This window comes from Ziziphus jujuba, chromosome 3 (genome assembly GCF_031755915.1).
Source record: "Ziziphus jujuba cultivar Dongzao chromosome 3, ASM3175591v1".
Taxonomy (NCBI): Eukaryota; Viridiplantae; Streptophyta; class Magnoliopsida; order Rosales; family Rhamnaceae; genus Ziziphus; species Ziziphus jujuba.
Window position 1 is genome coordinate 23636770 of NC_083381.1, and position 72089 is coordinate 23708858.

General features: G+C 35.4%; 2 protein-coding genes, 3 long non-coding RNA genes and 1 pseudogene across 5 annotated transcripts; 3 read left to right on the forward strand and 3 right to left on the reverse strand.

Annotated features, from left to right (window-relative positions):
- Positions 1–2485: 2485 nt before the first annotated feature.
- On the reverse strand, positions 2486–5460 carry LOC107422987 (vacuolar protein sorting-associated protein 24 homolog 1). The gene is given in 6 exon segments (XM_060815749.1): positions 2486–2890; positions 2980–3166; positions 3429–3558; positions 4367–4469; positions 4977–5053; positions 5250–5460. Coding segments are annotated over 6 exon segments (690 nt in total). The 5' UTR covers positions 5362–5460; the 3' UTR covers positions 2486–2809.
- Positions 5461–7904: 2444 nt separating this feature from the next.
- On the forward strand, positions 7905–10015 carry LOC107426985 (D-3-phosphoglycerate dehydrogenase 1, chloroplastic-like; annotated as a pseudogene).
- Positions 10016–17335: 7320 nt separating this feature from the next.
- Positions 17336–22468, forward strand: LOC132803151 (uncharacterized). Its single transcript, XM_060815410.1, has 3 exons — positions 17336–17464; positions 18002–19090; positions 22462–22468. Exons 2-3 carry the CDS (start codon positions 18006–18008, stop codon positions 22466–22468), a joined length of 1092 nt encoding a protein of 363 aa, XP_060671393.1. The 5' UTR covers positions 17336–17464; positions 18002–18005.
- Positions 22469–22522: 54 nt separating this feature from the next.
- On the reverse strand, positions 22523–23788 carry LOC132803322 (uncharacterized). Its single transcript, XR_009638445.1, has 2 exons — positions 23055–23788; positions 22523–22925 (listed from the first exon to the last, which is right to left on the reverse strand). It is a non-coding gene; the product is annotated as an uncharacterized LOC132803322 (long non-coding RNA).
- A 1111-nt stretch (positions 23789–24899) lies between these two features.
- On the forward strand, positions 24900–32183 carry LOC132803316 (uncharacterized). Its single transcript, XR_009638404.1, has 2 exons — positions 24900–25368; positions 31304–32183. It is a non-coding gene; the product is annotated as an uncharacterized LOC132803316 (long non-coding RNA).
- A 5382-nt stretch (positions 32184–37565) lies between these two features.
- Positions 37566–38170, reverse strand: LOC112492285 (uncharacterized). Its single transcript, XR_003056544.3, has 2 exons — positions 38081–38170; positions 37566–37936 (listed from the first exon to the last, which is right to left on the reverse strand). It is a non-coding gene; the product is annotated as an uncharacterized LOC112492285 (long non-coding RNA).
- Between the last annotated feature and the right edge of the window lie 33919 nt (positions 38171–72089).

A 72089-nucleotide genomic window follows, 5' to 3' on the forward strand; every position in this document is an offset into this window, starting at 1 on the left:
ATTTGGTGTTTGTGAGTGATAGACACCCCGCTATTGAAAGGGCATTACGCAAAGTTTTTCCCAATGCATACCATGCGTTGTGCACGTACCATATAAGCAGAAATATTAAAGCAAATGGACATGCGAAAGATGAATCAATAATACAATGTTTCATGCTCGCAGCTAGTGCATATTTGGTTGAAGATTTTGAGTTTTATATGGGGCAAATTGAGGCAAAAAACAATAGGGCTGCCCAGTACATTCGATCATGTGACCCTACAAGGTGGGCACGTTCTCTTTGTCCATGTAGAAGGTACACTATCATGACCACCAATATTGCAGAAAGCTTGAATGGCATTCTGCTAGATGCTAGAGAGATGCCAATAGTAGCATTAATAGAGCACATACGGGATTTACTGCAAAGGTGGTTTTATGAGCGACGTACTGCAGGTGCAAAATTGACAAAGCCTGTGACTGACCATATGGAAGAGCAACTCAAACTACGAAATTTGGAGTCCATCGGACTACGTGTGAAAGCCATTAATATGCATGAATTTCTTATGGAAGGTGGGAGTTTGAGGGGTACAGTTAATCTCCAATCAAAAACATGCTCATGCAAAGTCTTCGATCTTGATCAATATCCTTGTGATCATTGTATTGCCGCTTACAGAGACCGAAAAATTGCTCCTTATGGCATGTGTTCTCATTACTACACCGCGGATGCATATCGTGCAGCTTATGCTGAGTCCATTTATCCTTTGTTAGATGAAAAACAGTGGCATGTCCTGGATGACGTGGCAAGTTGCATTGTTCTTCCACCAAGATGGACAAGTAGGTGAGCCGGTAGATCGAGGATGCAACGCATACCATCCGAAAGTGAAGATGTTATTGGACGTAGATGTAGCCGATGCGGTGGTGTTGGACATTATAGGCAGAGATGTACGAATCCATTGTCTTATGCTTCGAATTAGAAAGTTTTAATTTAGTGTTATGGTTTAATATGTTTTGATAATTATTTCATATCTTTTTTTTTTTTTGAATTTAATCCTAAATGAAAAGAGACTTTCTGGAATTGATTTTCAATCTTTAGTTTACATATCATTTTATGAAATGTCCAAATGATTTTGAAAATAAAAACAAACATATATCAATTTTTTTTTATTTAAAATGGTTATTGATTTTAAATGTCACTACATTTTTTGTTAATTCCATCTTCATCTTATATAATATTTGTCTCCACTCCCAATTTTTTTTACCCTACTATTAACTTATATAATCTATTAGAAATTGATTTTCCAAGTGGAGGAAATTAGTTTCTAATAGGAGTAAAAATTATTCAACGATTTTCGCTTGGAGGAAATGTTTTCCAACAGGAGGAAAACTATTTCCGCTTGGAGGAAAATTTTTCCACCTGGCGGAAATTTATCAAGAGGCTTCAATTTTTCTTCATATGGGATTTCCGACTGGAGGAACATTTTTCCTCCAGTAGGAAAAGTTTTCCGCCTATAGGAAATATTTCCGACAAGCGGAAAATTTTTAAAATTTGCAATTGAGCTCTTAAGGCGTTTGTGCATAACAGAATTCTAATAAATAAACATGGTACATTTCCTATAAGGTCAATTACTTATCCTTACATCAATACCACATTGTTATCTTTGTTAAATGAACATTATAAGCCACCATTATAATTTTTCGTTTCAGATACACTCAGTACTATACGACTAGATGTTTTAGATGTATTCGGATGCAAAGTACTAAAAATAGCATGTTCAACAGTCTGTAGGCAAACATCCTTAACTTATTCAGAAATATGACTTCGAGCAAGCAAGTTAAGTTATACGGAAATATAACTTCAGACAATTTAAAATTGTTAATGAAAATTGAACAAATATTTGGTTGTGTAAAGAAATATTCTTATTACTGTATAATAAACAACTCTTAAACTAATGCTTGATACTTGATAGAAGGTAATCTATTGCAGTCCACAATTGGCCTAGTATGCCTTTTAACCTTCTAGTTGTAAGGTTTCCTTTGAGGAAGCATTATTTCCAAGAAAGTCATTGTCATGTGAGCATTGCTGTTTGCAAGCTCATAGTATCATATCTTAATGGCTCTGTAAAGCCCTCTGTATGGGATCTTTCAAATAATTAAATGGAGTTAGATCTCAAATCCAGTTAGAACCTAATGGATCAAACACCTGTAAAGCATATGAAAATGATGGCAACAATCCATGAATCCCTGTGATAATATTCCAAGATTGTGAATAAGATGTTCAAAGCATATGCATCGGCTTTCCCGGCTCATTTGGGATATAGAACTGATCAGGAGTTTCTGGTTTAATCCAGCCCAATCCTTAATGCCAAAGCTCTATTATCAAGATCCAAGTACACATTGTTAGATTTTCTGCATACAAATAGGGATGATCTGCCCTTAACAAGCAAGGTCAAAGTACACAAAGATTAGGGCCGTTCATTTCATTCACAAAATCTAAAATTCTCATGAGCAGTTTCATGAAATTCGTTTTTTTATTGATGTTGATGAGATTATGAAAGTTACAATGCTTCAAGAGCAACACAAATTTCCACCATGGTAATTATAAATCAGGTATAGACAAAAGATACATTCCGCACTTCAATGTTACACAAATAACCATCTAACTCACAACTTCACAAAAACATTGCTTTCTAATATACAGTGGGTGCTTCCTCGAAGTTCTCTTTGTTAGTGATAATTAGGCCAGAGGCGCCGCAATCTCAATCTGTTCAAGAGGCCACATGCAAACGCACTGCCCAACTTCTCCCATAACATTATGGTAGGCTTGATCTCTGACTTATGACCGTACTTTGGCCAGTCAAGCTCTTATTTCTTCCAATTCTTCCTCATCATCAACACCATCGGGTATTGCTTCCTCCTATATAAATATAAAATTAAACATGTTACGCTTCTTCAATGCCAGAAAGTAAAAGCTTTTCATATTACACTACAGTCAGGTCAACATACCTGCTGTCCATTTTCTGATGTCCGAGCAGGTTGTTTTATTATCTCCTTCCTGATAGCTTCAGGAAGCTCTGCGGCAGTTTCACCAGCAATGGCAATCAAAACCTTATCAACCTCTTTTTCTATCTCCTCTTCCATATCCTCAGAGTCTAGTGCTGAGTCAACAGCATCATTTATCAATCACCCCTGCCTACAAAATCAGTTTCTTCAGCGGACAACTCAATTGGATTAATAGAATATGAGAACACAAAAATGAGAGGCTGAATAAACCTAAGAATAGGAAATTGAAAGTAAAAACTTCGGTTGGATATTAATCTTAACTAATTCTTTTTTAATCAAAGAAAACACTGCTAAAAAAAATGCTCAACAAAAGGCAGTTATAACCTGAAAAACTACACTTTATCCACCGAAAAAGGTATATTTTTACACTATATAAAGTAAAAGTTAGCAACAGGCATACCTTGGTCATTTCTTTGTTGAACTCTTGCATTGTAGTAGCCACCTCTGGAGCTTTCATGAGATTATTGACAAGCTTCATAACATCCGCACTCTTAGATAAATGCCCCACAGTACGGGCAATAGCTGCAGATTCACCAATTTTTTTTTTAAAAGAAAGGAAATTTAAAAGAGGTAAAACAAGCAGACAATAAGCATTACCAGCAGTTCATAAAATAGATTACTAACCACTGTTATAAAGATAATTTATCCCTAATGCAAGAAACATCATTACACTGGTTCCTTTTGCACCCTACATTGCAATAGCCTATACTTGAAAGTAAAAGAACAAATTTTCATAATGGGTCAACATAAAAATATCATAGTCAGTACTGTCTGATTCAATTCCCCAGTTCATTTGTTATGAAAATTCAACATGTGATAAAATTAACCATCTTATCTTCTCAACCATCTATCTCATGTCTATGTCGGAAATATGGTAATTCTATGGAATGGATTAGATTATAAAGGAAAGTTAATCTTATATTTTCCAAAATGAAGACTGTCATCTTTGTACAGGAACATGTGACTAGTCTCGAGATTGTCTTAAAAGATTATTCTTTGCATGAGGAATCTAAGTTGTTGTTCAACTCACCGACTCACTTCATCCATCATGCACTCTCTATCCAAGTAATACGACAAAAATATTTTCTTTTAAAATCAAACTAAGGCTATAGAAATTCTTAACCTTGGATATGATCCTATCATTAGTCTCTTGGTTATCAAAACAAATTTCTATCAAATTAAAATAGAATTCTGAACATAATCCATTCAGGCAGAGATGCAACTACACTGCTTAAATTCATAGACAAGCAATAACAGAAATCAGAGATGAGTGGATAATAATTTATAAATAGAAGTTCAATCGGTGATAAAATAATTAAGAACTTTGTACCAACACTTTCCCTAAGGTGCATTGATATTGAATTGAGTTGTGCCGTATTTTCATAAAGACGGGTCACTGTTTTTCTTGATCTGACAATTTCTTTTGCAAGTGCCTGAAAATAGATACGCAACGAAGACAATTCATAACAAAGAAGGGAGGGAGGAAAACTACGGTGCAACCAGCAAAAATTTTTTAAGTACAACAGCCAGTAGGCCAAACCACAGCACAGCTAAATTAAAACCAATGAAACTAGGATAATCGTCCTCTAATGTAGGTAGAAGCATAGATATAAAACCTCATTTTCCATGTTTAAACCAAGTTGCAAAAACCCATGCTTTGCTATAAAATGTACATATTTGTAGCGAGTGTTGATAGCTCTTCCATGCATGAATTAGGTACAAATTTAATTTCAATAGAGTAATCAAAAACAAAAATAGCCAAAAATTCTACTGTCCACCATCAGCTCAATTGAATTTAAGCAAAAGATATATTTTTATGGAACTATCGGTGGAAAGCAAGCATGGGAATTCGATAAAGTGATCAGAACAATTATTGGAATTCAATAGATATTATTCACTAAAAAAAAAAATGGTGTAAAACCAGGTTCATAAGCAAGTACCTTAGCAGAGACCATGTCATTCCTCTTGGCAGCTTCTCTAATGGCTTTCTGCACACTTTTCTCTTCTCTTTGTATATCTGAAAGAACCCATTACAAAAGAACCCGAATTTAACAATACCCAGAAGCCCATAGAGCTAAATTTATGCCTTTGTGAATCTAATAATCAAATTATCCTAAAAAGAAAATAAATAAAAAATAAAAAATAAAAATTTGACGCCTAAAAACACCAAAAAAAAAAGGGAATTGGGTGTTAGTCGAAAACAAAAATATAACCTCGAATCTGACGTTCAATATTGCGGCACTCTTGGCGGAGTCTACGCTGCCAATCTCTCAATTGTTGCTGTGGGTTTGGCTTTGGCTTCAAAATGTTCATCACCTTCTCCATATCTTTTTCAAATTTATTCCCTGTTAGGGAGAGACAAGGGCCAAAAAAGGATTGCTCTCAGATCGTGAGCGATCCAAGCCGTTGCTCTCTTCCCCTACAAAGGATAAAAGATTTAACCCAAAAAAAAAAAAAAAAGGTTCACTCCTAAGAAATTTGATAAATTCGTTAAAAAGTAGTCAACTTTTTCTTATAGCTTTCCATTGGAGGCTTTCGTTTTGAAGCAAGAACAAGGACACAGAGTTTTTCTCTTGGGTTTTTTTCCATAAATAGCCACCTTAAGGGTATTTTAGTCCAAACGGGTAAAATATTGGTTAGTTTTTAAAAAAATAAAAAAATTTGCTATTTTTCTAAAATGGAATTGTAAGGTGGCTATTTATCGAAAAAACCCCTGATAAACTCCCACGGATTGTACGTAGTATAGGGCCTTCTATTATTTGGGCCTTGATTTTAACAAATCTGCTCGATCCATTTGGTATACAATCCTATCCTTCAAATCGGTGGCTCTAAAGCGTCGAAAAGTGACCACGAACAAAGGCAGGACGATGATTGCTGTTTGAGGAAAGGTACAAAAGACAAGAACATGTTTGGAGGATTTTATGATGCATGGTAGAAGGGATTAACAAAAGGGTGGCTGTGACTTTTTATTTTTTTGGTTAATAACAAAAAAAAAGGAAAGGTGGAGATCGATTTCCACTTACAATCCGATCAAATTATCTGTGTATATCTATATTTATTATTTCACATGCATAATTGAGTGCTCAACTCAAACGACAGTGGATCTTGAACTTTTATTTTTTGGTTAGAATTCAAATCCTTTATTAACTCATGTGTTAACAATTTAATGGGTGATTGGATATTTTGTATAAGAAAAAATGAACACAGAATTAAGAAATAATAATTAACGTGGAACAAAATCAACAAAGTTTTTTGACAAAATTAGTTCATTCATTACAGTAGCTAGTATTATGCATGTGTTTGAAACTTGTTTGGCGTAGAAAGCTATATTTGAAGGACAAGATCAGGAAAAATAAAAATATAATATAGCTTTATTGCAAGTTTTGACTTTTGATTATATATAAAAGGTGAGTATAAATATATAGGTTTATAGCATATTTATCAATTTTTATCAGGTTCCTATATAAACTATTCAGTCAATTCTTGAGTTGTTCTATAATTAACATATTTATTATTAGAGAAAATGAAAAAAGAGATGAGATTACGTTATGCGACAATGTAAATGTATATATATATATATATGTGAAATTAATACTTTACTTATTGATGAAATTCTCTTGGATACAGCCCAACTATTTTACTGTTTACTCTGACAGGAATATTGAGATTGAAACCTTTCATCAACATAAAAATAAAATAATTAAAGAAAAAAACTATCGAGGGAATTTTGAACCATATATAGCAGGAAAATCATGTGAACTTAAAAACAATTTTTTTAAAACAAAAAAAAAAAAAAGAGAGAGAGAGAGAAAAAAGAAAAAATGGTTACCATTAGTTTTTTTTTTTTTTTCCTTTATCATAAAAAAGGGTTGCTGTTTTTGTTTTTCTAAAATAAAACCACAAATAAGAAAACATAAACAAAACTAAAAAGCAAAAACAAAAAGATGCATCAACAAAGGACACATCAGTTTTTTATTTTCTTATGCAGTACGCTACAGCAAAGAAAATAACATGTAAAATTATATAGTGCACTTCATGTTTTAAAATCTATGCCTTTCCAATACTTTTTACATATTTATTTATTATATAGTGTTGGACTTTCTTAGGAATGGCAATTTGCCCCGTATGACCTCATCTCCGTGGTGCATCGTTTCATTTTTTCTCGAAAAATCAAGATTATGGAGCGGGCTCGAGACAAAGGTTTAAAACCCAAACCAGGGATGGGAAGTAAACATCCCGTCCCAAACCCAGTTCGGTATATATGTTTATTTATTTTTAAAAATTTTTTCTAGTTTTATTTATGTAAAATATTATTTTCTTCTTTTCTTACAAGCTCCAACACTAAACCCTCAACTTTGGCCACCGAAATCGATGTATTTTATTATATTTTTGTTGCATTTTAGTCATTTTATTCATAAAAAAAAATTATATAAATTTTTCAAAAAACATTTATATGAATGATTAAAAAAAAAAAAAAGCAGGGAAAACTGTCTCGCCCCGCCCCTCCTATAAAGAAACGGAGAAAACCGAGGGGATGGGATAGAAAATTCCCCGTGGGGATGGGGAAGGAATTTTAAAAACCGGCCTGGCCTGCCCTATTGACATTCCTAGACTTTCTTTGCCCATTTATGTTAAAAATAAATAAATAAATGAAAAACAAAAAATTCTATATATGACATCGTACAATGGTATTTCTACATATTATTGGTTTTGGGCCTTTTCTTTGTCAAGCTGCAAAAGAGTTACATTAAACCCATGCAGATCTCACTCCTACACATAATTGTCCACTCAAGGAAAAAAAGTATATAAAACTATTCTTGAAGGATCCGGATATTCACTTATATATATATATATAGATGGTGTCTAGTATGAGGATTGTCTGCATGGCCCTTGTGCGGTCCAAAAACATGATCAAAATTGGAGCCCTTTGATTGTAACACCTGACATCAACGATCTAGCTTCAATTGCAATTCTCACGTGAGATCTTTGGCCAAATTTCCCCTTCCCCTTCGCAACTTCCTCTTCTATTTGCCTATGCATTTTCCCTTCGCAGCTTCCTCTTCAAGCGAATGTTGATTGCTCGTATAATTTGAGCCCTGATGAGCTTTGCACCAAGATCTCTCTCGGCGATGCGTTTGTTGTTCTGAGCGGGAGGAAGGTGACCAGAGATATGTTTGAGTCATCTGGTTGGAGGTTGAAGGTGGCCGGGAGGGCCGGTGTTGGGATTGATAATGTGGATCTGGCTGCGACGACCAAGCATGGATTCTTGGTGGTGAACACTCCGACTGCCAACACAGTTGCCGCCGCTGAGCACGAGATTGCTCTCTTGGCTGCCACGGTTAGGAACGTTGCTCAAGCTGACGCGTCTGTGAAAACTGGTAAGTGGGCTTTGTTTATTTGTTTATTTATTGGGTTTCGATTTGTCTTGGCCATTTCGGAGATAGAAATTGATGTTTTGATTTGGCAATTTTCTTATTTTTTGACGATTTTTTTTTTGGGCTTTTAAGAAGCATCAAAAAGTGCTTTGAAAAGTATTAAAAGTAAACCATTTTTATTGTTTAAATAATAAAAAAAACAATAAAATTTGTCAGATCTATTCAATTCATTGGTCGTATTTGATAGAATTTTAGATTTGACACGAGATAGAATGGCGAAGCAATGGTGTAATACAACTCTCTCGAATAGAACACTTAGAATGGCAATACTGATTATTGAATATAGAATTCTATTTTTTCTTTTTTTGGTGCTTTTTCTCATCCTGGTTTCACAAAATATGTCAAAATCTTACTTTTTTGTATTGTGGCAATTTGAATATGGTTTGCATGTTAGGAATTTTATATTTATCATGATTGTTCTGTGGGGACTTAGCGTTTTAGCCCACCCAAGATTCCTTACTCAATATGTTGGTGTATCCCTTGTTGGAAAAACATTGGCAGTGATGGACTTTGGAAATGTTGGATCCGAAGTTGCTTGGCGAGCTAAGGGGCTAGGTATGCATGTCATAGCACATGATCCATATGCCCCAACTGATCGTGCCCGTACCATAGGTGTGGATCTTGTGAGCTTTGATGAGGCCATACTAAAGCTGATTTTATCTCTTTGCACATGCCTCTCACTCCTTCTACAAATAAGATTTCAATGAGGAAACTTTTGCCAAGATGAAGAAAGGGGTCTGAATTGTGAATGTTGCATGTGGAGGAGTTATTGATGAAGATGCTCTTGTGAAGGCATTGGATTTTGGAATTGTTGCACAGGTATTTGCCTTTCAATACAAAAATAATTTGTTATCAGGGAAAATGGGATAACATAATCTCTTTTTCATAGGTGGCCCTTGATGCTTTCACAGTCAAGCCATTAGCACAAGACAACAAATTGGTACAGCATGAGAAAGTTACTGCAACTCCTTATCTAGGTGCCAGCACCATGGAAACATAGGTGATTTATATGTTCCACTTTCATATTTAAATATCTTAAAACTTTATTTTGTTTCATTTTGTTTGCCGAATAGTGCTTAAATTTAATGTGCAGGAAGGTGTGGCCATTGAAATAGCCGAAGCTGTTGTTGGAGCTTTAAGAGGGGAGCTTGTTGCCACTGCAGTCAATGCTCCTATGGTTCCTGCTGAGGTATTGCTAGAAATTTTTTCATTTCAGAGGTCTTTAATGAAGTTGGTGACAGCATTTGGCTTGTTTGTAACATGGAGTCTCATCTGTTCCCTAACAACATTTATCTTTTTGTCTTCCCCATTGTAGGTTCTGACTGAACTGAAGCCATTTGTTGAACTTACTAAGAAACTTGGGAAGCTAAAGCCATTTGTTGAATTGAAGCCATTTTTCTTTTGGGAGGGTAGGTGGCTGCTTTTGCTTTGCTTTGTCCCTTAATTTTTCTTTTTTTTCTTTTTTCTTTTCCTAGGTGGGTGTTATTTCTAAATCTTAATGCCCGATTTTGATGCGCTTTTACTTTTGAATGTTCTTTTGGGTAGATTTAAGGTGATGAGTAAAGAAAGAATAATAAAGAATTAAGCTTTACAATTAAGAGTCCCTATCATTTTTCTAACTTTATATATTTGCCAATTCAGTGTTTGCATATTATTTGTGATCTATCCATGAATATAGGAATTGTCTATGGAATCTGTACGGTGATTTGGTTCATTCAAAATTTGTTAACGCTGTCAAGCGGGACTATTAGGGTGCAAAATAGTTCCCTTATCTACCATGACTCTACAGGTTCTCTTAAGAAAAACAGTTCCCTATTTGAGAGAAGATGATCGATTAAAATTTTTTTTTTTTTTTTTTAATAATAGAGTGAGAATTGATTATACTAAAATTTTGGGGGTAAAAATTGAAATGAAAACAGAGAGTTAGAACCTCAGTCAGAAATCTCAAGCATTTATGATTTATACAACAGGATTCTTCTATATCATAAAGCAGGAAACTAACATGCATTTTAAAATGGGGTTAAGCAATGAATGTACTCAACATGCTTCACGTTTTTATTGAACAATCTTTGCTAAAAGAAAAGAAAACAAAATTCGACATGAAATACTTCTTTTAAAACCTCTCATTCTATAGATACATGTCCCTCAGTACCCAAATTTGTTCCTGAGCTACAGTTGTTGGTAAGGGAACCTAAAGGCTATGAATTGCCAAATAGGTAGCAATATTAGCAGCATAACCTGCAAAAGCAAAACTGCTCACTTAAGAAAAAGAAAGCAAATTAATTTACTAAAATGAACAACGAAACTTTAATTTATTAATACTGCATCAGTGCCAGCTGATACCTTCTGCAAGTACCAAAAGAAATCCACCTTTTCCATCCCCATATAAGCAACCCCAGCTGCAAAGCCATTAACAAGCATAGATCCACTAGTACCAGCATAAAATGTGATCAGCAGCCAAAATTCAGAATCTATGGGGAAGGAGGTTAAATCATACATTCCCATAGTTGTAGCAACTAGTGAAACATTGTCTATGACTGCTCATACAACCCCTATTACACTTGCAATTAGTTGGACATTTAGAATATGAGCATTCAGGTAATTTTCCAATTCTCGAAGAATACCAGCTGACTTTAAGCTAGAAAAGAAAATGCCTAATATGTTAATATGTAGGTAATATTATTAATACATGTGCAACTATGTGTAAAACCAATCACTAAGCAGAAGCAGTGGGGATGTCATGCATAAAAGAGTTCAGTAAAGTAAAAAATTAAACAGAAAAAAAAGAATCTCAGAGAATGATCAAAAAGGGCACAAGAATGATTAAAAAGAAAAAAGAACAAAAAAGAAAAGAAAAGAAAAGGGCGAAATACTAATTTCCAGCAAAATGATGGACGAAGAAACAGAAAGAAAAAAAGTAGGTAGGGAAATACTTTCCAACAGCAGTATTCTTTCTTTTTCTGACAAAAATAACAAAACTTGTAAACCCTTAAAAGTAATATAAAAGAGACAATAGACCTCCTTCATGATTAGCTGATCATGGTCTTTCTGTTAAACTTTGAAAAGAGGATTCACTAAACTTACTTAAATTTGATATTGTAATATAGTTCTTGCTACAAAAATATCACACAAAAATCTAAAACAGCATTTGCATAGTCACCTACTAACTGATAAAAGGATTGCAAGGAAGAAAAGTGCTCATTGAGTGTCATCCGTGACAAGGCTTGTTGTAACAGCCCAGTTCATCCGCATAAGATATTGTCCACTTTGGGCCCAGCCCGCATAGTTTTAAAAGGCCTCTCAATGGAAAGGTATCCACACCCTCTTATAAGGCATGCTTCGTTTCCCGTTTCAATCGATGTGGGATCTCACAATCTACACTCCTTGGGGCCTAGCGTCCTCGCTGGTACACCGATCCGGGTTCGACTTTGATACCAGCTGTAATAGCCCAGTCTACCCGCATGAGATATTGTCCACTTTGGGCCCAGCCTGCACTGTTTTAAAAGGCCTCTCAAGGGAAAGGTATCCACACCCTCTTATAAAGCATACTTCATCTCCCTTTTAAACCGATGTGGGATCTCACACTTGTGATACTTTTAACTTTTGCCTTTCATATTCACCATAATGGATAGCATCAGTAAGAATCAAAAGAACTCCAAGTCCAAGCAGGATACCCATAAAAGGAGGCAAACCAGTAAGGGCCTTAAACACTAGAAAAAAAAATTAAAGCTCTAATGCCTATAGAACAAACAAGTTGTTTGCAAAGAGCCATCTGACAAGTTTTATTATTTTCTGACAAATTTTATTTATCCTCGAGGAACCAATGAATCGAATAGATCTGACAAATTTTATTGTTTTCTTTATTTAAATGATGAAAATGGTTTACAAATACTTTTCAAAGCACTTTTTGATGCTTCTCAAAAGCCCAAAAAAAATAAAAATTTTCGTCAAAAAATAAGAAAATTGCCAAATTGAAAAATCAATTTCTATCTCCGAAATGCCTAAGACAAATCAAAACCCAATAAATAAAAAAATAAACAAACCCCACTTACTAGCTTTCACAGACGCATCAACTTGAGCAATGTTCCTAACCATGGCAGCCAAGAGAGCAATCCCATGCTCAGCAGCAGCAACTGTGTTGGCAGTTGGAGTGTTCACCATCAAGCATCATGCTTGGTCACCGTAGCTAGATCCACATTATCAATCCCCACATTGGCCCTCCCGACCACCTTCAACCTCTGACCGGATGACTCAAACACATCTTTGGTCACCTTCCTCCTGCTCCGAATGACAAGCACATTGTCGAGCGAGATCTTGGTGCAGAGCTCATCGGGGCTCAAATTATATGAGAAATCAACATTCGTGTGAAGAGGAAGTTGCAAAGGGGAAATGCATGGGCAAATAGAAGAGGAAGTTGTGAACGGGAAAGGGAAATTTGGCCAAAGATCTCACGTGAGAGTTGCAATTAAAGCTGGGCCATTGATGCCAGGTGTTACAATCGAAGGGCTCCAATTTTGATCATGTTTTTTGACCACACAGGAGCCATACGGACGATCCTCATACTAAACACCCTGTATATATATATATATTATTAAAGTGGAGCTACTTTGTGTGTAACAACCCAGACCACCCGCATGAGATATTGTCCGCTGTGGGCCCAACCCGTACGGTTTTGTCAAAACACGTCTTTAGGGAAAGGTATCCACACCCACTTATAAGGAGTGCTTCGTTCCCCTTTCCAACCGATGTGGAAGTTCACAATCCACCCCCCTTGCGGCCCAGCATCCTCATTGGCACACTGATCCGGATACCGACTCTGATACCATCTATAACAGCCTAGACGACCCGCATGAGATATTGTCCGCTTTGAGCCCAGCCTGCACAAAACCGTGAGGGGTAGAATTGGGCTCACCACCTAGCTTCCAAAAGCGGACAATATATTATGCGGGTGGTCTGGGCTGTTACAGATGGTATCAGAATCGGTACCCGAATCGGTGTGCCAGCGAGGAAGCTAGGCCCCAAGGGGGATGGATTATGAAGTCCCACATCGGTTGGAAAGGAGAACGAAGCACTCCTTATAAGTGCGTGTGGATACCTTTCCCTTGAGATGAGTTTTGACAAAACCATGCTGGCTGGGCCCACAGCGGACAATATCTCATGCAGGTGGTTCTGGGCTGTTACAGATGGTATTAGAGCCGGTACTCGGATTGGTGTGCCAGCGAGGATGCTGGGCCCCAAGGGGGGTGGATTGTGAAGTCCTACATCGGTTGAAAAAGGGAACAAAGCACTCCTTATAAGTGGGTGTGGATCCCTTTCCCTTGAGATGCGTTTTGATAAAACCATGCAGACTGAGCCCAAAGCGGATAATATCTCATGCGGATGGTCTGGGCTGTTACATTGTGATTAACATATTTATCATTAGAAAAGAAGAAATAAGAGATGGGATTACGTACTATGTAACAATATATATATATATATACATATATAATTGTGAAATTAGTACTTGAATTATTGATGCTATTCCTTTATACAAACAATCCAACAAGTACCTTTTTCTCTGACAATAATATTGAGTTTGAAACTTTGCATTCAAAATTAAAAATGGAAAAAAAAAATAGAAGAAAGAAGGTTACTGATGGAAGAATGTTATCTTATTTACTTACTTCCATTAACAGAACAAATGGAGAATAATATATAAGATTATCTCATTAATTATTTCCTTTTGCAGGAATTATTATACATAGTAGTACTAAAAGTAACAAACACATAAATTTGCTAGAGGAGCAAGTGGGCCTTCCCTCAAGCATTTGAGGCATATATATATATATATAGTTCCTAACCAATAGGAGGAACCTTTACAAAAATTCCATAAGTGTTAACCCAAACCCAAACCCTATTACAATGGAAGTCCGGTGTGACTGTTGCGTTTTCATCCACAATAATAGCATCCACAAGAGGGTTCTCTCTCTCAATAGTTTCTTCTGCCACTGTCCCTTCTTTTTCAACTAGCTCTGGCCATGAACTCTTTCCTATAATACATACATGCATACCCAAAAATTAGATAAATTAATTATATTTGTATGTGAAATTATGCGTATAAATCAGGATAATAATTAACAAAAGAGCAGCACAATATATTACCTGGGCAGTCCGTACTCATCCTTGCAATAAATTAAGTAATAACACACTCTTTTCTTTTCCTGTTCTAAGTTTGTATTGAAATTTGCTTTGATTGTGTGATTTTGTGTTTTGAGGAGATCACTATTTATAGGGATTGGTTTCTTGAAAATGTTGTTCATTATTGACTTCCTTTTTTTGAATTTTTTGTTGTCATCCATAAAAAGTTTGAAAATTTAATGCATTCACGCAAGAGAAAGAAATGAACTTTTTAGTTTCATATACTATCCTAATATAATCGTGACCAGAAAGTTTATGGTTTTTTCTTGAATTCTTGGTGCGGCTATGAAAATATGAATTGACTGTTTAAATGCAATTGTTGTACATTCTATCAATTTTTGAAGAAAAATTTGAAGAGCGTAGCTAGATACATTTTTGCCAGCACGTACATAAGCTCGAGCAAGAGAAGATCATAACGATCACAAAACTTTATAATGGGGACCATTTTTTGGCATATTCTTAAATGATTATATCTTATATATTAAGATGTACTTGTTCACTAAAAAAAATTAAAACTTCTTTCTTTCTCTTTATTATTTTTTTCTTCATTTTTTTGTCAATTTATTAATGAGGAAAAAAGGATTTTTGTCTTGGAAAACAGAAATTTTGAAAAAGCAACGTGTATTCACAAGAGGCTTCTCCTTCTCATTTGTTTAGGTTTTCTTTTTTCTTTTTTTTTTAAATTTTAATTTTTTTTTGGTAATGTTCTTCCTCTCAATTTTAACTTCATTAGCAACTTTTGTTTTAAATATTATTCAAGGAAAGACAATCCACAATAAGTATGATTTGGTTTAGTTTGTCGGTTATTATTACCTACTATTCCATAGTTAAATGATGTTGGCTCAGTTGGTATACTATTCACAGCTATGATTGAGAGATCATAAGTTCTAGACACTAGGATAAAGGGGAAATTTTTTCGTAATTGACTACTATTTTGTACTTATCAAGTTTCAAATATTTACCATATGTACATTGTATTATTAATCTTTCAAGGAAAGTGTAAAGGATCAAGATTTGCTTTAACTTTAACCTCGAAAGCACTAGAGATTAAAACACATCATCATAAAATATATCATTCTTCAATACATAATCAAATATCTTATAATTAATAATTGATTAATTAATTTGCAAATATAAATAAGCTAATTAAGTAATTAATTCTATATACAATTTTATATTTTATTTATTAGGAAATATGTAGTCAAGGTTGATAGTATTTTGTGTTTTCTGGAAATACAAAGTTGATTGTAGCAAATAGGTCGAAGGATAATAAAATATTATTGACATACAGAAGGCAGTAATAATTAACAAGGAACAAAATCAAAGCCAAGATTATTGACAATTCTATGCATGTATGTGTGTGTTTTTCTTTACATGGAATATGAAAGGTAATATTAGTGATGTAATTGAAGATACAGACAATATCAATTTATACATGAAAAGGTATCTTTGACAAGATAAAAAATATACAGATATATAGCTTCATTCGACATTTCAAATGGACCCATGAAATAGCTTAAATATGGTAGATCTATCCAATTTCGTGGACCCTTACAACAATCCCATGTATGTTATAACATACAAATCCAAACCCTATCCTCATGGTAGTCCATAGTGACTACTATGTTCCCTATTATCAGAAGGAAAAAGAAAAAGCCATAAAGGAGAAGAGAAGGAGATAAAAGAGTAAGAGATAAAGTTAAGAATGGAATAAACTTATTTTGTTCATATGACTATAACACAATTTACATATACTTAAAAGAAATAATTCATTTATAAAATAATATTTACCTGACATTATATAATATAACTAATTGATTAATAAAAAGTAATATTATCTAATTAATAAATAAGATAATTACCTCGTACACCCAACCAACTCATGAAAGGATTAATTTTTAGGTCCATACCATACTATGTTGCCTTATTCCACAACAATAGCATTCAAATTAGGATTTTCTCTCTCAATTGTCGCTTCTGCAACTTGCCCGTGCTTTCCTACAAGCTCTGGCCATGACCTCATGCCCAAAACAAACAAAGAAAATGTAAGAAGGGATTGAACTAAAACTTAATTACCTGGTCTAGAAAAAAAAAGTAAAATAACTTAATTAATTACCTAAACTCATCCTTGCTAGAAGTAATATATCAACACAGCTCTACTTTTATAAGTTTTTGAATTGTACCTATATTTCAATCTGCGATCTTATGTTGTCCAAGATTAAGATTTATAGACTTTCATTTTAACGATGATTAGCATATTTTCTTTTTGTAAGCCTTGACTTTATCGTTCTTTTCTGTAAAAACTTTGGAGTTTAATAAATTCGTCTATACAAATAATAGACTTTGTGGTCCTTTGAAGCCCGATCCATGTTCACATTTATCAAGCCTATAAAGGTTGGAATAGAAATCTGAATTCATTAAATTAAAAATTAAGGTGATTAAAACTGTAGAGATGGACATGAAATTTGGGTTTTAGTTGGAGCTTGGATTATATCAATAATTTGGGCTTTATTTGGGCTACAATTTCATATAAGAGGCTGGGGCTAAAGGGTTTTTCCCATAAATAACCACCTTACAACTCCATTTTAGAAAAATAGCAAAATTTTTTTTTTTAAAAAAAACTAGCCACATTGGGACAAAAATACCCTTGATAAAATTGAAAATTACACAAAAGCTTTCCTTTCTTCTACACAGCCGTTCGTTCGTGGGGGTGGGGTTTATACAAAACTGTTCGTGGGGTTTCTCTAAACTCTTTGCATCTCATCGCCTCTCACTCTCAATTTTTTGTATTTTCTCAGATCTCAAACTAAAATCAGGTAAAAATTTTATCTTTTTTCTTATTAGATGAAAGTAAGGAAATATGTATTTTTTTTGTTTTTTCTCTTTCTATTTTTTCTTGTAAGTTTTATTAGTTTAGGGTTTTTTAAGCTTTTTATTTGATATGGGTATGCAAGAAATTGATTTATGAGATGTTCTATGTGATTTTAAAGATACTTTAGGTGGCATATGGTTTGAAAATGGGAGAAATTTTGTGTAAAACTGAAAAATCGCGAAAAACAGTAAAAACAGAGGAAATTTGGCGAAAAATATGAATTTCCGCCAATTTCCTCCAGTTTGTCAGTTTTCGCAAATTTCCGCCAATTTTCTGCCAATTTTCCGCCAGTTTTCCGCCAGTTTTCCGCCAGTTTTCCGTCAATTTTCCGCCAGTTTTCCGCCAGTAGGAAAAAGCTATATTTGGCCCGAAAAAAAAAACAGAATCAACTTTTTTAATACAGTTAATATGTTTGTTTAATATTATTCAAAATTTTATATATTTATTGATTTAGTTTAACGTTATTCATTTAATTTTGTAGTCAAATGGAAGATGATGACATTGTAATTGCGGTTTTATACAATGGAACATTGGTACAAAATGATAGTGGTGATTGGGAATATCGAAATGGTAAAAATGTAATGGTTTCCGTCGGCAAGAGATGCACAAAATCAGAGTTAGAGGATGAGATTTTCAATTCTATTGAGATAGATCGAAATGAATATTTGCTAAAGCTAAAATGGATATATGGACGATGTGCAGAAAAGTTGGATCCTACAGAAATACGATGTGATAGGGATGTGAAATGCTTTCTTCAAGAAGTGAGGAATGGAGGGATGACAATGATGCGGCCTCCATTGTATGTTGAGGTGATTTCAAAAGTTGAACATGTATGTAGAAATGTTCATCAAACAGCATTTGCTTCGGATAGTGGGAGTAATCTTCATTCTTTTTCTTGTCCTCCAATTGGCGGTCGTCTACCACAAGCTTCCGGTACTGAACCAATTCAGGCTACATCTCAGGAAATTATGGTTCAAGAAACTCAGTTTAGAGATCAAGTTGATGTTCGTGGGGGGGCCTGGACATCATTTAACATTCACGAAGGAGTTGATGTTGGAGGTGACTATGCTGAACGGTTTCCTAACGACGAGGAGTATGAGCAGTTGCATCATATTGATCATGATGAGAATTACAATGCAGCAGGGGATGATGTTGGTCATAATGATGTAGATTTTGATCATGAGTTGCCGGATAATGATAATGATATGCATCCTGAAATGAACAATGAAGGAGTTGATGATGTTAGGGTTCATCGTGCTACAAGTGACCACATATCATCGAGCAACAGAAGTGGTTCTATGGCCATATTTTCGTCAAAGTTCACTGGCTGTGAGAGCATAGTAGTTGGACAATTATTTCGCAACAAACATGACCTACAGAATAAACTGAGTATCTATTGCATGCGAGAAAATAAGGAGTTCAAGGTGACACGGTCAACTACACAACGGTATGAGGTTGTATGCTTGGAAAATACTTGTAAATGGCGACTACGTGCAACCACATTTAAAAATGGAGAAATATTTGTTGTGAGAATTTTTGATAATGTACACAGTTGCTCGTTAGATATCGTGCATCGAGAAAACAAGCAAGCCAGTAGCCGGGTTATCGGGCAATGTATCAAATCTAAATATGAAGGTATTGCACGTGTTTACAAACCCAAAGAAATTCAACATGAATTTTTGCAGAAATATGGGGTGAATATAAGCTACAACAAAGCATGGAGAGGTAAAGAGTATGCACTTAACAGTGTTAGGGGATCTCCAAAGGAGAATTTTGCTAAGTTACCTGCCTACTGTTTTGAGTTAGTGTCGAAGAACCCTGGGACTGTTACACGTATCAAAACAGACGATAATAACAATTTTGTATATTTGTTTATGGCGATTGGAGCAAGCATTAGGGGATTTAAATCCCACATAAGATCCGTATTGGCTGTTGATGCAACTACATTGAAAGGGAAATACAAAGGGTACATGTATATTGCATCGGGCATGGATGGCAATAAGCAAATATATCATTTGGCTTTCGGCATTGGAGATGGAGAGAACGAGCAAGCATATACATGGTTTTTCCAAAACCTGAAGGATGCCATCGGAGATTTTCCAGATTTGGTGTTTGTGAGTGATAGACACCCCGCTATTGAAAGGGCATTACGCAAAGTTTTTCCCAATGCATACCATGCGTTGTGCACGTACCATATAAGCAGAAATATTAAAGCAAATGGACATGCGAAAGATGAATCAATAATACAATGTTTCATGCTCGCAGCTAGTGCATATTTGGTTGAAGATTTTGAGTTTTATATGGGGCAAATTGAGGCAAAAAACATTAAGGCTGCCCAGTACATTCGATCATGTGACCCTACAAGGTGGGCACGTTCTCTTTATCCATGTACAAGGTACACTATCATGACCACCAATATTGCAGAAAGCTTGAATGGCATTCTGCTAGATGCTAGAGAGATGCCAATAGTAGCATTAATAGAGCACATACGGGATTTACTGCAAAGGTGGTTTTATGAGCGACGTACTGCAGGTGCAAAATTGACAAAGCCTGTGACTGACCATATGGAAGAGCAACTCAAACTACAAAATTTGGAGTCCATCGGACTACGTGTGAAAGCCATTAATATGCATGAATTTCTTGTGGAAGGTGGGAGTTTGAGGGGTACAGTTAATCTCCAATCAAAAACATGCTCATGCAAAGTCTTCGATCTTGATCAATATCCTTGTGATCATTGTATTGCCGCTTGTAGAGACCGAAAAATTGCTCCTTATGGCATGTGTTCTCATTACTACACCGTGGATGCATATCGTGCAGCTTATGCTGAGTCCATTTATCCTTTGTTAGATGAAAAACAGTGGCATGTCCCGGATGACGTGGCAAGTCGCATTGTTCTTCCACCAAGATGGACACGTAGGCGAGCCAGTAGACCAAGGATGCAACGCATACCATCCGAAGGTGAAGATGTTATTGGACGTAGATGTAGCCGATGCGGTGGTGTTGGACATTATAGGCAGAGATGTACGAATCCATTGTCTTATGCTTCGAATTAGAAAGTTTTAATTTAGTGTTATGGTTTAATATGTTTTGATAATTATTTCATATCTTTTTTTTTTTGAATTTAATCCTAAATGAAAAGATGCTTTCTGGAATTGATTTTCAATCTTTAGTTTACATATCATTTTATGAAATGTCCAAATGATTTTGAAAATAAAAACAAACATATATCAATTTTATTTTTATTTAAAATGGTTATTGATTTTAAATGTCACTACATTTTTTGTTAATTCCATCTTCATCTTATATAATATTTGTCTCCACTCCCAATTTTTTTTATCCTACTATTAACTTATATAATCTATTAGAAATTGATTTTCCAAGTGGAGGAAATTAGTTTCTAATAGGAGTAAAAATTATTCAACAATTTCCGCTTGGAGGAAATGTTTTCCAACAGGAGGAAAACTATTTCCGCTTGGAGGAAAATTTTTCCACCTGGCGGAAATTTATCAAGAGGCTTCAATTTTTCTTCATATGGGATTTCCGACTGGAGGAACGTTTTTCCTCCATTTTTCCTCCAGTAGGAAAATTTTTCGGCCTATAGGAAATATTTCCGACAAGCGGAAAATTTTTTAAAATTTGCAATTGAGCTCTTAAGGCGTTTGTGCATAACGGAATTATAATAAATAAACATGGCACATTTCCTATAAGGTCAATTACTTATCATTACATCAATACCACATTGTTATCTTTGTTAAATGAACATTATAAGCCACCATTATATTTACAATTAAAAGTCAAATATAATAAATAATATGCATCTATAAACATGAAAAAAGGAAAGAAAAAAGCATCACCACGCAGCTCATATGCTAAGTTCTTTGTTGTAAACCTCATATGCATACTTCTTCCTAAAGAACTCCATGTTATCTTGTGTGAATGTCAATCGTAATCTAGCATGTAAGAATTCGATGGTCTTGAGTGTAAATATGCCACAGTCCTCTAACTCTGATTTTGTGCATCTCTTGCCGACGGAAACCATTACATTTTTACCATTTCGATATTCCCAATCACCACTATCATTTTGTACCAATGTTCCATTGTATAAAACCGCAATTACAATGTCATCATCTTCCATTTGACTACAAAATTAAATGAATAACGTTAAACTAAATCAATAAATATATAAAATTTTGAATAATATTAAACAAACATATTAACTGTATTAAAAAAGTTGATTCTGTTTTTTTTTTTCGAGCCAAATATAGCTTTTTCCTACTGGCGGAAAACTGGCGGAAAATTGGCGGAAAACTGGCGGAAAACTGATGGAAAACTGGCGGAAAAATGGCGGAAAATTGGCGGAAAACTGGCGAAAAATTGGCGGAAATTTGCGAAAACTGACAAACTGGAGGAAATTGGCGGAAATTCATCTTTTTCGCCAAATTTCCTCCGTTTTTACTGTTTTTCGCGATTTTTCAGTTTTACACAAAATTTCTCCCATTTTCAAACCATATGCCACCTAAAGTATCTTTAAAATCACATAGAACATCTCATAAATCAATTTCTTGCATACCCATATCAAATAAAAAGCTTAAAAAACCATAAACTAATAAAACTTACAAGAAAAAATAGAAAGAGAAAAAACAAAAAAAATACATATTTCCTTACTTTCATCTAATAAGAAAAAAGATAAAATTTTTACTTGATTTTAGTTTGAGATCTGAGAAAATACAAAAAAATGAGAGTGAGAGGCGATGAGATGCAAAGAGTTTAGAGAAACCCCAAGAACAGTTTTGTATAAACCCCACCCCCACGAACGAACGGCTGTGTAGAAGAAAGGAAAGCTTTTGTAGATAAGGGTACTTTAGTCCAAACGGGTAAAATATTGGTTAGTTTTTAAAAAAATAAAAAAATTTGCTATTTTTCTAAAATGCAATTGTAAAGTGGCTAGTTATCGAAAAAACCCCTGGCTAAAAACAACTATATATATACATATATATATAGAGAGAGAGAGAGAGAGGAAGGATATTTTATTTAATTTCCATTAACATAACAAATGGAGAATAAAACATAGGATCATCTCCTTAATTATTATCCTTTTTCAGGAATTATTTTACATAGTGCAAACACTACAACAAACATATATGTATTTACTAGAGAATCAAGTAGGCCTTCCCTCAAGCATTTTGAAACACATATATATAGCCCTTAACCGATGACTGGAACACGTGTAACAATGCCATAAGTGTTAACCCAAACCCAAACCCTATCACACTGCTTGACCACGTTCAAAGGGATTGGTGTTCCTTCTTCCACAATAATGGCATCCACAAGAGGGTTCTCCCTCTCAATTATCTGTTCAGCTACTTTCCCTCCTTTTCCCACAAGCTCTGGCCATGAACTCTTTCCTGTATATAACACATGTGTGCATGCATACACAAAATTAGATAAATTACATATCAATTAAATTAAAGTTTATATTTATGTATGATATTATGCATACAACAGGACAATAATAGACTGGCACAACGTGTTACCTTTGCATTCGATACTCATCCTTGCAACAAAGTAATGTATCACACTTTTTTCTGTCTCTTCTTAGGTTTGTACTGAAATTTGCCTTGTTTGTGATCTTGTGTTGCGAGAAGATCGTTATTTATAGAGATTAGTTTCTTGAAATTGTTGATCACTCTTGACTTTTTTGTTGTTGTTATCCATAAAAGTTTGAAAGCTTAATGCATGCACGCCAGCTTGAAGGTTTTAATGGTTTTTTTCTTGAATTCTTGGTGCGGCTATGAAATTATTAAATATTGAATTGATCAATATGTAAGTGCAATTAAAGTTATTAGATGTTGGGTTGTGAGAATGGAAGGAAAAGGAGAGTGGAATGGAATGAAGGATAAAAATGAGGTGGAAGGTGCGTGGAATTCATTTTTTTGTCAGCTTGCTTTTTGGAATCACCACGTGAATCTATAACAGAATGAAATCAATTGACAAAAATACTCTTAATATCATATTACACATTTAATGAAATTAATTATGTAGAAAGAAGAAGTGAAGAGAGAAAGTAGAGAGAGAATATGTAGAGAGAAAGAGCATGAAAGGGAAAATAAAAAAAAAAGAAATAGAATGAGAAAATGGAGAGATAAAATAAAGTAATTCATTATTGGAGGCTGATTATATATATATATATATATATGCATGAAACCATTGCCAAATTATCTCTTTGTTACTTTTGCTCTTTTCAAAATTTTCTTTTCATATTACATGGCGTGCCAGTTACAAATGAGATTATAACTCAAGTCATCCCGGACTGCTATTTATGCATCTCTTATTTGTAATTTTTGAAAGATAATTTTTCATTAATATTTATTGTGCATCTTATTTACTCTACATAATCATCCCTTATTTAAAGTTAGAATTTTCTAACTAATTAATTATTGCATATATATAGAGAGATTAAGGAAAAAGAGAGAGAGAGAGAGAGATAGAGAGAGAGAGAGAGAGAGAAATAATTTAATTGCTCTCCTATAAAATTTAAATCAAAACCGGCTGTTTGAGTTACATAGAGGAGAGAAAGAATCATATATCTAATTATTAAAGGAAAATTTCTTATTAATTTAATTTTGAATATAATATGTAGAGAATAGACTCTCTCTTCTTCTTCTTCTTATTTTATTTTATTTTATTTTTTTGCTAGTGTGGCTAGGCCCCCAGGCATCCCTCCCCTGACACAAACCCTACTCAAACTAAGGTGCTCTGCTATTTGAATTGCCACTGCAAGTCCTCTCCTTTTTATTTTATTTATTTATATTTTTTTATGTTGAATAGACTCTTGATTATTTCCTTTTAGCTAGTATGGTGTTATATCCCCATGGTACAAACATTAAGAAACGTGTAATATAATTCCCGGACAGAGCAAGTAACCCTCACGCAAAACCAATGTCATCCATTTGTAATATGTAGCTATATTGAACGAGACTAAACTATTTTAAGTAAAATAATTTAATTTTATAGAATCAAATTTAAAGTATTTCAATCCAATTTAAATCAATTCAAATTCATTTTGTATTTCAAATGGACCTTATGACCAATAGTTTAGATATGGTACGTCTATCCAATTATGTGGACCCTTACAACAATCCCACAGTTATTAACCCAAACCGAAACCCTACTCACGTTGATCTATAATGACTATTACTTTGTCTTCTTCCACGACAACAGTATTCAAATAAGGATTTGCTTTCTCAATTGTCGCTTCTGCAAGTTGTCCTTGCTTTCCTACAAGCTCTGGCCTTGACCACTTGCCTAAAACAGACCAAAAACATAAAAGAAAGTGTAAGAAGGGATTGAATGATAGTATTAATTACTAAACTTGTTTTTAGAATGCTATTATTTTTGGGTTTTATTATTTGGGGCCAAAATCATATGCATTTTAACTGTTTGTTGATATGTTTTATTGGGTTGCGTGTGTGTGGTAGAAATTATATAATGCTTTTGCTCATACAAATGAAGAGAAAATTTTAGTAGTGAAGCTATTCCATAACCTGTTCTATTAAAGTCTTGGATGTGTCTATATGCTCAGATCTTCCTAAGATCTTATTATTGGCTATTTCCTATACGTCAATTACGAATTTCAATCTCCAGTTCCTCTAATCTAAGAAAATTTTATCATATATAAATACATGATATGTTGATATACTTTTAATTGGTATTTTAGGATGATGGATCTGTTATATGTATATTTTCTCTTTCTGGAAGTAATGCCCAAGATGGACATTTAGCTGCTGGTCGTAATGGTGTAAAGCGCCTCAGAACTATAAGTTCTCATCTGTTTTACTCTTTGATGTGGTTAGTATTTTTCTTGAGAAAGTTCTTATTCTCTTTGGTTTCTTGGATTGGTTTAAATATTCTTCTATTTGCAATTTTCAATATATTGGTTGCTACTTTTTTGAATTTAGATATTAACGGATTGATGCATTGTGGATTTTCTTGTCACATACACCTATCAAAATCAAAGAGGGAATTGATATGAAAGATTCTCACATCCCTGAAATTTGAAATCCAATAATCTGATAAAATTTAAGTGTAATATTTTTGTAAAAAAATGTTTAAATTTTTTATTTTATCAAGCATTAACTCAACATGGTTGTTTTTTCAGAGTCCATAGGTTTTGTTTGATAGTATGCCTATTTTTCTAAAGCCTTAATACATGTTTTGTTTCCCTGTCTAGCTACTTTATCCTTCTGTTACTAGCCTTCTGTAAAGGAATTTTTCTGCGATACCTACTAGTATAAAAAGGTCACATTTGTTCTTTTCAGGTCAAACAACCAAATATTTTATCATTCCTTTATAGTATGGAGACTAAAACTTTTTGTGGTAATATGACAAAGGTTGCTATCTATATTGTCATAGAGCTTGTTGTTCCACTATTAGAAAAGATCAAGGAACTAAATTTGGAAGGTACATAAAGGTATAAACAATCTGGTCTTCCTGGTTGATATTGGTTGTTTGATTGGATTAATCTGATTGCATGATACACATAATTCTTCTTGTGCTAAAAAATGTTTAAGGTACTTGCATTAATGGTGATAGCATATGAAGAATCTTGGAGAATTTAAAACTACTCTTTGACTTTTTCTTTTGAAAATGGGAAATCTAAATCAATATTAGCCACCCGTTTAGTAGGTTATTGGAAACTCTTCCTGGCCAACTTGGTTTCTTTGATTCATTTAGAGAATATGTTCTATCAGTGTGATGTTAACTTTTGTTTTAGTGCTTCTCTTTATTTAAAAATTAAAATTTCCATCTAAATGCAAATAGTAACACGTAATATCTTTTGGTTTCTTTGTATGATTGTGCATACATAGGACGTGTGCCAATCCTGTTTATCACCATCTTGAACAATTTTGTAATGATCCTATTCAGAATGGTTTTCAGTGGTTTGGCTAGGAATATAGATTGAAGAAAATGGAGAGGAAAGTGAAGTAATAGAACTCGACTACAAAAACTATTGTCAAATATTTGTTAAGGCTGTTGAGTGTTTGCACTGATGCCTTTTAATGTTTTCTCCAAAATAGTTTTGTCCTACAAACAATTGGAATTCTGAAGCTATTGTTAATTAGATTTTCTATATCTATTCTTCAAGTTTTTGAGTCCACTTTCAGCTGTTCCTTTGGTAGCTTTAGTTGGATTTGGGCTCTACGAGTTAAGTTTTCCTGGGGTAGTGTTATTCTACAGCATTAATCATGGTTTACGAAGTGAATTGTTTAGTGGTATTGTTTTCAGTGCCTTTCTTTGAGTTCTATGAATGAGTTTTTCGATTTAAAGTATTTGCATTCGTACCGCTTCATAACACTTAATATCCAATGTAAATGCACTTTGTTTTTCCTTTATTTTTTTGTATCAGCATGCATTTTTCTTTCTATTTTTATTTATATTATTATTATTACTTTAATATCTTTTATTCAAGTAAATTATTCTTGTGTCAAAGAGATACCTCACAAATATTGTTCTCCATTTTCTTTGTTGATATTTTTTGTATTTATCCCCTTCTAATTTAGTCATTTCTCATACATGTTTATTGATTTAAACAGTCCATTGGGGCTTTCATTTATTGATTTAACTCAAACTCCAATTATGATGTTGTGGAATCATTTCCCTTTGCACTTCATGTTAAAAGATGCAATGATAGGTTAACGTATGATAATAATAGAAAACTATGGGAGCTATGCAAGGAAGACATTTTATATGAGTTCCTCGGTTTGGCTGCGAATCAATTATGCTTTTTGGAAGTTAGCCACCACTATATTATCTATTGTATTGACAAATACACACACATTAAGGGGAAAAAAGCCAAGAAAAGATATTAGAAAACAGGCAAAATCACAATGAATGTAAAATAAGGTGTTCATATGAAAAAACGAGTAAACCAATTGAAATTGCACAAATAGATATCAACATTTACATGCACTTCAAAATTTAGATGTTGCTTTTCCTCATTTCATCATTAGCCAGACTAAAAAAGTTAGATGTTCTGAATTTTGGAGGTCCATTTGGTTCCTATATTGGTCAAAGTAGTGCAATAGTATTATTACCTATATTCTTCTTATTCAGTTCATATTTGCTGACCTTCAAATTAAGGTCAACATTGAGTTCCTTTCATTGTTGTATATTTGTACATTCTACACACAGGGAGTTGGCATTTTGATCTCTGACTTGGTTGGAACTATTAATGGATCCTCATTATCTATATAACAATGTTCAAATTAATATCTATGCTTTAGCTTTCTACTTTATTTTACCGAACCACAGAATTTCCACCTTTATCTAAGAACCTTTTTTCTCCTGTGCACTTAATAACTAGTTTTTAGGATTTTAAAAATTAAGCAATTTATTTGTCACATGTTCTGAAACATTGTTAATTTTTAAGAAATGCTCAATCCTCCCTGCAGTTGTTATGTGGGATGAACTTTTTTCTCTTTACGGTGAAAGGAACTGGTGGAAGATTATTCACTCAATTGTATTTGTGTTGTCAGCATATTATGATATCATGAAGCTCTTTCACTTTAGGTTTCTATTCAAAATTTTAAGGACCACAAGGACCACAGCTGTTGTGGTATGGATTATTGGTAGGTCCATGGTAGGAGCCGCATTTGATGATTATTATCTTCTTGGGGACATATTAAATGTTTTATATGAGAAGTCTACTTGCTGTTGATGTTTTATGATATCTAAATATCCACAGTTATAGTCTTTAGTTAACTTTTAATGCTTTTATCATGTGATTACTGTGTTTAATATTATATTGGTTGATATTATATTGGTTTTGTTATAATTTAGCAGTTTTTTTTCCTTGCGTTAGAAGGCATGGTCTACTATAATTATCATGAGGAGGAAGGGCAATTGTAACACCCCGTCCCGAATCATGTCGGAATTTTTGCACGTTGACCGAGGTTGACTGTTGACTGTTGATCGAAAGGGTCAAAAGTTGACTTTTTGTTCCGGTTGGAATTCTAGGTTGACTGAGGTACCGTTACAAAGTACACGTTGGCACGAGTTTATAGACTAGTAGCATGTTTAAAACGGAGCTACGGTTTGAAAGTTATGAGCAAAACAAGTTAAGGTCCAAACTGTCCAAGGGGTGCCGGAGTTGACTTTTTATTCATGCAAGGTTGAGCTTTGACTCATGCATGGTTGTAAAGTGCTCGTTGATACGAGTCCGTAGACTAGCGGCACGTCCGATTTGGACATGTGGTTTGAAAGTTATGGACCTGTAGAGTTTTTCAAACACCGTATTATTTTAATATTATCTTTAAATGCGTAACGAGGTGCCATGTGTGACTTAATGAAGGTGACCATGTGTCACCATGGTGAAATGCCACATGTCAACCATGTTTAAAATCAAATTATTTTATTATTATTTTAAATAATAATATTGTTATTTAATTATTTAATTATTTAATTATTTTTATTTTCCTTTTTCTTTTTCTTTTTCTTTTCCTTTTTCTTTTCTTTTTCTTTTTCCCCACGTGGGAAAACACCCTTCCTTCCCTTCTTCTTCCCCGAGCCCAACCAAGACAGAAAAAAAAAACGCACAGCCTTCTCTCCCTCCGACCGTCCTTCTCTCTCACCGTGTTTTCTTTTTCCGGCCACCAGAACCACGCACGCGCCGGCCACCGTCCAAGCCCACACGCCGGCGAGCTCACCAGCCAAATTTGGCTGCCGGACGGCCGGCGACGCGCCCAGATCGGGCCGGCGAAGTCGCGGTGGCCGGTTAACTTTTTCCGGCGATTTCGCCGTATTCCGGCCAGCCCAGTCCGAATTAAGCCTCCTCTCCCCCTATTTTGGGTCCTCTGAGTCCAAAAATGGCCTCCAATCTCAAAAATTCGAAGCGGTTTGCGAGATACGAGGAATTGAAAACCGGCCGAAGCTTTCCGGCCACCTCCGGTGGAATTGGGGTTGATGGAGACCGGATTTGTAATCCTCGTCGCTCAAGCTTCGATTCGGTATATTATTCGACCATTTTGGTTAAAGTTTGTGTTTGACCCCTCGGGTACCGGGTATTATTTATCCGATTAAAATATTAATTTATTTGACTGTGTGTGAATTTTATTCTAGGAGCACCGGTGAGTCGTGGAATTAATCCCATAGTGGATCGTGGGTTAATTGCGTGCTCCAGGTGAGTGACCCACCTTTAAAAGTATTTTTGGGGTAATTAATTATATTTATGTGGTGTTAAATTGATATCTGTAAATTGTGCTCATGTGGCGTATTTTAAATACAATCGGAAAAAATATTATTTTATATATATATTTACCCATTGGTGCTAAACGGAAATTTTGGGATCATTAAGAAATTCCCGAATATTATCTTATTGTGATTAAATGGTATTTATTACACATGAGCAAGTATTTTCAGTAATTGATTGTGTCTGGATTTTATATCATTTTTGGGCAATTAATTATGTTTAATTGGTATTTAATTTATGCTCATGTGGTACAATTTGGTTATGGTTTTATTGTGGTTTGTTGGTTATCAATGTTTCGTACCGGTTTATTAAATAAAAATATGTGGGATGGTAAGTGTGAGAATTTAATGTATTTCCCACAGTAATCTTGGAAAACGGTACGGTTGGTTAATAATATTTATTTTTAGACGCACTCATACAGTATTGGTGTTCTGGTGTATGAACACGTGGTAGCGCGCAGGTATTATGTGGTTTAGCGCGCGGTTATTATTTCTCCCGTTGTTGCCATTGGACCGTGGGCAGACACGTTTGTTATTGGCCACAGCCGCCCCCCTCCTTGGCCGGGAGATGGTTTCAGCAGCGGTACTGTCGGGACGCCGAAGTGCCGTTTGCAGGTTTCTCTCTTTAACCCCCCCACCAGTCGGTGCTCGGGACACTGGGTATCGGAGGGCATCACCGGTATATGGTGTGGTGCATCAGGTGTAATTTGCAAATAATGTTTTAAACCCCAAAGGTGTTCAAAAATTATTTACTATAATTTATTACATTTTAATTATATATTGGGGTATTTATTATTTATTGTTTATCAAATGGTTTAATCCCTTGGTTTTCGGGGAGTATGTACATCGGGTTTTGTGAAAATGTTTTAAAAGGGGAACATTTCCAACGGAGTGAATAGTGAGGGTTTTGAGAGAAATTATTATTTCAATTGTTTATTTATTTATTTATGTAATTGTTCGGTATGGATTGATTAAATTCCTTTATTTTTATATTATTATTGTTAAAGGTGTTCGGTAGTTAGGGTCACTCACAGAGATGATTAGCATCTCACACTCTTAAATTCCGTTCCCCTAGGTCCAGGTTGGAGACGTTGATTGTCCGGGGCGAGCCCAACGTCTCAGTTCGTTGCCGAAGGTTCAAGAAGTTTTTCTTCCTTTTTTTCCTCTCTGTCTTGTATTGCTTCCTTATTTGTCATTGTATAAATTCCACATTTATTGTATAATGCTCTGTATACTATATTGGACGTGTAGTTGTTCTTTATGCACTGATTTACTGTTCTTTGAAGTGCTGTAAATTTGTGGAAACAATTTGTAGTATTGTGGGAGGAATAAGGGGATGTTTTTAGAAGTGAGTTTTCAGTGCAGGTAATTTTTGGTTAGTCCTACCCTTAAGGGAGGTGCTGCCGGATTTTTCGTTGGAAGGTTCAGTGGTATTTCCCTGGGATCAGGGCTTGTCTAGGGTTCCGGGGAGGAATTCTAGACGAGTCCTGACAGCAATACTAGAGTTTGTAATGTTTTTGAGCTATTTTGTTTGCAGACATGATTGAAGAATTAATCAACAAGGGGTATGAACGTCGAAATAACGCAGCTGCAATGCAAACTCTTGTTACTAATTGGTTGGAAAATATCATGCAAGAGCGCTCAAATAATGGTAGAGGCTTACGTGTTATTCCATTGAACTTATACAAGTTTCAAATTGTTGGCTATGGCATGTTCGTTGGAGTAGTCAACTTAGAAAATAAGACATGCTCATGCAAGGAATTCGACATTGATGGATTTCCTTGTGTCCATGCAATTGAAGCATGAAAGCATCGACATATTTCTCCATATATCCTTTGCTCGGTGCATTACTAAGTTGACTCACTCTGTGACGCATATTTGGAAACCATATATCCACTTGGAGATAAATGTCAGTGGTATGCTCGAGATGATGTCATAAACCAGCTTGTACTTCCACCTAAGATTGGCAAACAGTTAGGAAGACCAAGAAAGAAGAGGATTCAATCTCAAGGAGAGGAGCGTCATCAATATAGATGCGGGAGGTGCAAACAGGTTGGTCACAGCAGACGATCATGCTCCGCCGCCGTACCTCTTGATAGCACTAACAACCAACAGTACCACTGAAACGAACGCCCATCAATCGCATGATGCTATATTCAAACAATGAGGACATGTTATGTGGTATGTGTGTGTATGAAATGTAGTCAGGAATGCAATTAGTTGGTCAACCGCGTAACGTGTGTTTTGGCATAATAGACGTTGGCTTTATGTGTTCTTTTATTGTCAAATTCATCTGTCGTATTGTTTTGATAACATATCATTCCGTCTTCAGTTTTTGGTTCAGTTGTTTGTATGTTTCTTACTATTGCATGGATGATATTACTGCCCAATGGTAATGACCAATGCATCATCGGTAATTGACATTTGTACACCGTCGTAAAAGACTCACAACAATTCCATCCGGCAACTTCAATCATGTGTGTTCCAACCAATAACATGCTAAATGTAGCATTATTAATGATAAATTCTGGCAAAGTAAGTGATCAAACGGCATTAAAAAATGAAAACGTTCAATTTATTTTTTATTCATAAATTACCGAAGGTTTCATCGGTAATTACCGAAACCCTATGGCAATCACATTTTACCAATTTTTTAGGCCCCACAAGTCCCATAACGTGTGTTGAATGCAAAAACATGCAAAATAGGGATTCTAAAATTATACTAAGGAGAGAAAATCCCAAAATTTCATAAAAGTGTCTCAAATTTTGCAAAAAAATAGGATGACTGTTCACCCTCAGTAATTCCCGATGAAATCGTCGGTAACCAACAAATACCCTCTGGAAAAATTACCGACAGATTCATCGGTAATTCCCGAGGGTGTACAGTCCATAACATTTTACCAATTTTTTGGGCCCCACAAGTTCCATAACGTGTGTTGAATGCAAAAACATGGCAAATAGGGATTCTAAAATTATACTAAGTAGAGAAAATCCCAAAATTTCATAAAAGTGTATCAAATTTTGCAAAAAATTTGGATGACTGTTCACCCTCGGTAATTTCCGAGGAAATCGTCGGTAACCAACACATACCCTCTGGAAAAATTACTGACGGTTTCGTCGGTAATTACCGAGGGTGTACAGTCAATCACATTTTACCAATTTTTTTGGGCCCCACAAGTCCCATAACGTGTGTTGAATGCAAAAAAATGAAAACTATGGATTCTAAAATTATCCTAAGGAGAGAAAATCCCAAAATTGCTATAAAAGTTCTCAAATTTTGCAAAAATATTGGATGACTGTATTCCCTCGGTAATTCCCGAGGAAATCGTCAGTAACCAACACATACCCTCTGGAAAAAGTACCGACGGTTTCGTCGGTAATTACCAAGGGTGTACAGTCCATCACATTTTACATTTTTTTGGGCTCCACAAGTCCCATAACGTGTGTTGAATGCAAAAACATGCAAAATAAGGATTCTAAAATTATACTAAGGAGAGAAAATCCCAAAATTTCATAAATGTGTCTCAAATTTTACAAAAAAATTGGATGACTGTACCCCCTCAGTAATTCCCGAGGAAACCGTCGGTAACCAACCACATACCCTCTGGAAAAATTACCGACGGTTTCGTCGGTATTTACCAAGGGTGAACAGTCATCATATTTTTTTGCAAAATTTGAGACACGTTTAGGAAATTTTGGGATTTTCTCTCCTTAGCATAATTTTAGAATCCCTATTTTGCATGTTTTTGCATTCAACACACGTTATGGGACTTGTGGGGCCCAAAAAACTTGTAAAATGTGATGGACTGTACACCCTCGGTAATTACCGACGAAATCGTCGGTAATTTTTCCAGAGGGTATGTGTTGGTTACCGACGATTTCCTCGGGAATTACCGAGGGTGAACAGTCATCCAATTTTTTTGCAAAATTTGATACACTTTTATGAAATTTTGGGATTTTCTCTACTTAGTATAATTTTAGAATCCCTATTTGCCATGTTTTTGCATTCAACACACGTTATGGGACTTGTGGGGCCCAAAAAATTAGTAAAATGTTATGGACTGTACACCCTCGGGAATTACCGACGAAACCGTCGGTAATTTTTCTAGAGGGTATTTGTTGGTTGCCGACGATTTCCTCGGGAATTACCGAGGGTGAACAGTCATCCAATTTTTTTGCAAAATTTAAGACACTTTTATGAAATTTTGGGATTTTCTCTCCTTAGTATAATTTTAGAATTCCTATTTTGCATGTTTTTGCATTCAACACACGTTATGGGACTTGTGGGGCCCAAAAAATTGGTAAAATGTTATGGACTGTACACCCTCGGGAATTACCGATGAAACCGTCGGTAATTTTTCCAGAGGGTATGTGTTGGTTACCGACGATTTCCTCGGGAATTACCGAGGGTGAACAGTCATCCAAATTTTTTGCAAAAGTTGATACACTTTTATGAAATTTTGGGATTTTCGTGTATTTGTGTGTTCGTGTAAAGCCGTTTGTTTGGTTTTTTGTCTTTGTGTGTTCGTGTAAAGACGTTTAGAATAAGTTGATTTTTGTTTGGTTTAAAATATAATAGGATATGTAAGTAATTTTTTTTTGTTTGAAGGTTACAATGGATATTGAGGGGTAGAACAAAAAAGATATCAAGTGAAGGGGCAAAAATCATTAACTTCGGTCCTATGAGGGTATTGGGCCAAATTCCCCGCTTGGATTATATCAATGAATTGGGCTTTATTTGGGCCTCAGATTTTATGTAGCGGGCTGATTAAATGGCGAGGCTTTCAACGCTTGTGTTTGAAAAGACAAACTTCATTTTCCCTCAATAAATTAAGCCAAACTCCATGCCATGGTATTGCACACAGACACACAAAACAAGGTTTACATAGGTCGATAACATGTTTGGAGGATTATATTGTGACACTCGGTGGGAGGGATTAACAAAAGGGTAGTTGCTGATTTTTGGATGAACAATTGGACGCAGACCTTATTCGTCCATTTTTTAGGGAATAAAATTCAATTTCCAAAGTTGATCAATCTTATCTTTTCCGAAGTGTTTGAACAAAGCCTAAAGTTTTCAAAATGTTATAACAAAATCTATCTCAAATTCACAAAAAAGTGTTCAAACCGCACGATTACTTGTTATTAGTCCAAAGAATATTAATTTTGTTTTTTCTTCTTGATTGTTGGAGATTAGAAATAGGAAAAAGGATACGACAAAAAACAATTTAACTTATTAACTTTTAATAGATCTAAAGAATAATTTATTAATTTAGTTTTCAATATCACAAATTGAAAAATATGTCTAATTTGTATATTATTTCCTTTAGTAGGGATTAATTTTTCCATGGTATACAATATTAAGGGATTTTATAACTAATTTACTTGCTAGAAAAAGCAAACCCTAAAAGCTAAACCATTAACTGGGGATAGCTTAGGTAAGATAGACCTAACCAATTAAAGGGACCTTTATAACAATTCCTCTTTTATTAACCCAAATCCAAACTCTATCCTCACGGTAGTCCAAAGGGACTACAAAGCCTTCTTCCACAATAATAGCATCGAAATAAGGATTTTCCTTCTTGATTGTTACTTTTGCAACTTGTCCTTGCTTTCCTGATAGCCCTGCCCACGATGATCTCTTGCCTAAAAACACATACAAAACAGAAAACCAAAAGGAATTGGACCATAGCATAGGAATAATAATATTTACATATATTTACACTAATATAATTACTTGAACTCCTTTGCAATAAAATAATATATCACAGTTCTATTTTTATTTCAAATAATTATGATAAATTATACTGTTGAAGATGACTATTTATAGATACTATGATTATCTACCAGCATCTAAAAGTTTTTTTTGTCAATATTTGAATTTAAATTTTCGTTGTCATATCTGTTAAAAATTGATGTTTGATAAATTTGTCTGTATAAGTATATTTATATAGCTATGTTGGAATTGTTTTTTTCTTTTTTAATTTAATTTTATTTTATTTTTGATAACAAGACCATGTTGGACCTATATATAAGTAGATTAATGTAGACTATGTTGGACATTTCCAGCACGGCCCGTTTTCATATCAATCATGACTTTAAAGGTTTGACTAGAAACTACATCTACACAAAGGATAAAAATTTGACCTTCATTGGAAACACAATTAATCAATCAAATAGTTGTTATTAAAAAAACAAAAAAAAAAAAAAAAGAAAAAGAAAAATAGGAAGATGATGGAGAAACGGGTCTCATCAGGGAGAAGTAGAGACCGAACGGACCTGAAATCTAAAACACGAAATCTAGGCCTTAGTTGGACTATTGTCCATAGAGGTTGGGCTTTTATTTGGGTCTTAGATTGTATATAGCGGGCTGACCTTAAAATCTTGGGTTTGTCGAAACTGACTTTGATCCTGCCCACTTAGCAGTCCAATATGTTAAGCAGCTCAAAGTCAAATTTGTTAAGGCTCATATATATAAATATATATATATTGGTAATTGTTTAAGGCTCATGTGTTGATTATGTGGTTGACATGGGAAAAAAAAAAAAGTGTATATGCTTCTTTCTATTTGCAATTAAACAATGAAGGGAAGATAAAGAGCCAGCTGCGCATTACTCTTCGTGATGTAGTTCTTTCTGAAATATGGCACAAATATGATGTCGAAAATTAATTTCAAAATTATTTACCAAAGAATAGTAAAAAGAGAAAAGCAAAATTTGAACAATTCCTGGCCATGCATTTTTACCTGTGTAAAGTAATGTTTTACAAATACGACATAATTAATGTGGTCAATTTAATACTACAATTAATTTGCAATACAACTTAATGAAAAATTTTGTGTGTCATACTTATACAATGGATTTTTTTTTTTTTTTTTTGGGGGGGGGGGGGGGGGGGGGGGGGGGTGGCGTTGAGCTGAAATTTCCATTAAGTTTATGAAGAACAAATATTCATATACTTTTTGGTAATTTGGCTACATCGAGAACTATAAAACTAATGAGGGAAATAATTGGGAATGTTCTGATCCTCATTAACCAATTACCGCTGTTATATTTCTAATCCATATACACTTAATTCCTAGTAATAATTGTTTTTTAAAGAAAGGTAATATTTTGACTTATTAATTTTTTTTAAACAGAGTTAAATAGCTTAATAAAATTGATATGGATATGTATTTTTGTATAGAATTTTTTCTGACATTATTTTTAAATTTTCTGTTCATAATAATGGTCCTCTGCTATGTAATAACAGCCAGATGATGATGATCATCCTTAATATGACCTTAAGACTCTGCTTAAAAATTCACCCAAAAATAAAAATAAAAATAAGACTCCCCTTAAAATAATTAGTTACTAGTTTCTAGATAGATAGGTGAACAAAAAAATACAACATCTAGTTTTGTTAAGAAAAATTACACTATGTTAAACTCATGACCAAAATGGACCTTTGAACAGAAAAAGGAAAAGACTAATTATGCCTCTGGGACAAGTAATTTACAAGTAAAGATTACTCACAATGGTATGGAAACATTTTATTTTTGATCGTTTGAATAATCATATAAATATAAGAAAGAAGTCAAATTACTAGGATTGTCGACTTTTGTAACCAAAATAATAAAGTGCTATTGAGTTAAGTTTTCTATAAATTTAGAATGTAATGCTTTGTGAACTATTAATATACGTACAGTTATATTATTTGGAAAATAAAATTTAGTGTATAAATTTGATGGCTCTAGCAGTAATAATGATTTTATACTTTGAAAGAGAAAAACATATACTTGATTTAGAGACATATATATATATATATATATATATTAATGAAATATATTTGATTTAAATATGAATACAAAAACGTTCATTCAGATAATAGAACCTCCTTATTTATGGTAGGTTGGTAGGGATTAAATAAATGGTAACAATTTTGCATATTGGAGGTTGGAGATTATATAGGGTAGCTATTGGGGTGCCCCTAATTAATTAACCAATTACAGGGACCCTTTTAACAATTCCATGTGCATTAACCCAAACCCAAACCCTATCACAACGGAAGTCCTGGGTTACCACACTTCCTTCCAACACAATCATAGCTTTCACACTTGGATTCTCTCTGTCAATTGTTGCCACTGCATATTTCCCATCCTTACCCACAAGTTCTGGCCATAAATATTTGCCTGAAAATTTAAACCAAAAAAAAAAAAAAAAAACAAAAATCAAACTTTATATTAATTTTTATGTATTGGAAACTAAATATTTACATATATATATATATATATATATACAACATAACCAAAAAAATGAAAAATAAAGATATGTACCTACACAATAAGCACTCATCTTCTCTTGCTAGAAGTGCAAATTATTAATACTCTCCTCTATATTTTTTTCTTAGCTTTTTTATTTGTGAGCTTGTGTTGTGATGAGAGGATTATTTATAGTTCGTCTTGGGGCCACTGTTTACCTTTTTTAAGTTTGAAGTTAATCACATTTTTATCCAAAAAAAAAAAAAAAAGTTAATTAGATTTAGTATTAAATGCATCCCTAACAAGGGATCTTATTTAAACTCTGTAGATATAGTAAGCCTTTATACTTTAACCCCCATGCTCACATTAGTGACTAGAAGGTTTATGGTTCTTGAAATCTTGGTGCAATTAATTTTTTGCCCAGTAATCAAACATTAATGACTAGAAGGTTTATGGTTCTTGAAATCTTGGTGCAATTAATTTTTTGCCCAGTAATCAAACATTAATGACTAGAAGGTTTATGGTTCTTGAATCCTTGGCCTACATTGTTTTTTCTTTTCTTTTCTTTTTTTTTTTGTTTCCTTTTTCTCTATTTTCATATTTGATGCAACTCTTAGTAATATATATACTTTGAGCAACTAATGGTTACAAATCACATTTTTTTCTTTTTTTCTTTTTTCTTATTTGATGCAACACTTATTAATATATATATTTGGTGAACTAATGGTTACAAATCACATATTTTACACATTGCCCAAAAAAAAAAAAAAATTAATTACACATTGAGGTGGATCGATGGCGCCCAAAGAAACTTTGTAACTTTTTTTCTTTTCTTTTTTTATATATTTATATGCAATATTTTTCTTAAAAAAATGTATTTGGCCCCAAAATAAATGTGCCTTTAAATATAAATATTTTTACCTTTCTTTTATATGGGGTTAGATCTCGTTATTTCTCAGGACCGTCTAAAATTCCTAATTCTATATATAAAGTCCTAATTCTAGGAAAATACTATTGGATCTTCCAATGGAAAATCCGACAACCACTCTCCTAAGGATAGAGCTTACCATAAAATTTACCTGTACGAAAACGCACTTCTATATACATCTTCTTATTCCTCCAACCTTATTACAATAATTTCCACAAATTGCAGCATTTCGATATCAAACTATATAAAAACATATACACGATAGAAATGAACTAATAAGTAAAGAACAAAAATATATCTTTAAACATTCACTTCCGTCCACACCACCCACTTAGTACCAGTAACATGTACTATCATTTTACAGCATCCCAATACATAACGTAAACAGGAGAAAATAGAACAATATTAATAATTGTAATATTAATGACAATAACACCATAACTTGTCCGTAGATTTCCACACTTGCTCAGAAGCTTATCCACTTGCTCAAAAGCTTACACACTTGTCCGAAGGCTTCCATATAATACCAATAATAATAATAATAATAATAAAAATAACAATAAAAGATGATAATAATAACAAGGAATAAATAATTAATAATCATAATAACAATATTAATAACAATAACAATAACAATCACAAAATACCAATAATAAAATAGTAGCAACCATGATAATTAATGGCAATAATAATAATAATAAATAATAAATTAATACTAAAAATAATCATAATAAATAATAATAACAATTATAGTAACAATAATAATAATAGCAATATTAATAACAATAAAACTAATATTAATCATAATAATAATAATATTAAAAATAATTAAACATAATATCAGAATATTAGGTTATGAATAAATAAGATAATATAAGGTAAAATAATATTTTAAAACTAAAATCACATTATAAAATATACACCCGTATTGAAGCTATGAACGAGACTCTAATATGCTTTGCAATCTATGAATCCGGCTGTTGTAGGTATCTTGCAAGGATTCTCTACATTATATTTATTTTATTTTTAATGAAAAAATTATGATTGGATATTTCCTTTTTTTTTTTTTTTGGTTTTCTTGGGCTGATTTTTTTTTTCGAAGGTTTTTTTTTTTAAATAAATTATTTAAATACAACTTTTTTTTTTTATGTTTTTATATAGTTTAAATTCGTATTTTTATAAATATAAATAGAAACCTTCTACCATTCGAACTAACACATTCTTTTTTTTTTTTCGAAGGTTTGTAGAAAGAATTAAGAATATAATTAATGCTGTTTTTATTATTTATTTGAATAGGGATTTTAAATTGATTTAATTTTTCCTTTACTTAATTATTCAATAAATTAATTTCTTTTAATTATAAATTTTGGATGCTTGAATTATTACATTTTATTTGATATTTAGTTGAATAATTGACTCCTTGGTTTTCGGGGAATATGAATAACGGGTTTTGTGAAAAGGTTTTAAAAGGGAAACTTTTCCAACCGAGAGAATCGTAAGGGTTTTGAGAGAAATTATTATTTCTAATTAATTATTATTTATCTACTTAGTTATCGTGGTATTATAATTGTACAGTAGATAGGGTCACTCACTGAGATGATTAGCATATTACGTTTTTAAATTCCGTTCCCCTAGGTCCAGGTTGGGAGACGTTGATCGTCCATGGCGAGGCCGACGTCTCGGTTCTTTACCGAAAGTCCAAGAAGTATTTCTTCCCTTTTCCTCTCCATCTTGTACTGTTTCATCTGTCATTGTATTAATTCCACTTTTATTTGTATAATGCTCTGTATACTGTATTGGACATATAGTTATTTTTTTTATGCACTGATTTGCTGTTATTTATTTTGAAGTGCTGTAATTTGTGGAATCAATTTGTAGTATTGTGGGAGGAATAAGGGGATGATTATAGAAGTGTCTTTTCAGTGCAGGAAATTTTTGGTTAGTCCTACCCTTAGGGGAGGTGTTGCCGGATTTTCTGTTGGAATGTTCGGTGGTATTTCCCTAGGATCAGGACTTGTCTAGGGTTCCGGTGAGGAATTTTGGACGGGTCCTGACATGTATAGGCAATTTTTGAAAAAATAGCCATCTCTCTCTCTCTCTCTCTCTCTCTCTTGTTGGTGGCCCAATTGGCTGTGCTTCAACTGCCGGACGGCAACACATGCTGGTCGACATGGGAGCCCACGGTTGTCTACCTCGGCTACTAATTTCCTGACCGTTTGGCTTGTGGACTTTCCAGGATTGGTGCTCCAACTCTTGCAGCCCGAGTCACCTAATTAGTTGATTTTTCGATGATTTTTGGCAACGAGCTTGGTCCTTCTGATGTGATTCCGCCCGAGCTTGCTCAACCGATAACCCGCTGGGGTGCTGACTCGACACAGATGAAGACTAGGCAAATCACAAGAGCTCAAATTAAGAGATTTAAGGACAACCTGGGAGTATTTATACAAGGGGTAATCAATCTCAACAGAGCTTGTCCATACTTGAAGATACAAAGCCTATTCTAAGCATCCAAGTGGTGGAAGCCGATACGGACCCGGGTGACGGTTTTGGTACATTTTTGGAGTCCGAGAAGCATGAAATGGTTCCAATGCTTTATGGGTTCAATACATATGCCTAAGAGGTCATGGAATCAAGTTAAATCAGCCTCAAATACAATCAAAAAGGGCTTGTACGGACAGCTTCAACAATTTGGCCGAATTTGCTGTATTGCTTGCTGGCTTTACTGTATTTTACTGTATTAGCCTTTTCTTATTTTTCCAAGCATGGGCAACGTGTGGGCCTTCATATTCAGTTTATTTGGCATCCTACAAAGCATCTAGAAGCTGATTTGGAGCTCAATTTGGTCAAAGAATTGGTCAAAGTCAATGTAGTCAAAAAGCTAGTATTTTAGTTTCCTAATTTTATTCTACTTTTTGTTTTAGGAAACTACCATTATTTTTAGTTTCTATTTATTTATTTTCTGGACAAATAACATTAGGAAAGTTATTATTTTATTATTTTCTTTGTAAATTAATTAATTCCTAATTCAAAATAAAGGAATTAATTAATCCAAATTAGATTAGGAAAAGGAAAGTTTCGGCCAAGGTAGAATTCTTCATTGAGTGGCCGGTTTTTCCTAGGGTTTTTAGGATTTATTTTGTTTCTTTCAAAGCCTATTTAAAGGCTTATTTTTCATTAATAATATAACTTTAAAACTTTGAAACTTTGATTTGATTAAGAAAATACTTGTGAGATTAATTATCTCTTTGTTCTTTGAGAACACCTAAAACACCATTAGAGGATTGGTTGTTTTAGCTTGACTTATCAATAGGTTTTCCATCCCCTATTGTGGCGTCTACATTATACCAAGGTTTCTAACCACAGGTTGGTTAGGGGTTGAGGTCCATTCCATTAGAACTTGAACTTAATTAAAGATCCGGGCTAATATTATACGGGTTTAGGAGCAGGTCGTCCTAGGTTCGTATCATTTGGTATCAGAGCTAAATTTTGTTCAGGTTTGATCTATCTTTATTTGCTTTATTTGTTTTTGTGTTGTTCTGCAATTTTATCATTAGGTTAAGGTTGTATCCAACCTATACACGTTCAGCATCTTAAAAAAAAAAAAAAAACAATTCATTCCTAGTTGAATTAGGATTTCCTAGTTTTATCGTATTTTTGTTTCCTAGTTTGTTGGTTGTCTTTTATCATTGTTCTTGTTAATTTGGTTTTTGTTGATTTTTCTTTGCTGTTTTAGTCTTAGAAATTTGCATTCATATATTCAAAAAAAAAGAAAAAAAAAGAAGAAGTTTGCGGCATCATTTAAAAAAAAAAAAAAAAAAACTGCACATTTTGTTTATTTGGAGGTCACGGGTTTGGTGTTTGTTTTGGAGTTGGAATTGCAATTTTGGTAATTATTCTTGCAACTGCAGTTGTTTGAGTTCTGTGAGTGAAAAAAAAAAAAAAAAAAGAAAAAAAGAAAAAAAGAAAGAAGAGGTAAAGTCGAATAAAAAAAAAAAAAAATTTCAGTTTGTTGGAGTTTGATTTGTTTGCTGGAAATTTGTTGGAGCTGCTGGTTTTTGATTATTTATTCAATATTTGAGTTGCTGGGAAATTATTCTTGCTGCTGGATATTTGGATTTTGGGTGATTAAATTTTTTGGATTAAAATTAGTTAAAGGAATTGATACAAAACTTGAATTACAAGAACAACAACCAACACTTTTCTATATTTTTGTTCTCTTGGATTCTTGATCGTATTTGAATTTCTTTTCCTGGAATTTTATTCTTGAACTCATAATCTACTACCAACTGGTGCAGTTTTCAAAAATTCCAACGTTTTACCATTATTTTGTGTTTTCTTGTCTAGAAAGCCGAAAAATTAGGATTTGTTGGATTCTTTCGGTATTGCCTACTTTTTGCTACTGTTTGGTTGATAAGTTTAATTAAAACATACTAGTGATCTAATTGCTGTTTTGTGGGTGTTTTAATTAGAACTTTGAGATAATTCATTGAGTGGAAAAAGGCAAGAGTGTGTGAGCTTAAAAGAGGGTAAAAGCCGAAATTAGTGTGCAAACACGAGTGTCGAGACCTTGTTTGAGTGAAACACGTGAGGGAGTGAATATTGTGAGGATTTATTTTATTTTTGCAATATTTTACTAACATGACAGATTCTAGAATAAGAAGAGGGGATCCACCCTTGAGGATTAATGAGGAAGAGTCCGTAGCATTTCATGGCGATGACCGAGCTACCAGAAGTGGAGACCAAGTGGACTTGAGAACTATTTTGGAATCAATACAGCGGATGAGTGCTCAATTTGAGCATGTAAACCAAAGAGTGGGAAGATTAGAAGCTCACAAGGAAGGCCGAATACAATAAATAGCCAAGAATTCCATGGAGGACGAGGCCGAGGACGAGGAGGTCGCGAGAGGCCGAGAGAGGAATTTGATGAGGAGCCATTGGACGGTGACTTTGAGGAAGGTATGGATGAAACCTTTGCTGTCCAAGATAGAGCTGGCCGTGGGCGATATAGGAGGGATGATACAGATGAAGATTTGGGAAATATCAAGGTTAATATCCCACCTTTTATGGGTAAAAGTGATCCTGAAGCTTATTTGGAGTGGGAAGAGAAAATGGAGATGATTTTTGACTGCCACAACTATTCAGAAGGTAAGAAGGTGAAGATGGCAGCAATGGAGTTTGGCCATTATGCACTCCAATGGTGGATAAATGAGCAAAGCACCCGAAGGAGGGTTGGTGAAGACTTAATTACAACATGGCGACAAATGAAAGGAGTCATGAGGAAGCGGTTTGTGCCATCCCATTACCAAAGGTTGCTGCATCAAAGGCTTCAATCTTTGTCTCAAGGAAGTAGGTCCGTGGAGGATTATTACAAAGAGATGGAGATGTTAATGATGAGGTTAAACATGAGGGAGGATAGAGAGGCAACAATGGCAAGATTTCTTGGAGGGTTAAACCGTGACATTGCCAACCAACTTGAATTACAACAATACTTGGAATTGGAGGAGATGTTGCATGTAGCCATTAAACTTGAGAACCAATTCAAGAGGAGGGGTGTTAGTACACGGTTTGGAGGAGTTTCTAGCAATGGAAGGACAAGTTCAAGTGGCTGGAAAAATAATTCTACTTATGAAAACAAGTTGAGGCCGAAATTAGGAGAAGAATCAACCAACCGGCCTAGAAGAGAGGTCAAGACCGAATCTGTCCAAGCACTTAGAGGTGATATAAAATCTGATCCTAAACCTCAAAAATCTAGAGAAATAATTTGTTTTAAGTGCCAAGGATGAGGACACATATCTAGCCAATGCCCAAATAGAAGAATCATGGTATTAAAGGGTGATGGTGAGCTAGAATCCGCAAGTGAAGAAAGTGAGGCGGAAACCGAGCAAGAGGAGGCTTGTAATGAAGATGAAACCGAACCTGTAGATACATCTAATGCCGAGTTAAGCTTGGTTTCAAGGAGAGTACTTGCTGTCTACAAGGATGAAGAGCAGATACAAAGGGAAAACATCTTCCACACTCGCTGCGAAATACAAGGTAAAATTTGTAGCATGATTATAGATAGTGGGAGTTGTACTAATGTGATAAGTAATCTTGTAGTTGATAAATTAGGCTTGAAAACAATTAAACATCCAGAACCTTATAGATTACAATGGCTTAATGATAGTGGTGAGATGAAAGTAAACAAACAAGCCAAAGTAAAATTTAATATAGGTAGATATGAGGATGTAGTTGTATGTGATATTGTGCCTATGATTGCCGGACATATACTATTAGGTAGACCATGGCAATTTGATAAAGATGCTACTCATTTTGGTCGAGAAAATAGTATTGTTTTCAGGTTTAAAGGGAAGAAGATCATGCTGGAACCATTATCTCCTAAAGAGGTTTACAAGGACCAATTACAAATGCAACAAATGAGAGAAGCCGAAAAGCTCAAGGAAAAAGCAAGCATGGCACCAACGGCTTCACCATCCATTCAAGAAGGTAAGATTGAGGTTGCTGACCAAGGTAAGGTTTCTAAGGTTCATATTGAGTGGAAAGACCAAGAAAAAACCGAGAGAGAGGTGAGAAAAGAGAGCAAACCCGAGAGCATAAAAAAACTGGAAATTTCCGCCAATGAGAGCCAAACCGAGGAAGGAAAAAGAAAAGAAAGAAAAGAGAGGAAAAACCAGAATTTTTATTTGAGTTTAGGGGATATTAATAAGGTTATTGAGTGTAAGAAACCTTTGCTGGTCATGCTTTACAAAGAAAATTATTTTAATGATCAAACTAACTTTGAAGAACTTGAATTTCCAAGTTCAATGATTTCTCTTTTGAAGGAATTTGGAGATGTCTTCCCAAATGAAATTCCAAGTGGACTACCATCCAATCAAGAGGGAAAAGGTAAGCTTGCTATCCAAGGTAAGTCTTCTAATACTCAGGTTTTGTGGAAAGATTTTAATAAAACCAAGAGTGAAAAATTTGGTGCAAAAGCCGAGAGTGAGGAAGGTGAGATGGCATTGAGTGAGAAAGGAAAAGGAAGACAAGAAAGGAAGAACATAAATTTTTATCTTAGCTTTGGTGATGTTAATAAAGTAATTATGAATAAGAAATCATTGCTGACCATGAATTTTAAAGATACATATTTAAAGATGTCTTTATTGCATAGAACTTTATCTGCATTGTTGAGAACTTTACTTAGTGGCAATTTGAAAATTTGGGAAATATTGTTTGCTAATTTTAAAAAGTGTAATTTTTACCATAATGAGCATGTATTTCTAGATTTTGTTGTAATAGTGTTTGACCCAGGAGAATTGGTTTGGTTGCACTTACGAAAGGAAGGGTTTCCTAAACAAAGAAAGTCAAAGCTCATGCTGCGTATGGATGGACTTTTTCAAGTTTTTGAGCCGAATAACAAGAATGCCTACAAGCTTGATTTACCGGGTGAGTATAACATGAGTGCTGCATTTAATGTTGCTGATTTAACTCCTTTTTATGCAGGTGATAATCTTGATTTGAGGACAAATCCTTTTCAAGAGGAGGGGAATGATGTGATTCCGCCCGAGCTTGCTCAACCGATAACCCGCTGGGGTGCTGACTCGACACAGATGAAGACTAGGCAAATCACAAGAGCTCAAATTAAGAGATTTAAGGACAACCTGGGACTATTTATACAAGGGGTAATCAATCTCAACAGAGCTTGTCCATACTTGAAGATACAAAGCCTATTCTAAGCATCCAAGTGGTGGAAGCCGATACGGACCCGGGTGACGGTTTTGGTACATTTTTGGAGTCCGAGAAGCATGAAATGTTTCCAATGCTTTATGGGTTCAATAAATATGCCTAAGAGGTCATGGAATCAAGTTAAATCAGCCTCAAATACAATCAAAAAGGGCTTGTACGGACAGCTTCAACAATTTGGCCGAATTTGCTGTATTGCTTGCTGGCTTTACTGTATTTTACTGTATTAGCCTTTTCTTATTTTTCCAAGCATGGGCAACGTGTGGGCCTTCATATTCAGTTTATTTGGCATCCTACAAAGCATCTAGAAGCTGATTTGGAGCTCAATTTGGTCAAAGAATTGGTCAAAGTCAATGTAGTCAAAAAGCTAGTATTTTAGTTTCCTAATTTTATTCTACTTTTTGTTTTAGGAAACTACCATTATTTTTAGTTTCTATTTATTTATTTTCTGGACAAATAACATTAGGAAAGTTATTATTTTATTATTTTCTTTGTAAATTAATTAATTCCTAATTCAAAATAAAGGAATTAATTAATCCAAATTAGATTAGGAAAAGGAAAGTTTCGGCCAAGGTAGAATTCTTCATTGAGTGGCCGGTTTTTCCTAGGGTTTTTAGGATTTATTTTGTTTCTTTCAAAGCCTATTTAAAGGCTTATTTTTCATTAATAATATAACTTTAAAACTTTGAAACTTTGATTTGATTAAGAAAATACTTGTGAGATTAATTATCTCTTTGTTCTTTGAGAACACCTAAAACACCATTAGAGGATTGGTTGTTTTAGCTTGACTTATCAATAGGTTTTCCATCCCCTATTGTGGCGTCTACATTATACCAAGGTTTCTAACCATAGGTTGGTTAGGGGTTGAGGTCCATTCCATTAGAACTTGAACTTAATTAAAGATCCGGGCTAATATTATACGGGTTTAGGAGCAGGTCGTCCTAGGTTCGTATCACCTTCTCCTTAGTTTTCGACCCCCTGAGTCCAAATATAGTCTCCATTTTTTCAAATTTCAAATGGTTGAGGAGATACAATGGTTTGAAATGTGGTCGAAACTTCCCAACCATTTTTTAACCACCAGTGACGTGATATGCAAGTTTGAGCTAAGTATCTTCGATCCTCATCCTTCAAGCTTTCATTTAATATATAATTTGTAAATTTTGGTCCAGTATTTGAGATTTTGCCATTTTTGAGTAAATTTTGTATATAATATGACGTTGTATATAATATGACAATTCTGTTAAATTGTGTATAGATATACATGTTCATGTATAGACGTGTATATGTATGTTTGCAAAGACATATATTTTGTGTGTATATAGGTATATGTGTATACACCTTTGGCATATGTGTAGATGCATATATATATTGTGAGTATATGCATATCTATATATATGCTTGTTAAAAGATTGTGTATATATATAAATTTATATATGTGAACATATATGAATATATAAATAGAGGAGGAGGCTATGGTGCGGTCTATCCGCATGCGGACTTGCATCAAAATTGACGCTTTAAAAAAAAAAAGCGTCGGCTTTGGTGTGTTTGTATACACAGCTGTACACAATAAAGCTGATGCTTTTTTTAAAAGTGTCGGCTTTGATGCGGGTCCACATGCGGATGGAACACACCGTAGGCTTTCTCTCTATAAAAGATTGTATTTATACATATGACTATATATAATATATATGTGAATATATGTGAATATATATATATATAAATGAATATATATATAATTGTGTATATATATGTATACAGAGCATGGCTCTCCTCCATGAAATCCTAGACGATTTTTGTCCTGGACTTTGGTAAAGATGACAGTTTTTTAGAATACCATCATTTTTACCACAGTCCCGGACAAAAATCGTTTGAGATTTCTGAGAGGATAGACTTTGTGTATTTATATGTATGTATATGAATGTGTATATACTTGCCAAAAGATTGTATATATATGTGTAATATATATGTGTGAGTATACATGTATAATTAAATTTGTATATATATATATATATGTATACGAGTATTTTATAAGATTGATTTAAAAGAGTCAGTCAATCAATCATTGTTAATTGAGTATTTTATAAAATTTCAAAAAAGAATAAGATGCTTACGTTGAATTAAGAATAAATAATGTTTTGTTTGGCTTACTTAATTATATGCTTAATTTATTTAATTACTCGTTTATTTATTTATTTGTTAAAATAATTGATTACATTTTAAAAGTATAATTATGAGAAGTGACATTTTTGGTAAGTATATATATATATTATATTTATTTTATATAACTAGTTAGTCTGTAGATGCACCATACAGTATTGGTGTTCTGTACTGTTATGTTTATGGATCAGTGCATGTGTTATATATATAATCATCCTTTATGAGCTGTGGTGAGAGAAGGTAGACAACTATTTTACGATGATAACATTAGCTACCCTCCTTATGGCTGAAGGACGGGAGGTTTAGCCATGCCTATAGGAGCTAAGAGTGAGAAGGTTGGTAGGTATTTTGCATAGTAAGCATCAGCTGCCCCCCTGGTCGTAGAATGATAGGTTATTTAGCATCGAAACCATTGAAATGCCAATAAGGCCGTGTACAAGCTCTCTTCTTCCTCCCCTATTTGTCAAGTGGTGTTCGGGATGCCAAGCATTAGTTGGCAGCATTGATAAATCATATGGTGCATCAGGTGCCATTTCGATGTATATGCACACATATATATATATATATTATATTATGTCAATGTGTATCACACCGTATAGGGGGACCAATCTGATTTGGCTCATGAATAACCTAGTCTCATATTTTTGCTACATATGAAATCAGCGGGCTGGATGACCACCTATAGCTGTATTGATAATAGTGTATCTATAACAGCTGATATCATGGTACTGTGTATTAAAGTACTATATGGTACATCTGATGTATCTCCACTACAAATGTGCAGGCCATATAATGTATTTATAAATTTTATTTCTATTTTACCTATTTATATTTATAATTTTCTATTATTATTATTATTATTATTATTATTATTATGATTTGTTATCATTATTATTATTAATGTTAATGTTATCATTATTATTATTAATGTTAATGTAACACCCCGTCCCAAATCGCACCGGAATCCGTGCACGTTGACCGAGGTTGACTGTTGACCGTTGACCAAAGGGTCAAAAGTTGACTTTTTGACTCGGTGGGAATTTCGAGATGACTAGGGTACCGTGGCGAAGTGCACGATGCCACGAGTTCGTAGACTGGTAGCACGTCGAAAACGGAGCTACGGTTTGAAAGTTATGGACGAAACAAGTTGCGGTCCAAACTGTCCAAGGGGTGCTGGAGTTGACTTTTTGTTTATGGGGAATTGAGCTTTGACTCATGCATGGTTGTGAAGTGCTCGTCGATACGAGTTCACAGACTAGCGGCACGCTCAAAACGGACATCCGGTTAAAAAGTTATGGACGTTTGAAGTTTACCGGATACCGTATTATTTTAATATTTTTTTTTGGGTCGTGAACAGTGAAATGCCACGTGTCAGTTTCTGATTGGTCCACGTGGCATGAACAGTGTCACGCAGGGTTTTAATTTTGAAAAACTCTCGGGGAAGAGAGAGAAAGAGAGAGAAGAGAGAGAAAGAGAGAGAAGAGAGAGAAAGAGAGAGAGGAGAGAGAAAGAGAGAGAGAGAGCCACCGCCGGCCACCGGATTTTGCCACTGTTCCGGCCGAGTTACTGTACACGCGCCGGACAGAAAGCTTGCCCACCTCATTTCCGGCAAAACCTCCAAGTTTCACGGCGATTTTTCCCCTCCACCGCCGGCCACCGCGAATCGGCACTGTTCCGGCCATTTTCCGGCCACACGCGCCTGACAGCCTTGATCCTCTCCTCAAGTCCGGCCTACCCACCAAAAATCACGGCCATCGGACCACCGACGCGCCGGGATCGGAGCGTTTTCCGGCGAGGGGTCGAAAATCTTCAAACGGTGATTTCTCCGCCGTCCGACCTCCGTTTTGCTCACCGTCGGTCCCGTTGGATTGCTCTCCTCGCGATCTACAAATCTGCAAAATTTCACAGCAAACGGCCACCGTCGGAAAATACTGTTCCGGTGACGGTTGCCGGTGACGTGGCGGCCCGCCGGAAATTACTGTTCCGGCGAGTACCCGAAAATTTCGGCCAGCTCCAGTCCGCAGTATTCGACCTCCTGAACCCAAATCCGACTTCCGTTTCCGCCAATTCGCGACGGTTTGGGAGAATTGCGGAGCCGAAACTCGAAAAGCTTTCCGGCGAGATTCCGACCCCGTCGGGTTCGATCACCGGAAAGTAAGACCGAATCCGTGATCCTCATCATGCGAGCTTCGATTCGGTATATAACTCGTAACCCTTAGATGTCGCTTGGTGTTCGCTCCCCGGGTATCCATTTGGGAATTACTCGAATAAAATATTAATATTTTTGGTTTGTGCACTATGGTTGTTTAGGTGCACGCGCGAGTAGTGGAGTGGATCCCGAGGAGGATCTTAGTTGATTTGCGCTCTCCAGGTGAGTGACCCACCTTCAAAAATTATTTTGGGCAATTAATTAAATTTAATTGGTATTTAATTTAGTATTTAATTACGCTCATGTGGTGTGGTTTAATTATGGTTTTAATGCGGTTTAATTTAATTTATTTGTTATGCATGAGCAAGGTATGTCTCGGTATTAATTTTACGTGGTTTCAAATGTGATTTCTCGGGCATAATTGGGTTAAACATTTTGTGAAAATTTATAAATTATGCCCGCGGTATTTTTATGGTTGCATTTTGTATTTCGAGAAAATTGTGGTTTGTTGTTATCGCTGTTTCGTACCGGGTGATTGGATAAAATATGTGGGATGGTGTTTTGTGAAATTTTGGTATACTTCCCACGGTGGTTTTTGGAAAAACGGTACGGTTGGTTGTTTATGTTTATTTTTAGACGCACTCATACAGTATTGGTGTTCTGGTGTATGGTGTATGGACACGTGGTTTAGCACGCGGTTATTATATGGTTTAGCGTGCGGTTATTACTTCACCCGTGAGTTGCCATTGGACCGTGGGCAGGCAAGGTTAGTGTTGCGCACAGCCGCCCCCCTCCTTGGCCGGGTGATGGTTTTTAGCAGTTGGTACTGTCGGGACGCCGAAGTGACCACTGCAGGTTTCTCTCTTTAACCTCCCGCCAGTCGGTGCTCGGGACGCTGGGTATCGGAGGGCATCACCGGTATATGGTGTGGTGCGTCAGGTGTAATTGTCGGTGTAATTGCAAATAATGGTTTAAACCCCAAAGGTATTCAAAATTTATTTATTATAATTTATTATATTTTTATTATATATTTGGGGTATGTATTTATTTAATTGTTGTTGTTAAATTATTTAATCCCTTGGTTTTTGGGAGGTATGCACATTGGGTTTTGCGAAAAGGTTTTAAAAAGGGAACATTTCAAACGGAGCGATTGGTGAGAGTTTTGAGGGAAATCATTATTTTCCAAAGGTTATTATTATTTATTATTAATTGTTGGTATTTGTTCCAATCCTTAATTGTTATTATTTTATTATTATTATTAAAAGGTGTTCAGTAGTTCGGGTTACTCACGGAGATGATTAGCATCTCACACTCTTAAATTCCGTTCCCTTAGGTGCAAGTGGTGGTAGACGTTCTTCCGGAGCGAACCAAGTTTTCCGCTGCTGTTGTATTTCGAGAAGTTTCTTTGTACTCTTTCATTTCAGTGTATTATTTCTTTTCAGCCTTGTTGTATTTCTGTTGTTTAGCACTTCTTAAAGCTCTGTATACTATTGGAATACTTCTGTTTTATTTATGCACTGGACTGTTGTTGCTTTGAGAAGTGCTGGAATTTGTGGAATCAGTTTGTAGTTTGTGGGAGGAATAAAGGGATGTTTTTAGAAGTGTGTTTTCAGTGCAGGTAATTTGTGGTAAGTAAATCCCTTAGGGGAGGCTCTGTCGGATTTTCCTTTGGAGGGTCCGGTAGGGTTTCCCTGGGATCAGGGCTGTCTAGGGTTCCGGGGAAGGAATTCTGGACGGGTCCTGACAGTTAATGTTATCATTATTATTATTAATAAAATTATTTGTTATTGTTGGTATTCTTCTTCTTCTTCTTCTTTGTATTATTATTTTTATTATTGTTGTCAACTGTACAATTATCATATTTGTTCACATGAATGCGTTAATGGATTTAGGAGTATTATAGCATTCGGGCAAGTTTAGTAGCTTTTGGTAGGTGTTGTTGTAACACCCCGTCCCAAACCACATCGGAATTCATGCACGTTGACCGAGGTTGACCGTTGATCGAGTGGGTCAAAAATTGACTTTTTGTTCCAGTTGAAATTTCTAGTTGACCATGGTTGCATGATGCCCCGAGTTCGTAGACTAGTGGCACGTCGAAAACGGAGCTACGGTTTGAAAGTTATGGGCAAAACAAGTCGAGGTGCAAACTGTCCAAAAGGTGCCGGAAGTTGACTTTTTATCATTGTATAATTTTGTTTTGACTTTTATATGGTTGTAAAGTACTCGTCGATACGAGTTCATAGACTAGCGGCACGTTTAAATTGGACATCTGGTTAAAAAGTTATGGATGTGTGAAGTTCGCCGGATACCGTAATATTTTATTATATCTGGCTTAAGTGCATAGTAACACCATGTGTCGACACCTGATTGGTCCATGTGGGTGAATAGTATCACCCACGGTGGCTTTTATTTGGCAAAAACGACGGGGAGGAGAGAGAAAGAGAGAGATGAGAGAGAGAGGAAGAGAGAAACGATCGGCCGTCGGAATTGTCAAATTTTCCTGCCAATTCTTGCTACACGAGCCAGCCAGATGGGAGCACCTCTCCATTCCCGGCCAACCCTCAAAATTTCACGACCATCGGTCGCCGGACGCGCCCAGATCGAGCCGGCGAAACTCGACGGCGATTTTTCCCCTCCACCACCGGCCACCGTCGTTTGACCCATTTCCGGCCATTTTCAGGCCACAACTGCCAGACACCCCTCACCACCTTCTCATTTCCGGTCAGCCCACCAAATTTCACGGCCACCGGCCCTCCGACGCATCGGGATCGGAGTATTTTCTGGCGAGGGGCCGAAAATCTTCAAATCTAGATCTCTTCATCGTCCGGCCTTCGTTTGACTCACCGCCGGTCCCGTTGGAACCCTTTCCCCTTGATCTACAAAACCCCTAAAAAGCTCAGCCATCGGCCATTGGACGCGCCGCCGTCGGCGACGGTTGCCGGTGACCGCGGCGGCTCGCCGAAAATCACTGTTCCGGCGAGTACCCATTTGCACTGCCGGTTCCTCCCCACTAATTTCGACCCCCTGAATCCAAATCCGGGGTCCTTTTCCTCCAATTCATGACGGTTTAAAAGAATCGAATAGTTGAATCCCAAAAGCTTTCCAGCGAGATTCTGGCCACCATTGGTCCGATCTCCGGGAAGTAAGATCGGATTTGTAATCTTCGTCGCTTAAGCTTCGATTCGGTATATTACTCGTCAATTTTAGTTGTCGTTTGTGTTTGCTCCCTGGATACCCATTTGGGAGTTATCCGATTAAAATATTAATATATTTGGTTTGGTGTATTGTGGATGTTTTAGGTGCACGTGCGGGTAGTGGAGTTGATCCTGCGGAGGATCTTGATTGATATACGTGCTTAAGGTGAGTGACCCACCTTTAAATTATTTTGGGGTGATTAATTATATTTATTTTGTATTAATTTGATATTCAGAACTATGCTCATGTGGTGGAAATTGAATTTAATTGTGGAAAAAAAATATTATTTTATATGTATACATTTGTTTATTGCTACTAGATGAAAAGTTTGGTTAGAAATGAATTTCTGATTTTATTGTGATTTAATTGTATTTTTCATTCATGAGCAAAATGGTTTCAATTAATTAGTTATATTTGGATTTTTATATTATTTTTAGGCATGATTTGATTTTCAAATATTTCGAGGAAAATATTTGTTTATGTTGGTGGCTTCAATTTTTATAAGTATGCCCATGGAATATTATGTGATTTAATTTATCATATTTCAAAATTATTTATGCAATTGGAAAATTTTGAATATTTAAATTGGTGGATTTGGGAGTTGGTGGATTTGAAAATCATGGAATTTATGACGATGATTATAAAGAAATTGTAGAAAATTTATGGGTTTAATTGGATGGAATAAACCCGTATGTTTATGGAAAATTTAAGATTTTAAGATGTATTAATTTATGATTTTTTAGATGCACCATACACGTACCGGCGTTTTGATATATGGATGTGATTAGTGCGCACACGGGTGTGATTAGCGCGCAGGTGAGTGTGAGTAGCGCGCAGGTGATTTATGGGGTTGTCCTGTGTTTGCCATCGGATGAGAGTAAGACGCCCCTCCATGGCCGGGAAGCCTGTTAGCAGTGGCGCGGTGGGACGCCACGGGACCGTATGCCAGTTTCTCTCTTTAACCTACTGTCTGGTGGTACCTTGGGACGCTGGGTACTGTTGGCGCTACTGGTATATAGTGGGTGCATCAAGTGATTTTCAGAACTGGGATTTTGAAATAAATATTTTGAAATTATATTGGAATTAAGAATATAATTAATACTGTTTTTATTATTTATTTGAGTGGGGATTTTAAATTAATTTAATTTTCCTTTTACTTAATCATTCAATAAATTAATTTCTTTTAATTATAAATTTTGGATGCTTGACTTATTATATTTATTTGATATTTAGTTGAATAAATTGATGTCTTGGTTTTCGGGGAATACGAATAAAGGATTTTGTGAAAATGTTTTAAAAGGGGAACTTTTCCAACCGAGAAAATTGTAAGGGTTTTGAGAGAAAATATTATTTTCAATTAATTATTATTTATCTACTTAATTATCATGGTATTATAATTGTACAGTAGATAGGATCACTCACTGAGATGATTAGCATATCATATTTTTAAATTCCGTTCCTCTAGGTACCAAGTTTGTCGGTATTCATCCGGAACGGACTTGATCTTCATCGCTGTCTTAGTTCGAGAAGTACCTTTGTCTTCATTTATTGCAATTGTAATATTTCTTTCATCCTTGTTGTATTCTATGCTTAGTAGTACTTCATGAAGCTCTGTATACTATCTTGGACATTTATGTATTATTTTTGCACTGGGTTACTGTTATTCTTTTGGAGTGCTGTAATTTGTGAAATCAACTCGTTGTATTGTGAGAGGAATAAGGGGATGATTATAGAAGTGTGTTTTCAGTGCAGGAAATTTGTGGTAAGTCCAACCCTTAGGGGAGGTTCTACCAGATTTTCCATTGGAGGGTCCGGTAGGGTTTCCCTGGGATCAGGGCTTGTCTAGGGTTCCGGTGAGGAGTTTTGGACGGGTCCTGACAGTTGTAGCCTTCGGGCAAGTATCATAACCTTCAGACAAGTTTGATAGCTTTTGAGTAAGCATTGTAGCCTTTGGACAAGTTTGATAGCCTTCGATCAGGTGTCATAGCCTTTAGGCAGGTTATTCCAAATTTCTTGAGAGATTGTATTATTATCATCATTATTATTGTTATTATTGTTATTAATATCATTGCTTTTATTATCTTCCATTTGCATTTATACGCTTGGTATGTTTGTGGGGTGCTGTAAAAATATATTATTGTAATTAATGGGTAGTGTAGGCGGCCATAAGTTATAAAAAAATACATGTTTTCTGTACTGAGTAAATACTTAGGAAAAGTTGAAACTATTAGTAAACTCAAGAAAGGTTCTTGACACTTATAAATGTATTTTTGATGTATTAATTATTTTTTGTATTTATATTCCCATGCTATAGTGATTCAAGTTTTGCAAATTTGTGGAAACTTATAGTATGGTGGGAAGAATAAGATGAACGCATATTTTTAAAATGTATTTTCTATATAGGGAATTTGGGGACACGTCAAACTTTTAGAGGAGATGTTGCTGGATTTTCTATAGGATAGTCTGGTAGGGTTTCCCCAGTTTAGGTTTGTCTAGGATTTTGATAAGAAATCTTGGGTGGATTCTCACATAAATGATTTCTTCACATTAAAGTAGCCGATATTGCCAAAATTATGAATTACTTTTTACTTTTTAAGACTATCAAACTTGGTTTCCTTTATTGTCCTTTTCTCTTCCTTCTTCAAAACTGCTCTTGTAACACCTGGACTTGAAAAAAAAGGTCAAGGATTTGAATTTTTGACCGATTTTGATCAGAATTGATTGGAGTTAACCAAGTTGGTTTTATAGTTGACTTTTTGGTATAGGTGGGGTTTTATTTTGACCAGGGCACCATTACAAATAATATGTCACCATGAGTCCAAAGATCTGTGGCATGTTAAATTCAAAGTTAGGATCGAGAAGTTGTGGTTAGAATAAGGTTTAATTCAGATTAACTAAGCATGATTTAATGTTGACTTTTTTGTTTAATCAAGGTTTGGTGTTGACCTGGATATTATTGTGAAGTGCTTGTTAGTATGAGTTCACAAACTGGTAGCATATTTAATTTTGAGCTATGGCTTGAAAATTATAGTCAATAAACGATTGAGGGCATTTTGGTAATTTTCTTCGAGTGGGTAGACTTATTTTTTTGAAAATGGGTTTTAAAATAAGAAAAAAATATTATTTTATTATTTTAATGTTTTGGTATGTATATGTTATATATATATATATATATTATTTTATTAATTAAGTATTATTAAATTTTAATTGAAAAATTGGTTTTTCTTGAATGGAAAAAGACACCCCCCACCAAGCTTTCTTTTTCTCTGGCTGGCAGCCCCGACTTTACAAAACCCATGTAGGCTAGAATTCCACTTGGAAATTACTCCTGTTCCGATACCAATCCACCACACTGCCACATTAGCCACCAAGCCCAATCTATAGGTGACCTAACCACAGTGAGATTACCAAATGACTACCTGAAGTGCTGAGGAAAAGCTGAACTCCGAAGATCATTATTTCACTCCAATCACCAGAAACCAACGATTCTCAAGCCTTGGGGTTGACCCTTTCCACTATTATTAGGCCTCTTGAGGTTGAATCCAAGCTCAGATTGGCTCAAAACTTCCTCATTTGCAAAGCACAAAGGAATCCACTTTGACAACAACTTTCAAGCGAAGTTTACGATCACTGGCAACCACCGTTGAGCAAAGTAAGTAAAAACTTGTTACTCTCTTCACAAGCTTCACTTTGGTATATAATTTATCAATCATTGTTGGTTATTTAAGATTTTTAAAATGGAAATTTTGATTCAAATGTAACACCCCGTCCCAAATCACATCGGAATTCGTGCATGTTGACCGAGGTTGATCGTTAATTGAGTGGGTTAAAAGTTGACTTTTTGTTCCAGTTGAAATTTCTAGTTGACCAGGGTACCGTGACGAAGTGCATGATGCCCCGAGTTCGTAGACTAGTAGCACGTCGAAAACGGAGCTACTGTTTGAAAGTTATGGGCAAAAGAAGACGAGGTGCAAACTGTCCAAAAGGTGCCGGGAGTTGACTTTCTATTGTCGTGTAATTTTGTTTTGAATTTTGTATGGTTGTAAAGTACTCGTCGATACGAGTTCATAGACTAGCGGCACGCTTAAATTGGACATCTGGTTAAAAAGTTATGAATGTTTGAAGTTCACCGGATACAATAATATTTTATTATATTTGGCTTAAGTGCATAGTAACGCCACATGTCCTCACCTGATTGGTCCACGTGGATGAACAGTGTCACCCACGGTGGCTTTTATTTGGCAAAAACGCCGGGGAAGAGAGAGAAAAAGAGAGAGGAGAGAGAGAAAGGGAGAGAGAAACGACCGGCCGTCGGAAATCGTCAAATTTTTCAGCCGATCCTTGCTACATGCACCGGCCAGATGGGAGTGCCTTCCCATTTCCAGCCGAACCCTGAAATTTCATGACCGTTGGTCACCGGAAGCGCCCAGACCGAGCCGGGGAAGCTTCGCGGCGATTTTTCCCCTCCACCGTCGGCCACCGCCGTTTAACCCCTTTCCAGCCATTTTCAGGACACACATGCCAGCCACCCCTCACCACCTCCTCAATTTCGGCCTACCCACCAAATTTCACGGCCACCGGACCTCCGACGCGCCGGGATCGGAGCATTTTTCGGCGAGGCGCCGAAAATCTTCAAACCCCGATCTCTTCGCCGTCCAGCCTCCGTTTGCCACACCACCGGTCCCGTTGGAATCCTCTCCCCTTGATCTACAAAACCCCAAAAATCTCAGCCAACGGCCACCGCACACGCCGCCGCCGGTGACGGTTGCCGGTGACCGCGGTGGCTAACCGGAAGTCACTGTTCCGGCGAGTACCCAGTTGCACCGCCGATCCCTGTCCACTAATTCCAACCTCCTGAATCCAAATCTGGCGTCCTTTTCCTCCAATTCGTGACGGTTTGGGAGAATTGAGGAGTTGAATCCCGAAAGCTTTCCGGCGAGATGCCAGCCACCTCGGGTTCGATCTCCGGGAAGTAAGACCGAATCCATGATCCTCATCACTCAAGCTTTGATTCGGTATATCACTCGTAATTTTTAGTTGTCATTGTGTTCGCTCCCCGGGTACCCATTTGGGAGTTACCTGATTAAACTATTAATATATTTGGTTGGTGTACTGTGGATGTTTTAGGTGCGCGTACGAGTAGTGGAGTTGATCCTGCGGAGGATCTTAGCTGATATACGCACTTAAGGTGAGTGACCCACTTTAAAAAAAAATATTTTGGGGCAATTAATTATATTTAATTGGTGTTTAATTGATATTTGAATTATGCTCATGTGGTGCAATTTAATTATGATTTTATTGTGATTTACTTTTATTTATTATGCATGAGCAAAGTATTTTCAGTAATAAATCGTATGTGGTTTTAATATTATTTTTTGGGTATAATTGGTTTAAATATTTTATGAAAATATTAGTTTAAATTGGTGGTTTAATTTTTATAATTATGCCCACGGTATTTTATTTGTTGGACCGCGTGTTGCGAGCAAAATTATTTGTTTATTCGTTACTGATGTTTTCGTACCGGGTTATTAAATGAAAATATATGGGATGGTAAATGTGAAAATTGGTATATTTTCCACGGTAATTTTGGAAAGAACGGTACGGTTATAATTGATTTAAAAATTATTTTAGACGCATTCATACAATATTGGTGTTCTGGTGTATGTATATGGTTAGCGCGCAAGTATTATGTCTCCCGTGAGTTGCCATTGGACGGTGGGCAGGCAAGTTTGATATTGGCCACAGCCGCCCCCCTCCTTGGCCGGGATGACGGTTTCAGCAGCAGTACTGTCAGGACGCTGAAGTGCCGTTTGCAAGTTTCTCTCTTTAATCTCCCCGCCAGTCGGTGCTCAGGACGCTGGGTATCGAAGGGCATCACCTGTATATGGTGTGGTGTGTCAAGTGTAAATTTTCAGACAAAATTTCAAACCCCAAAGTGTTCAAAAATTATTTATTATATGTATTTACATTTTAATTACATTTGGAGTATTTATTTATTTATTGTTTATTAAATGGTTTGATCCCTTGGTTTTCAGGAAATACAAATATCGGGTTTTGTGAAAATGTTTTAAAAAGGGAACATTTCCAACAGAGTGAATAGTGAAAGTTTTGAGAGAAATTATTATTTCCAACTGTTATTATTTATTTACCTATTTAATTGCCGGTATTAATTTTATTCCCTTATTTGTTATATTATTATTATTAATATTATAAGTGTTTAGTAGCTAGGGTCGCAAGGGGTGGTAGACGTTCTTCCGGAGCGAACCAATTCTCCGCCGCTATCGTGTTTCGAGAAGTACTTTTGTACTCGTTCATTTCAGTTGTATTATTTCTTTCATCTTTGTTGTATTTTCTATTGAATATCACTTCATGAAGCTCTGTATACTATTTTTGGACACCTATATTTTATTTATGCACTGGGTTACTGTTATTGTTGTGAAGTGCTGTAAATTTGTGGAATCAATTTGTAGTTTTACGGGAGGAATAAGGGGATGAATATAGAAGTTTGTTTTCAGTGCAGGTAATTTTTGGTAAGTCCTACCCTTAGGGGAGGTGCTGCCGGATTTTCCGTTGGAAGGTTCGGTGGTATTTCCCTGGGATCAGGGCTTGTCTAGGGTTCCGGGGAGGAATTCTGGATGGGTCCTGACACAAAGATACAACCAATGATATATGTTAGTTTTCAATGCATGATATTGTACTCTTTTGTGATTGGTTTTCTTCAAGCTTAATTTTATCATTACTATATATGTATATTTGATATTGTAGCATATTGATATGAGAAAACGCTCAGAATTTGAACTGTTAACCAAATTTGATCGGCGTTTTTTAGGTGTGGTTCGGAGTTGACTATTTATTGATACAAGTTCTGAATTTGACCTTTGTATGGTTGCGATTGACTTATCAATATGAGTTTATGGACTAGCAGTATACCAAATTCAGAATTAAGATCGAGAAATTATGATTAGAACAATGTGGGATTAAAATTGACTAAGCGGGATCCAAAGTTTACTTTTTTATATGATCAAGGTTTGGTGTTGACTAGTATACCATTGTATAATATTTATCGATACAAGTTCATAAACTAGTGACATATCTGATTCTAAGATGCAGTTAAAAATATATTATCAAAACAATATTAAAGGCATTTTGACCATTTATAAATTTGATCTCACATATTTAAATGTTGTATTATTTTGCTATTAAACTATTATTATTTGGATTTAATAAAACCACAAACGGGTTTCTATACGTAAAAATATATATGTATACATATATAGGAGGAGGCTACGGTGCGGTCCGTCCATATGCGGACCTACACCAAAGGCAATGCATTTTAAAAAAAATATCAATTTTAATACAGATCAGTACGCAGATGGACCGTACCATAGCATTTATCTGCATATACATATTTTATATATATATGTATATAAAATATTTTATTATTATTATTTTTTTATATTTTAATTGAATTCTCTCTCTCTCTCTCTCTCTCTCTCTCTGCGCTTCTTCTTCACCCGTCCCGACAGCCCCCTCTCTCACACTCTCTCTCTCTCTCTAGTTTTGCCGCTGAACGAAGGAGGGATGGGGAAAGAGATTTTCTTCAAATCCTTGTCTGCCCACTTTGATTCTTAAATTGTCTCCAATGGATTTGAAGACTCTGAATCTGTTGGAACAAGTTTTAAAGCCTAATTTTACCTCTAAACCCCTTGATTTTGAACCCAGAAACAGCCCCTGCCTCACCGGTTTATGTGGATTCCTACCACCACTTGGTCAAATCTTTGTACCAAACTTCTACCCATACTTTCCTCCACATTTTAGTGAATCTGTTTTAGAGTTTTATTGGACAAGGAACAAGTTGCCATGGAAGAGCATTAGATTAAAGGATGGATTTTTCCTTACAAGTTGGGTTCTTTCAAGTTTGAAGGAAGGAGCGAGTCGGGAAGCCAACCAAGGAGACTGTCGCTGAATTTGGTTTAGGCACCTTAAATGCTGTGAGTGGGCAAATTATATATAAATAGATATATACTTATACTAATAGTTGTTAAACTCTCTATGAACAATCATCTTATAATTTATGTTGTATATATAATATGTATATGTGTACAGGTATATATAGAAGGGTGGCTAAAATAAATTGTAAGCATGCTAATTGGCCTTCATATTGTGAGTTTTGGGATAATATACATATATATATATATAGATATTTGTATATTATACAACTATATATATATATATATGTATATTTCAATTTCTATAGAGATGTGCATGTATTAATATGTAAATATTTACATCGTGTCTGTTTCAATTTAATGATTTAATGTATATACACCTTTGGAAGATTTGAGGCATGAAAACATATTTTGCTCTCTCTTTAATGGAAATTGGTACTTTAATTGATTGATATTGTCCATCTTGAGCTTATTATGAAAATTTTGTGTACGAGGAAGGATAATTGTTTTCATTAACTAAGCTTTATGATTTTTGATCTTATTATCGTCCTTATATTAATATTTATATTTATGTGCTTATGTGTAAATGAATATATATATACATGTATATTTGTATTAATCATGGATATTACCTTGCTCATTTTTTTCGGAAACCTAAAACTAGGAGTTTAACAATTTTGATACTTTAATATGACGGATCTAAATTTTATGTGGTGATTTTTTTTTTGAACAATTAAGCTTTTATATATATATATATATATATTTATTTATAAATATATGTATCTTTGCATCTAAAAATATTTAGAGTTTTAAATTACATTATGTTAAGTTGAGAATTTTGATATTCAAATTTCTAGTATATTTTTCCCTTAAAATTGTATTTAGGGGTTATAAAATATTATTGTTAATTCTGGATTTGATATGCATACATAATTATTGGCAGGTTATGTTCTTATATGTATATTTGTATATTTTTAATTTGGGAGATTATTTCGTTTGTATTTATTTCTATTTATTTATTTAGTCATTTATTCATTAATTTATACATTGATTTATGAGTTGAGAAAATCTATTTCTAGTAATAATTATTATTCTGTTTTAAAAATTATTCTTCATTTATGGTTTGTAATTCGAAATATGAAAAACTAGTATTTTTATATCTATATATATATATGTATATATTTATATTTAAGTGTGTATGTCTGTGTATATATGTAACACCCCGTCCCAAATCGCATCGGAATCCGTTGACCGAGCGGGTCAAAAGTTGACTTTTTGTCCCAGTTGGAATTTCTATTTGACTAGGGTACCGTGGCGAAGTGCATGATGCCCCGAGTTCGTAAACTAGTAGCACGTCGAAAACGGAGCTACGGTTTGAAAGTTATGGGCAAAACAAGTTGAGGTGCAAACCGTCCAAAAGGTGCTGGGAGTTGACTTTTTCTTGTGGTGTAATTTTGTTTTGACTCTTGTATGGTTGTAAAGTACTCGTCGATACGAGTTCATAGACTAGCGGCACGCTTAAATCGGACGTTTGGTTAAAAAGTTATGGACGTTTGAAATTCGCCGGATACCATATTATTTTATTATATCTGGCTTAAGTGCATAGTGATGCCACGTGTCATCACCTGATTGGTCCATGTGGAATGAACAGTGTCACATGGTGGCTTTTATTTGACAAAAATCTCGGGGAAGAGAGAGAAAGAGAGAGAGGTGAGAGAAAGAGAGAGAGAGTCCAACCGGCCACCGGAGTTTTTCAAATTTTCCACACTCGCCGGCCAGCAAGAAGCTCCTCCCCATTTCTGACAAAACCCCAAAATTTCACGGCCATTGGCAGCCGGACGCGCCCGGATCGAGGCGGGGAAGATCGGCGGTGATTTTTCCCTCCACCGCCGGCCACCGCCGATTGACCTATTTCCAGCCATTTTCCGGCCACACGCGCCAGCTAGCCCTCACCACCTCCTCAAATCTGGCCGACCCACCAAATTTCACGACCATCGGACCACTGACGCGCCGGGATCGGAGCTTTTTTCGGCGAGGGGCCGAAATCCTTCAAACTCTGATTTCTCTGCCCTCCGGCCTCCGTTTGCCTCACCGCCGGTCCCATTGGATTCCTCTCCCCTCGATCTACAAATCTGCAAAAAATCTCAGCCAACGGCCACCGCACGCGCCGCCGCCGGCAACGGTTGTCGGTGACCGCGGTGGCTCGCCGGAAGTTACTGTTCCAGCGAGTACCCAGTCTCACCGCCGGCCCTTGTCCACTGTGTTTGACCTCCTAAACCTGAATCCGGCATCCGTTTTTGCCAATTTGCGACGGTTTGGGAGAATTATGGAGTCGAAACCTGAAAGCTTTTCGGCGAGATTCCGACCACCTCGGGTCCGATCACCGAAAAGTAAGACCGAATCCGTGATCCTCATCACTCGAGCTTCGATTCGGTATATAACTCACAACTTTTAGATATCGTTTGGTGTTCGCTCCCGGGGTACCCATTTGGGAATTACCCGAATAAAATATTAATATATTTGGTTGGTACACTGTGGTTGTTTAGGTGCGCGTACGAGTAGTGGAGTTGATCCTGCGGAGGATCTTAGGATCTTAGCTGATTTACGCGCTTAAGGTGAGTGATCCACCTTCAAAATTATTTTGGGCAATTAATTATGTTTATTTGGTATTTAAATTATGCTTATGTGGTACAATTTGGTTATGGTTTTATTGTGGTTTAATTTATTTATTATGCATGAGCAAAGTATATTTCGATAATAATCGTACGTGGGTTTTAAGTATCATTTTCGGGCATAATTGGGTTAAATATTTTATGAAAATATTTGTTTAAATTTTATAAATTATGCCCGCGATATTTTTATTGTTGAACCTCGTACTTCGAAAAAGTTGTGGTTTAATTGTTATCGATGTTTTCGTACCGGTTTGTTAAATAAAAATATGTGGGATGATAAGTGTGAGAATTTAATATATTTCCCACGGTAATTTTGGAAAACGGTACGGTTGGTTAATAATGATTATTTTAGACGCACTCATACAGTATTGGTGTTCTGGTGTATGGACACGTGGTAGCGCGCAAGTATTATGTGGTTTAGCGCGCAGGTATTATTTCTCCCGTTGTTGCCATTGGACCGTGGGCAGACAAGTTTGTTATTGGCCACAGCCGCCCCCCTCCTTGGCCGGGATGATGGTTTCAGCAGCGGTACTGTCGGGACGCCGAAGTGCCGTTTGCAAGTTTCTCTCTTTAACCCCCCTGCCAGTCGGTGCTCGGGACGCTGGGTATCGGAGGGCATCACCGGTATATGGTGTGGTGCGTCAAGTGTAATTTTCAAATAATGTTTCAAACCCCAAAGGTGTTCAAAAATTATTTAGTATAAATTATTACAATTTAAAGTATATATTGGGGTATGTATTTATTTATTTATTGTTTATCAAATGGTTTAATCCCTTGGTTTTGGAAAGTACGTACATCGGGTTTTGTGAAATTGTTTTAAAAAGGAAACATTTCAAATGGAGTGATTGGTGAGAGTTTTGAGGGAAATTATCATTTCCAACAGTTATTATTTATTATTATTTATTTATTAATTGTTGGTATTTATTCAATTCCCTTAATTGTTATTATTATTATTATCATTATCATTAAAAGTGTTCAGTAGTTAGGGTCACTCATTGAGATGATTAGCATCTCACGTTTTTAAGTTCCGTTCCCTTAGGTGCAAGTGGTGGTAGACGTTCTTCCGGAGCGAACCAAATTTTCCGCTGCTATCATGTTTCGAGAAGTACCTTTGTACTCTTTCACTTCAGTGTATTATTTCTTTCATCCTTGTTGTATTTCTGTTGATTAGCACTTCTTAAAGCTCTGTATACTATTGGGACACTTATGTTTTATTTATGCACTGGGCTGTTGTTATTGTTGAGAAGTGCTGAAACTTGTGGAACAACTTGTATTTTGTGGGAGGAATAAGGGGGTGATTATAGAAGTGTGTTTTCAGTGTAGGTAATTTGTGGTAAGTCCATCCCTTAGGGGAGGTTCTGCCAGATTTTCCATTTGAGGGTCCGGTAGGGTTTCCCTGGGATCAGGGCTTGTCTAGGGTTCCGGGGAGGAATTCTGGACGAGTCTTGACAATATAATTAAATGTATGTGTATGATTTTGGTAAGATTATTTATTTATTTGTTAACTTAAATATCAATTTTGAAAGAATAGAGAATTATAAAAGTAATTAATATTAAGATGATTTTAACGTAGTCTGTTTCTTAAAAATTATATTTGGGTTTTCAAAATTTTTTATTATTGGTTATTTATTTTTGATAATATTTAAGTAGTTAGAGTTATGTTGATTTTATGGAATTAGCAAAATTATTTGTCATGTTTAAATCTTTTTATTTTTATTTTTATCATTTATTTTATTCATCTATTTATTTATTTAAAACATTTATTTACAGTTTCAAAACATAATTATGAAAAATTGATGCTGTCATATTTGTAAGGTTATATGTGGTTAGTTGGTTTATAGATGCTAGATATATATGTGATCGATTTCAGCATGCAAATTATATATATATATATATATATATTCATTCTTTATGTGCTAAGGTGAGCGGGGATAGACAGATATATTGAAAATAATAGCATTAGTTACCCTCCATATAACTAAAAGGATGACAAGTTATATTTAGCCATTTTATTAGAGTTAAGGTGTGAGGACCCGTCCAGAATTCCTCCCCGGAACCCTAAACAAGCCCTGATCCCAGAGAAATACCATCAAATCTTCCAACGGAAAATCCGGCAGCACCTCCCCTAAGGGTAGGACTTACGAAAAATTACCTGCACTGAAAACGCACTTCTATATTGACCCCCTTATTCCTCCCGCAAAACTACAATTTGTTACACAATTTACAGCACTTCACAACAATAAAAGCAGCCCAGTGCATAAATAAAACATAAGTGTCCAAATAGTATACAGAGCTTTATGAAGTGCTAATCAACAGAAATAAAACAAAGATGAAAGAAATAATACAACTGAAATGAATGAGTACAAAGGTACTTCTCGAAACACGATAGCAGCGGAGAACTGGTTCGCCTGGAAGAACGTCTATCACCCCTTGCACCTAAGGGAACGGAACTTAAAAACGTGAGATGCTAATCATCTCAATGAGTGACCCTAACTACCGAACACTTTTAATGATAATATTAATAATATTATAACAAATAAGGGAATTGAATTAATACCAACAATTAATAAATAAATAATAACAGTTGGAAATAATAATTTTCCCTCAAAACTCTCACCAATCACTCCGTTGGAAATGTTTCCTTTTGAAAACAATTTCACAAAACCCGATATTCGTACTTTCCGAAAACCAAGGGATCAAACCATTTGATAAATAATAAATAAATAAATACCCCAATATATAATTAAAATGTAATAAATTATAATAAATAATTTTTGAACACCTTTGGGGTTTGAAATTTTATTTGAAAATTACACTTGACGCACCACACCATATACCAGTGATGCCCTCCGATACCCAGCGTCCTGAGCACCGACTGGCGGGGAGATTAAAGAGAGAAACTTGCAAACGGCACTGCGGCGTCCCGACAGTACCGCTGCTGAAACCATCATCCCGGCCAAAGAGGGGGGCGGCTGTGGCCAATAACAAACTTGCCTACCCACAGTCCAATGGCAACTCACGGGAGAAATAATAATACTTGCGTGCTGAACCACATATACATATACCAGAACACCAATACTATATGAATGCGTCTAAAATAATTATTAAACCAACTGTACCGTTTTCCAAAATTACCGTGGAAAATATATCAAAATTTCACACTTACCATCCCACATATTTTTATTTAACAACCGGCATGAAAACATCGATAACAAATAAAACCATAATTTTTATCATAATACGAGGTTCAACAATTAAAATACCGCGGGCATAATTTATAAAATTAAACCACCAATTTAAACAAATATTTTCATAAAATATGTAACCCAATTATGCCCGAAAAATAATACTTAAAACCACGTATGACTATTAACGAAATATACTTTGCTCATGCATAATAAATAAAGTAAATCACAATAAAATCATAACTAAATTGTACCACATGAGCATAATTTAAATACCAATTAAACATAATTAATTACCCAAAATATTTTTAAAGGTGGGTCACTCACCTTAAGCGCGTAAATCAGCTAAGATCCTCCGCAGGATCAACTCCACTACTCGTACGTGCACCTAAAACATCCACAGTATACCAACCAAATATATTAATATTTTAATCGGGTAATTCCCAAATGGGTACCCGGGAAGCGAACACAAACGACATCTTAAAGTTACGAGTTATATACCGAATCAAAGCTTGAGTGATGAGGATCACGGATTCGGTCCTACTTTCTGGTGGTCGGACCCGAGGCGGCCAGAATCTTGCCGGAAAGTTTTCGGGTTTCGACTCCTCAATTCTCCTAAACCGTTGCGAATTGGCGGAAAAGGATGCCGGATTCGGGTTCAGGAGGTCGAACGCAGTGGACAAGGACCGGCGGTGCGACTGGGTACTCGTCGGAACAGTAACTTTTGGCGAGCCGCCGCGGTCATCGGCAATCGTTGCCGGCGGTGGCGCGTGCGGTGGCCGTTGGCTGAGATTTTTGGTAGATTTGTAGATCGAGGGGAGAGGATTCCAACGGGACCGGCGGTGAGGCAAACGGAGGCCGGACGGCGGAGAAATCGGGGTTTGAAGAATTTCGGCCCCTAGCCGGAAAAAGCTCCGATCCCCGCGCATCGGAGGTCTGATGGCCGTGAAATTTGGTGGGTAGGTCGGACTTGAGGAGGTGGTGAGGGGTGGCTGGCGCGTGTGGCCTAAAAATGGCCGGAAACAGGGCAAACGGCGGTGGAGGGAAAAATCGTAGTCGAACTTCGCCGCCTCAATCTGGGCGCGTCCGGCGACCAACAACCGTGAAATTTTGGGGTTTGGCTGGAAATGGGGAGAGGCTTCCGTCTGGCCGGCACGTGTAACGAGAATCGGCCGAAAAATTTGAAGATGCCGGCAGCCGGTCAGTTTCTCTCTCTCTCTCTCTCTCTCTCCTCTCTCTCTTTCTCTCTCTTCCCTGAGATTTTTGTCAAATAAAGGCCACCGTGGTGACATTGTTCATCCACGTGGACCAATCAGGTGATGACACATGGCGTTACTGTGCACTTAAGCCAGATATAATAAAATATTACGGTATCCGGCGAACTTCAAACGTTCATAACTTTTTAACCAAATGTTCGATTTAAGCGTGCCACTAGTCTATGAACTCGTATCAACGAGTACTTTACAACCATACAAGAGTCAAAATAAAATTACACAACAAAAAAAAGTCAACTCCCGGCACCTTTTAGACTATTTGCTCCTCAACTTGTTTTGCCCATAACTTTCAAACCGTAGCTCCGTTTTCGACGTGCTACTAGTCTACAAACTCGGGGCATCATGCACTTCGCCACGGTACCCTGGTCAACTAGAAATTCCAACTGGGACAAAAAGTCAACTTTTGACCCGCTCGGTCAACGGTCAACCTCGGTCAACGTGCACAGATTCCGGTGTGATTTGGGACGGGGTGTTACATAAGGTGAGTGAGTATAAGTACGTATTTTATGGTGATAGCATTAGTAATCCTCTCCTTAGCTGTAGGATATAAGCTTATTTAACACTGATGTTTTTAGGATGGTAAAGGGGTCGTGTGTAGGTTCTCTTCTTCCCTGTTTTCTGTTAGATGGTGTTTGGAATGTCAAATATCATTTGATAGCACTGATATATTGTATAGTGCATTGGGCCTTTCGTTATATATATATAGACATACTATGTTATGTGTTACGTGTATCATATAATGCCATGACACTAATCTGGTTATAGTAATAGGTGGTTGGATATGGAGTATGTCTACTAGTGGTCCATTAGTGTTTCTACTGCCTACAAGATCAATAGGTTGGATAGCTATCATAGGTAATCATCCCTGACTGTACTGATAGTAGTACTATATCTACAAGTGACTGATATCCTAGGATTGTGCATTGGTACATTGTAAGGTACATTAGTGCATGTGTAACATAGCTAAGTGGCGGGAAAGTTCATATGGTATCAATAACAAAAACCCAAGTCAGCTTTTGGGCAGGTATTTCAGTTTTGGGGCAGGTATATTAGCCTTCGAGCTGGTGTATTAGCCTATAGGCAGGTTACTCAAATCTTTTAAGAGATTGTATACATATTCTTATTTATGTATGTGTATAAAAAATAGATATTTACATTGGTTTTGAATAGTGGTAATGTTATTGCAAATTTTGTCATGACCTTAGCCATTCAATTTAAAGTATTAATTTTTATATGTGTATTTTAATGTAATTTATTTTACTTCAGGATATCTTACAATTTATTGTTTCTTAACAACATATACTCATATTTGTATATTTCTTAGATGCCGAAATGTTGGTTGTATGACTTAGGCTTTGGAATCCAAGCTGTCTTTATTTGTTGTCAATATTATTATTACTATGAATACTGTTATGGTTGTATCCCTTGTTGCTACATATGTTATGAACTTGGGATGGTCCGTGTTATTATTATTATATTTTTGTTTACATTTATGTGCTAATATAATTGTGAAGTGCTATAGAATTGTGGAACCATAGTAAGTGAAAGGTGTAAACGACTATGAATTGGTAGAAGTATGTATTTCCTATGTTGAGTTAAAATTTAGGGAGAGTTAGGGTCATTCTTGGGTTCAAGTAGGAAACTACTTGAAGGGTCCTGACATATGAAAATGTACTTATGAATTATTATTTATCATTTATATTTATATTATTACATCATTATCGTTGAAGTCCTGCAAATTTGTGAAATATTATAGTAAGTAGGGGAGGAATAAAGCAAATATATATTTTTGGAGTGAGTTTCCTATGTAAGAAATATTTGAGAAAGTCCAATTTACAGGAGAGAACTTTCAGATTTTCTGCAGAACTTCCGGTAGGATTTTCACTAGTTGAGGCTATCTGAGGGCTCCGATATATAACTTTAGAACAATCGTGATAATATATTGAAAGTTATCTCTTAAGCGAAACATTATATATATATATATATATTCAATGTAAATATGTATATAAAGTAAGAAGCAAGCGTGCCACTTAGGCTATTTGAGGGTTCCGATAGATAACTTTGGAACTGTCTTGATAATATTTTGAAAGCTATCTCCTAAGTAAAACATTATATATTTATATATATTCAATGCAAAAGATGTATACAAAGCAAGAATCAAGCGTGCCCCATAGATATATATATATATGATTAGCAGCATTTGATCAAAGCATGAAGACATAACAATTGATGGGAATACAAAAGGCACGAATACTCATGTTTGGTTTACCTGGCTATATTTGAAATCTAAGTTTTCCAATGAGATGATAATCTTTGTCTAGCAGTCAGTGATGTCAGATAAAAATGAAATATTTGTTGTTGTTGGACGTTGTTAATGAAGCTTGTTCATAATAGCTCTTTAAAGTCATGTTGGGTCTTTGGGTAATATTAACAGAAGTTGAATAATGTTTGCCAGACTAGACGTCTTGTTATTATATTTGCTAGGTTGTTGACATTTAGCTTTTACATTTCTCTATATGGAATGGTTCTTTTTTTGTTTCGAATGATGAGGCTTTACTCTAATTAAGGTTTCATGTGTGCAAAGATTAGGGACCCCTAAAATGCTTCTTGTGTATTATAGATGTAAGAAGAGGGGAAAATATGTTTCCCTTTTTTTTTTTTTTTTTTTTTGTGAAATCATTTTATGCTTTTGTCCTCGAGTTGGCATCTAAGCAGTGTGAGAATTTTTGAAGTATAATTAACTATGAGAAATGTTTGTGTTTATAACTTTTAACATAAGCATGATGGTTGTTATCTAATAAAACTTGTTTCTTACTTGCATTAGCATGGCATGGTTGGTGCACAATCGAGTTG

Excerpts from the sequence above, each read along its gene's own strand:
- LOC132803151 (XM_060815410.1), top strand. The coding sequence starts at position 18,006 with ATGGAAGATGATGACATTGTAATTGCGGTTTTATACAATGGAACATTG.